Here is a 64080-nt window from a genome sequence, read left to right as displayed (position 1 = left end):
TATGCATGTAGCGTTGTGTGGACATTGTTTAACCTTAACTAGTTCGATATTAAAAGTGATTTATGATAGCCTACATGCAAGCAGATGTATTTAAATACAGACCAGAATTACATATTTTGACTATCACTCATTATAAAATGTTGGCCTATAGGCCAAGAAAGTATAGGCAAAATTGTGTTCAAATCAACAATAACATTTAATGTAACAACATTTGGGCAACCTTGCTGATCATGCTCAACTTATATCCATTTTATATTACACTATAAAACAATAGGTTATATAAAGATTATTTTTCATAGCCTAAAAAGCTAATTTTGTGCAAAAATATTTATCGAGTAAGTGAGATCACATTCGATCCAAATTTAAATAGCATAGACCCATATTTTCGCTTGCTGAATTTTCTGGCTAATTGTTAGAATTTAAAATGTTTTTAAAAAATTGTGGGAAAAATCTTTCAATTTGTTAAATGGAAATTATAACCGACTCAATGCATTTCCATTGAGGTTTAAACTTACACAAAACACATTGGCCTCATGTGACCCACAATCATTAGTGAAGTTAACCAATAATGAATTAGGTTCATGTTTTGTCATATTTCACAATGTTTGGACCATCCTTTTGGCCGAGAGACAATGCCTATAATATGATGGCGCTGTAGCCTAATTACATGGATATCAGTAAACTGAGAAGGACTCCTGTTTCAGAAATACATGTGAAAGGGTCAGTAAGTCTAGAAATTAAAAGTGTCTTATGACATTTCAAAATAGACAATTAACTCAACGAATGATGCACATGATGGTTGAACTTCTGAAGTGACAACTTTACACTCAATTTTACATACAGAAACCAATTTTTGCCCATGTAAAATCAGGACAACGCAGAGGAAATGACTAAAACAACTAAAAGCATCCAGTCGAATTTATACTAGCCTTGATGGGTGTATTGAAAAGAGTGGATGGCCGTCGCACCGATACAGATACGCACCCCCATAGCGAGTCGTTTGCTTCAGATTGTGGCAGGAAGACGCGCCGCGGGAGGAGTGGGGGTGTCATTGTGCGACTTGGCCCGGGGGCACCCCGCGGCTTTTAGTCCTTGAGTAGCGATGGCCGACCATTAGCTCCTTTTCAGACACGAACAATAAGTCGAAACCCTTTGATTCCGGCCCACACACACCTACCCCCTACCCTGAATGAAACACTCATGTCCAGAGAGTGACTTATTTGAGTAGGTGGTTGATGATGTTATTAAAGTTATAGCATTTGTACATTGCTATGTGCAGTGTGAATATGAGAATGTCGGGGCATCTCTAGCCCCCCTCAGACCAGGTGGCTGGAGTGTTTCAAGACATATTCAATCTTTCCCTATCCCAGTCTGCTGTTCCCTCTTGCTTCAAGTTGTCCACCATTGTTCTTGTACCCAAGAAAGCAGAGGTAACTGAACTAAATGACTATCACCCCCTTCTGCCACTATGAAGTGCTTTGAGAGGTTAGTTAAGGATCACATCACTTCCAACTTACCTGACACCCTAGACCAGGGGTGGGTAACTCCAGTCCTTGATGGCCTGATTGGTGTCACACTTTTTCTCCATCCCTAGCAAACACAGTTGATTAATCTAATTGCATTCTAAACTGAAGATCATGATTAGGTGATTATTGGATTAACCCTGCTACCACCTAGAAGGAGGAGACAGTACAGGTGCATCAAAGCTGGGAACAAGAGAATGAAAAACAGCTTCAATCTCAAGGCCATCAGACTGTTAAACAGTCACCACTAGCCGGCCTCTGCCCAATAACATCAAATTGATCAGAAATACAATGTAGACATTCTTAATGTTTTAAATTACTATTGTAGCTGGAAACGGCTGATTGTTTATTAATGGAATAGGTACATACAGTGGGGCAAAAAAGTATTTAGTCAGCCACCAATTGTGCAAGTTCTCCCACTTAAAAAAAGATGAGGCCTGTAATTTTCATCATAGGTACACTTCAACTATGACAGACAAAATGAGATGTTTTTCTCCAGAAAATCACATTTAAGGATTTTTTAATGAATTTATTTGCAAATGATGGTGGGAAATAAGTAATTGGTCAATAACAAAAGTTTATTTCAATACTTTGTTATATACCCTTTGTTGGCAATGGCAGAGGTCAAACGTTTTCTGTAAGTCTTCAAAGTTTTCACACACTGTTGCTGGTATTTTGGCCCATTCCTCCATGCAGATCTCCTCTAGAGCAGTGATGTTTTGGGGCTGGTGCTGGGCAACACAGACTTTCAACTCCCTCCAAAGATTTTCTATGGGGTTGAGATCTGGAGACTGGCTAGGCCACTCCAGGACCTTGAAATGCTTCTTACGAAGCCACTCCTTCGTTGCCCGGGCGATGTGTTTGGGATCATTGTCATGCTGAAAGACCCAGCCACGTTTCATCTTCAATGCCCTTGATGTAAGGAGGTTTTCTCTCAAAATCTCACAATACATGGCCCCATTCAATCTTTCCTTTACACTGATCAGTCGTCCTGGTCCCTTTGCAGAAGAACAGCCCCAAAGCATGATGTTTCCACCCCCATGCTTCACAGTAGTTATGGTGTTCTTTGGATGCAACTCAGCATTCTTTGTCCTCCAAACACGACGAGATGAGTTTTTACCAAAAAGTTATATTTTGGTTTCATCTGACCATATGACATTCTCCCAATCTTCTTCTGGATCATCCAAATGCTCTCTAGCAAACTTCAGACGGGCCTGGACTTAAGCAGGTGACACATCTGGCACTGCAGGATTTGAGTCCCTGGCGGCGTAGTGTGTTACTGATGGTAGGCTTTGTTACTTTGGTCCCAGCTCTCTGTAGGTCATTCACTAGGTCCCCCCGTGTGGTTCTGGGATTTTTGCTCACCATTCTTGTGATCATTTTGACCCCACGGGGTGAGATTTTGCGTGGAGCCCCAGATCGAGGGAGATTATCAGTGGTCTTGTATGTCTTCCATTTCCTAATAATTGATCCCACAGTTGATTTCTTCAAACCAAGCTGCTTACCTATTGCAGATTCAGTCTTCCCAGCCTGGTGCAGGTCTACAATTTTATTTCTGGTGTCCTTTGACAGCTCTTTGGTCTTGGCCATAGTGGAGTTTGGAGTGTGACAGTTTGAGGTTGTGGACAGGTGTCTTTTATACTGATAACAAGTTCAAACAGGTGCCATTAACAGGTAACGAGTGGAGGACAGAGGACAACTCCAACTCAATATCCAAATTTGCAGAAGACACAACAGTGGTACGCCTGATTACCAACAATAATGAGAGCCTACAGTGAGCAGATTAAAGCTTACAGTGAAATGCTTACTTACAAGCCCATAACCAACAATGCAGTTAAGAAAAATGCCTACAAAATAACAAATAAAAGTATAAAATATTAAAGAGCAGCAGTAAATAAGAGGTAATATGCACATGTAGGTAGAGTTCTTAAAGTGACTATGCATAGCTAATAAACAGAGACTAGCAGCAGCATAAAATAGGGGGGAGTGGGAATGCAAATAGTCTGGGTAGCCATTTGATTAGATGTTCAGGAGTCTTATGGCTTGGGGTAGAAGCTGTTTAGAAGCCTCTTGGACCTAGACTTGGTGCTCCGGTACCGCTTGCCGAAGGAGCTGATCGTGTACTTCAGCAGAGAGCAGAGGGAGCACACCCCATCCACATCTACGGGGTCGCAGAGGAGAAGGTGAAAAGCTTCAAGTTCCTTGCAGTACACATCAGTGGCAATCTTAAATGGTCCAACTACACAAACAGTGTAGTGAAGAAAGTGCAACAGCGCCTCTTCAACCTCAGGAGGCTGAAAACATTTGTCTTGGCCTCTAAGACCCAAACTTTTGCAGATGCCCCATTGAGAGCATCCTGTCAGGCTGTATCACCACCTGGTACAGCAACTTCCCCCTCCGCAAACGCAGGGTACAATGTCTGCCCTCCAGGACATCTACAGCACCTGGTGTCACAAGAAGACCAAGAAAATCATCAAGGACCTCAGCCACCCGAGCCACGGCCTGTTCACCCTGCTACCATCTAGAAGGAGGAGACAGTACAGGTGCATGAAAGCTGGGAACAAGAGAATGAAAAACAGCTTCAATCTCAAGGCCATCAGACTGTTAAACGGTCACCACTAGCCGGCCTCTGCCCAGTACCTTGCCCTGAACGTTAGTCACTGGTCACTTTAATGTTTAAACTGTTTTACCCATTTCATATGTACACTACTATTCAAACGTTTGAATGTTTGGGGTCAATTAGAAATGTTCTTGTTTTTTAAAGAAAAGCACATTTGTCCATTTAAAATAACATCAAATTGATCAGAAATACAATGTAGACATTCTTAATGTTTTAAATTACTATTGTAGCTGGAAACGGCTGATTGTTTATTAATGGAATAGGTACATACAGTGGGGCAAAAAAGTATTTAGTCAGCCACCAATTGTGCAAGTTCTCCCACTTAAAAAAGATGAGAGGCCTGTAATTTTCATCATAGGTACACTTCAACTATGACAGACAAAATTAGATTTTTTTCTCTCCAGAAAATCACATTTAAGGATTTTTAATAAATTTATTTGCAAATTATGGTGGGAAATAAGTAATTGGTCAATAACAAAAGTTTATTTCAATACTTTGTTATATACCCTTTGTTGGCAATGGCAGAGGTCAAACGTTTTCTGTAAGTCTTCACAAAGTTTTCACACACTGTTGCTGGTATTTTGGCCCATTCCTCCATGCAGATCTCCTCTAGAGCAGTGATGTTTTGGGGCTGTTGCTGGGCAACACAGACTTTCAACTCCCTCCAAAGATTTTCTATGGGGTTGAGATTTGGAGACTGGCTAGGCCACTCCAGGACCTTGAAATGCTTCTTACAAAGCCACTCCTTCGTTGCCCGGGCGGTGTGTTTGGGATCATTGTCATGCTGAAAGACCCAGCCACGTTTCATCTTCAATGCCCTTGATGTAAGGAGGTTTTCTCTCAAAATCACACGATACATGGCCCCATTCAATCTTTCCTTTACACTGATCAGTCGTCCTGGTCCCTTTGCAGAAAAACAGCCCAAAGCATGATGTTTCCACCCCCATGCTTCACAGTAGTTATGGTGTTCTTTGGATGCAACTCAGCATTCTTTGTCCTCCAAACACAACGAGTTGAGTTTTTACCAAAAAGTTATATTTTGGTTTCATCTGACCATATGACATTCTCCCAATCTTCTTCTGGATCATCCAAATGCTCTCTAGCAAACTTCAGACGGGCCTGGACTTAAGCAGGTGATATGTCTGGCACTGCAGGATTTGAGTCCCTGGCGGCGTAATGTGTGTTACTGATGGTAGGCTTTGTTACTTTGGTCCCAGCTCTCTGCAGGTCATTCACTAGGTCCCCCCGTATGGTTCTGGGATTTTTGCTCACCGTTCTTGTGATCATTTTGACCCCACGGGGTGAGATTTTGCGTGGAGCCCCAGATCGAGGGAGATTATCAGTGGTCTTGTATGTCTTCCATTTCCTAATAATTGATCCCACAGTTGATTTCTTCAAACCAAGCTGCTTACCTATTGCAGATTCAGTCTTCCCAGCCTGGTGCAGGTCTACAATTTTGTTTCTGGTGTCCTTTGACAGCTCTTTGGTCTTGGCCATAGTGGAGTTTGGAGTGTGACAGTTTGAGGTTGTGGACAGGTGTCTTTTATACTGATAACAAGTTCAAACATGTGCCATTAATACAGGTAACGAGTGGAGGACAGAGGAGCCTCTTAAAGAAGAAGTTACAGGTCTGTGAGAGCCAGAAATCTTGCTTGTTTGTAGGTGACCAAATACTTATTTTCCACCATATTTGCAAATAAATTCATTAAAAATCCTACAATGTGATTTTCTGGATTTTTCTTCCTCATTTTGTCTGTCATAGTTGAAGTGTACCTATGACGAAAATTACAGGCCTCTCTCATCTTTTTAAGTGGGAGAACTTGCACAATTGGTGGCTGACTAAATACCTTTTTGCCCCACTGTACATACATGAATTCTGTACCAAATATTAAGTTCTGCTTTTCTGATGTATCAAATACTTATGTCATGCAATAAAATGCAAATTAATAACTTAAAATTCAAAATTGATTTTCTGGATTTTTGTTTTAGATTCCGTCTCTCACAGTTGAAGTGTACCTATGATAAAAATTACAGACCTCTACATGCTTTGTAAGTGGGAAACCTGCAGAATCGGCAGTGTATCAAATACTTGTTCTCTCCACTATATATATATATATATATATATATATACACACACATATATACACACACATATATACACACACATATACATACATGTATATATACACACACACACACACATATATACACACACATATACATACATGTATATATACACACACACACACACACACATATATATATATATATATACTGCTCCAAAAAATAAAGGGAACACTAAAATAACACATCCTAGATCTGAATGAATGAAATATTCTTATTAAATACTTTTTTCTTTACATAGTTGAATGTGCTGACAACAAAATCACACAAAAATGATCAATGGAAATCAAATGTATCAACCCATGGAGGTCTGGATTTAAAGTGGAAAACCACACTACAGGCTGATCCAACTTTGATGTAATGTCCTTAAAACAAGTCAAAATGAGGCTCTGTAGTGTGTGTGGCCTCCACGTGCCTGTATGACCCTACAACGCCTGGGCATGCTCCTGATGAGGTGGCGGATGGTCTCCTGAGGGATCTCCTCCCAGACCTGGACTAAAGCATCTGACAACTCCTGGACAGTCTGTGGTGCAACGTGGCGTTGGTGGATGGAGCGAGACATGATGTCCCAGTCATGCTGGAGCAGAACGTTCTCCACGGCGTCTCCAGACTCTGTCATGTCTGTAACATGTGCTCAGTGTGAACCTGCTTTCATCTGTGAAGAGCACAGGGCGCCAGTGGCGAATTTGCCAATCTTGGTGTTCTCTGGCAAATGCCAAACGTCCTGCACGGTGTTGGGCTGTAAGCCCAACCCCCACCTGTGGATGTCGGGCCCTCATACTACCCTCATGGAGTCTGTTTCTGACCGTTTGAGCAGACACATGCACATTTGTGGCCTGCTGGAGGTCATTTTGCAGGGCTCTGGCAGTGCTCCTCCTTGCACAAATGGCGGAGGTAGCGGTCCTGCTGCTGGGTTGTTGCCCTCCTACGGCCTCCTCCACGTCTCCTGATGTACTGACCTGTCTCCTGGTAGCGCCTCCATGCTCTGGACACTACGCTGACAGACACAGCAAACCTTCTTGCCACATCTCACATTGATGTGCCATCCTGGATGAGCTGCACTACCTGAGCCACTTGTGTGGGTTGTAGACTCCGTCTCATGCTACCACTAGAGTGAAAGCACCGCCAGCGTTCAAAAGTGACCAAAACATCAGCCAGGAAGCATAGGAACTGAGAAGTGGTCTGTGGTCACCACCTGCAGAACCACTCCTTTATTGGGGGTGTCTTGCTAATTGCCTATAATTTCCACCTGTTGTCTATTCCATTTGCACAACAGCATGTGAAATTTGTCAATCAGTGTTGCTTCCTAAGTGGACAGTTTGATTTCACAGAAGTGTGATTGACTTGGAGTTACATTGTGTTGTTTAAGTGTTCCCTTTATTTTTTTGAGCAGTGTATATATGTGCATATACACAATAATATACAATAATATTTGTATGTGATCAAAATTAGATTTGTACTCATTTTTCCTGCCATTTCTAAACCCCCACCCCACTCAACACTCCCTTTACAGATGACTGTTTCCCCTCCCCATTCAGCCTGCCCATTTTCAAACGCAATGACCCAGCAGATTTAACCAGGAGAGCTGTGCTCTCGCTCTCCCCATTACAAAGCCAGGGAGAGGGGACCTTGGAGGCCACAGAATCCAGTCAAAGGCTTAAAAGACATCAAACTCAAGCTACATGCATTGTCCTGTGCCATGGACTTGGGAGGGAATTGTCATGCTAAACACACAGGGAGAAAGTAGAACCAGGCAGGGATTCCAAGAGGACAGGGGTCCGGGGGCAGGGGGGATCCAGTGGGGACCTGTATGGGCTGGACAGTGAGGGGGTAGTAGGTACAGTCAGGGTGGGAGGGAGGGTGCTTGGGGATTAGCCTGAAAATCCTCTAGATGTCTTTTTTTAGATCTTGTCTTACCTCTTAAGTGGCCTCTTCATCGTTCATAGTCCCCTCCCTCAAGGGAGCTCTGTAATTTCTCTATAGGAGAAGAATCTATCTGATCCCACTGCGGACTGGGTGAGGGGCTTTTCCCTCCTTTCGCTGAGCTTTAAATAAGAGTGGAGATAGTGGAGACGGTAATGGTATCACAGCACAATGTAATACTGTATTTTGTAATAAAGTCAAAGCTGAGACAACTCGCACATATCAAGTCTGTCTAGCACCATGTCCAAATAAGCTCCCTGTACAGTGTGAAAGTAGTGTGGTATCAGCCATGAGGAAGTGTGAGGGGTGGTGAGGGAAAGTCACACATAGCTGTGTGGGTAAACAATGTAGTTCAGACACACGGTCACCACTCACCCACCCGGGTGACTGAGATAGGCATAGGAGGAGTGCCTAGTAGTTTCAATCATTTAAGCCTTTTTTTTTTCATTGCCAAAATAACATTTATCTTGCCGTTATCCCCTTCTGACTCTGTTAGTGGAGAGATTTCATACAGATTGACTTGCTCAAAAACATGTTCATTTGTCTTCATTGGCTGTTTTGATTGGCCATGATGTAGTTTATATATATATACCCATAACTTCTTATTTTAATTTAACTAGGCAAGTCAGTTAAGAACACCTTGTTCAGGGGCAGAACGACAGATTTTTTTTGCCTTGTCAGCTCGGGGATTTGAACTTGCAACCTTTCAGTTATTAGTCCAACGCTCTAACCACGAGGCTACCTGCCGCCCCGATTATTCAGGCCAACTCTAAAAACTCTAAGCCTTAGTTATATACACAACCTCTAGGGCTCAGAGTTTTTTCTGACCCTTCTCCCCCTAGCATCCATAGTAGGCTCACAGTCTGCACCTCTTTTCTCCCTGACTACCTTCCCCCACAAATGAGTCTGATGGCTTTTTGATTTTCTCCCTAACAGCCCTGCCTTTGACAGTCAACGCCATCCCTCTACCCATCGCAAACCTTCAGCAGCAGACCAATACCGTCCTCCCTACCACCATTCACAGGGACAATGGGCCTTAACAGCCCTAGGCAGGCAGCTCAATAGCGTGAGATACAAGAGCCCCCACCCCCACATACGTTTGTTTTACTACCCTTGTGGGGACCAAGCAATTGATTCCCATTCAAAATCCTATTTTCCCTAACCCTGAACCTTAACCCAAACCATCAACTTAACCCCTAACCCTAATTGTAACCCTAACCCTGATTGTAACCCTAAAACTAACCCCTAAGCCTAAAATAGCCTTTTTCATTGTGGAGACCGGTAAAATGTTCCCTTATTTTACTATCCTTGTGATGACTTCTGGTTCCCCACAAGGATAGTAAAACCAAACACACACACACGGATGTAGGCCTGATAACCAACAATGATGAGTCAGCCTGTAGGGAGGAGGTAAGTGAACTAGCATTGTGGTGCCAGGACAACAACTTTTCCCTCAACGTCAGCAAAACAGAGGAGTAGATTGTTGACTTCAGGAAGCAGAGGGAACATGCCCTGATCCACATAAACAGGACTGCAGTCGAGAGAGCAGAAGTTTTAAGATCTTCAGCGTCCACATCCCCGTGGACTTGACCAGACACTGTTGCTAATAAAGGCACAACAGCGTCTATACTTCCTAAGGCCGTTGAAGAAATTTGGCGTGCCACCCTGGGTCATCTCCAAATACTACTGCTGCATCATCGAGAGCGCCCTGACCAGTTGCATCACGGCCTGGTATGGGAATTGCTCCGTCCACGACCGCAAGGCCCTCCAGCGGATGGAAGATGAAGAGGGCCCAGTACATCACCCATCTAGGACATCTACTTTAAACGGTGCCTGAGGAAGGCCCGCAGCATCATTAAGGACCCCACACACCCCAGCCACAAGCTGTTCACTCCCTTACGGTCTGGCAGACGGTATTGGAGCAGGAGGTCTGATAGAAACTGTCTCGGAGCCTGTTGGTATCTACAAGCCCTTAGACTGCTGAACACTTGAACTGGACTGACCACTTGCTAATTCTCCACACCTTAGCACCCAGACGCACACAACTCAACACACACACATTAATGCTGCACACCCATCACAAATGGTTGCTACCAGACTCTTATTGTGATTGCTAAATACTGCACAATTTAAATACTTGCCCCCCCAATCCCCCCTTCCCCTGAACACATGTAAATATTGGACATTAAATTGTGCCTTCCTGTATTATACTTGTGCTAAACAGTTTATTCTATTCTACTGAGCCATTTACTTTATGTCGTGTTGATATATTTGATTATTTCTTAATGTTGTTGCTTTGTCCAGAATCATTTAGTTGGGCGGTGTATACCATGTGTATTCCGTACATACGACTAATAAAACTTGTAACACACAAACAGAAAGGTTAAGGAGGGAGGAGAGCAAAAATGACTCCAGTCCAGTCCACCAAAGACACTTGAGAAATGTCATAGAAAGTGTGATTCAAAAGGCGATGAAAGTTGAAAACGAATGAAACGGTCTTTTATTTGGTGTTGGTGTGTGATGCGGAACCGACAACACAGCACGTCATAGAGAGCTGGATAACAGAGTCAGGAATGGATATTTCCAGTACCTACTCCAAGCCCCCTCCCCCACACACCTCCCCATTAAGGATCGACTAATAAAACTGATCCCCAGCACCCGCTCCAGCCACTCCTATAGCTTAATTTACCCATTCTGTGCAGTCCATTTCAGGGTCAAAAGTCATGTAAAGAGTAACATCCTTTCGAGAGAGAGGGAGATAAGAGAGTGAAATCCTTTAGAGAGAGAAAGAGAGAGAGACAGAGCGACAAAAATGTGCATGGTCATTTTGCACATCTCACTTGAGTTAACAACATTTAGTTCAGATGGCCTGCATGTGCAAATATATAACAGAGAACACTCACTCTTTGTATGGTCATTTTGCAACACCAGAGTTGGAACTGAGAGGGATATATCTTCTTTTTACATTTTATTTCACTATGCAAGTCAGTTAAGAACACATTTTTTTTTTACAATGACGGCCTAGGAACAGTGGGTGCCTTGCTCAGGGACAGAACGACAGTTTTTTCCTTGGCAGCTCGGGGATTCGATCTAGCAACCTTTCAGTTACTGTCCCAACGTTCTAACCACTAGGCTTCCTGCCGCCCCAAACAGAGGATAAAACAGAGACAATACTAAATAGTGATATTTACCATACATCCACCACAAATCCTATAGATATTCAAGTGCATATATATCACTTTAAATGTCTCCTTCAGTTACAGGATCCTTACACATATGAGACTGAATCAAAGTCAAACATGTTGGAATCACACCATTTTCGTGGGCATAAAATAGTACTTTAAAGATTATATCACAGTATATCATGACAGTGTCCCCTTGCGTTCCTCTCGCTCCTTAACCCAATACCAAGCACATTTCATGAAAACCCCTTTATATGTACCTATAATGAACTGGGTTTAGCTACTAGCTATGCATGACAAATACAGTAAGGGACTGTTTTTTATTATATATTATAAAAACTGCACATCTCTGTGTTCTGTATGCAATCTATACATGTTTGCTCATTGTACCATTCAAACAGAGGCTTTGGGAGATCACTACACAAAATAATGAGCTTTACAAAGGCAAGCAAAGGAAACATTGATTCTAAGAGGGGGGGTAATAATATCTAGTTGACACAAAAGGGGCTATATAGTGCACTACTTTTGACCAGGACCCATAGGGCTTTAGTCAAAAGTAGTGCACTATATAGGGTGCCATTTGGGACATACATTGAGTTTTACACATGGCTGTAGTTCCCATAGAAGTCCACAATGGCTGTGAGTGATCCAGAGTTTGTCAATCAACATCCCTCTTCATTTTCTTAATTTTTTAATTTTTTATTCTTCTACAGATGTTGGATCTTAACTTGATTACTCTTGTTGCGGAACATTTTCCCGATTCAGTAATTCAAATGAGCCTTGTGATTGGCTAAAAATGAGCAGTAATTTCTCTCTCCATTCGTGAACAGTCGAGTTATTGGGATCAGAGCTCACTATCTTCAACAAAATTTCTCTCCAGCTCGCTTAAATGCTATAGGCCTTGGTCCTGTCACTGCAACATTCAAATATACAAAAATGTATCTGAAATTCAACCATATACATCAACAACTTTTGTTTTATATAGCTTAACACAAGATAGTTATTGATCTCCACTAGGGTACGACATACAAGTGTCTAGTGTATCCTAAGGTTACAAATAAACAAGGGGTGCAACTTTGGTTTTAGAAGTGGGGGGGACATAATTATTCTTATGATATATATTTTTTATCCAGTCGGATAAACACTCCGAACAGGATACCCGACGACGGCTCGGAGGTGTCCGCATGGTCCTAAAGCCCACCGTTGCCTCGTTTTTGGTGGGAGGGGGCATGTTCCCCAGTGAAAGTTGCACCCCTGGAATAAACTATCCAAATTGAGTTCAATTGTGGTCTAGTGGTTAGTGCCACTGCCTTCAGCTTGCACATATAGGCCTACCGTGTTGGAGTGCGTTCGATTCTAGCCCAATCTCCAGATTGCCTTGATGCATTTCGCTACACTCGCATTAACATCTGCTAACCATGTGTATGTGACAAATAAAATTTGATTTGATGTAGTTAGACATTACAAATATGGACAGTCCAGGGTAATTTCTTGATTAGAAATTACCATACCAGACACTTTCGGATAACAAAAATAGTAAAGATATAAAATAACCATAATACACCAACATTAGTTTCCATTCATACAAAGTGTTGGGGGAATTACCACAGTAGATTTGCCATAATAAACGAGGGAATACTTTATTTCTATTGTACAGAATTGGTTGTAAAATAGATAAATCACCCGTAGTCTGTTCAAAAAGGACTAAATTGTTCCGATGACAATACCAACCAGAGGGCGAACATATCTCGAAAGACTTTCGTTGAAAGCAGGACTAAGGTAGAGAGGAAGAGGTGACGTGAGAGGGCTCACTCTCGCAAAAATAAGCCCAAAGCGTTTCTATGGGCTTTAATATGCAGACCTAAGCTTGTCGTCTGCCTTTGGGACGACTCCCATTGTTAGGGCGGAGACATGAGCATCTCGTCATTGTATACAGATCTCTGACTAAGGTAACACCGCCATCATCTTTTTGCGGGCCTTCGAGGTAATGGTTGGAATTGAGATCAGCTGTGTGGGTAAATTTGGCGCATATTGATAGTTTAACGAGACCTGTAGCCGTGTTCACATTGGCAGTTTGACATTACTCAAATCCTATTTATTTGCATTTTCAATTCGATCTGTTATTTCCCCTGCTGTCTGCACAGCCAAAAAAACCACATGGAATCTGATATTTCAAACCGCCATGTGACTTGTGTCTGAACGGTCAAATCTGATTTATTTGCCCTCAAGTGGTTTTTAGACTGTTATTTGGCATATCTTATTGCTTGCTAGCTACTCTGTTGACAGTTTGACAATAACATGTGGTAGCTACCTAGCTTGTTCATTGTTTACAAACAAACTAGTGAATATGCTAGAAAGCTAAACAGCTACCTAGCTAGCTAGTTGACTGCTGTGGCTAGCCAAAAAGGACTCGTTTTGAAAGTTGGATCATCTTGTCCTTTGAGGCTTTAAAAGTGTTCTTACCCTAATGATTTTAAACATTCAAAGCAACTGGGACACGTCCATGGAAGGCATTGTTGTCACCTTAGCTTGCTACATAACGTCTGAGTGATAGGAAGCACAAGCACCACCACCAATCAGCCTACACCACTGTGCACACACACACACCTGTCATTACTATGACAACTAGCATAGCCTTGTCAGCAAATGACTGCTGTCTGAACACACACAATCCGGTCACCTTTAGCTTGCTGTCTGGACAGTCAGTAGCCCAAAACAGATGTGATAACCCAAACTGATTTGCGCATTAAGGCCTGCAGTGTGAACAAGGCTTTAGTTGGCGATAATCTAGTGCCATCAATGGTTGCAATAGGCCCTTTGTTATTTGATTATATTTCTATAGGCTACATTTTGTAGGCTAGCCGTTAGCCAATCAATAGTACCTAAATAAAAGGTGTAAAAACCGATAATCTACTGTTTGTGTTTCCCTGGCTAAATTGTTGAGCTGATTTGGAGCATCAATTGATTGACAGATGTAGGCCTACTGTAGAACGATAAACTTTCCTCCAGTGTGTATGCTCACCCATGTATTTTTAGTTAGGCTATGTATAATTTGCAGCGGTGGGTAGAGTACTGAAAATCTGTATTTAAGCACAAGTACTGTTACTTAGATGAATGAATTACAAAGTAAAATTTGCCTTCTTGAGAAACTACTCATGAATGAGTAAAAAAGTATCCGGTCAGAAAACATTCATTTCTAATTAAAGCCTGCCAGCACCATCTTGCAGACGTCCCCCAGCACAGGTACTCTCCAATGAAGACTAACATCAAACAAAGTCGGTAGGCTGTATAGTTTCAATTAGGGTCATGCAATGTTGACTTAATATCTAGCAATGTGCACAATTTCATAAAAAGGTATGTGGTACTCGAGGCATTGGAATAATTGTACAATTTCAATAGCATTAATGACAATCACAATATCATTTCAAGTACATGTGAATATGCATACAAAAATATTTACACCAAGTGTGATGTTCAATTTCTCACTCAGAATGGACAGGTGTTACAACAGTAAAACAATCAATTCCCGAAATGTCATTATCAAATCGTGTTACTAGTATGCAAATCAGACACATTTTACTATTGAATTAAATTGATGTCAAAAGTCTTTTTTTTTGTTGCATTTTAGCTAATCCTAACATTTTTTACTAATCATAACTTATTCCTCCTAACCTGTTATGAAATGTTTTATATTTTTGACAAAAGCTTTATCCCTTCTAGACAAAACAGTATTTATACTCCATCCCTTCCGAACCTGTCCTTTCCACTTTCAAGAGTATTTTCTTTTCTTGGCTGGCTCATTCTCCTATCGCCTCGGTACTGCCGCTACAAGCTATAAATAAAAAGACAATCTATATGATTTCTATAGGGCACAAAAAGCTTACGGAGATGATACACTGACTGTATGAAAGAGGTGCTTATAGGCATTTTCATAAAAACAGAATGACACACACACACAAACAGGGAGAATAATGTGTGGGAGGATGCTGCGGTGGACTGACCTGTTGATCTTGCTAATGTTAGCTAGCTACATCGTTGACGCTGCATCTAGTTTAGACAGCTTGTCTTGTAATGGCAACCTAATGTGATAGCTATACTGAGCGAAAATATGAACACAACATGTATACTGTTGGTCTCATGTTTCATGAGCTGAAATAAATGATCCCAGACATTTTCCAGACAGACAAAAAAAGTCTTAATCTACATTTTTTTCCCACAAATGTATTTACATCCCTGTTAGTGATAATAATCCATCCACCTGACAGGTGTGTCTTTACCAACAAGCTGATTAAACAGCATGATCATTACACAGGTGCACCTTGTGCTGGGGACAATAAAAGGCCACTAAAATGTGCAGTTGTGTCACACAACACAATGCCACAGATGTCTCAAGTTTTGAGGGGGTGTGCTGACTGCAGGAATGTCTTCCAGAGGTCATATGGGGAGCTAAAAACATGAGATTAAACTTTTTCTGTCACAGTCTGGGTCAGCCAAAGCTAGCTAGTTCATTTCTATATTTCTAATATATTAGCTAATTAGAAATGACTTATCTTACTTCAGAAATATATAATATTACAAAGGCAGAAGGTAATTAAAGTGCAACTTACCTCTGATCGAGTCTGGCTAAGAACCCAAGAACAAAAATATGAAGACGTGCGCTTCCCTTCGAGAGCCGTGGTGGAGATAAAACTGGGTTTGATGGACAACTTTGAGAGACAATGGACTTAAGAGTTTTGATGACAACCTATTTTGAATACATTTCATTGGTCAAGTGGTTGTGAAACGTTCATACAGACGTATAGTATCGAGTCATGTAAAAAATGTCATCCGACAGCGACAATATTATATTAAAAATCTATGTAACTAAAGTAATTTGGTCAAATGTAATGGAGTAAAAAATAAGTTACTTCCTCCAGAAATTACTTGAGTAAGAGTAAATGTACAGCCCACAGAGATTAACTAGAAATGTACTAGTTTCTCAAAGGACATTACTGGACCAGATTCAAACCCATGCCTACTCTAGCATATGTTTACCGTTGTCAGCGGCTGTACCCACTGGACCACACAGGCTCTGTGATAACCACCAATTTATTTTGCTTATTGTTTGCCTTGAACATATAATACAACAATTAGTCAGTGGACCTACAGTCTAAATTATTGTATAGCCTACAAAACACTGCTTCCAGCTGCCCCCTGGTATTGATTCTCAATATTAAATAGACATTCAATTCCTCCTGCTGCAGATAATTTTCCTTCTGCAACAAAATGCATCAAATTAAGATCCAACATCTGTATAAGCCTGTCCAGTTTTGAGAGAACAACCTGATTGGAGAGTTAAGCTGGTCTTTTCCAGAGTAAAGAAATTGCGTGTGTGTGTGTGTGTGTAGGTTTGTATTGTGTTTTAATTGGGTGTATGTTTCTGTGTGTGTGGTGTCTGCGTGTTCCAGCATGCATTAAAGCCTATGGAATTCCCTTGGGATTCCCTTGGTAGTGTAGGGTAGAGTCGTCAAACAAAGGATTTTTCACTTCCATCTCTCCAGTCTGCAATGACATAAAAGCCAAACAAACACAGTCATCAGCAATATGAATATTGTGTGTAAACAAGGACAGAATTTGTGTGAATATATTATGTGTTTGTGCCTGAGTGTGTGTGTGTGTGCATGTCTGAGTGCGAGTGCATGTGTGTGTGTGTGTCCTAGCACACCCACCGGTGCAAGGCCAGGGCACTCGTACACAGTGAAGTCTCCGCCCACTTCTTCCTCATCTGATGTGACTTCTGAGTCAGTGACTTTCGTCTCCGATTTATGTCTGAAAAACAACAGAATGCACCAAGATGAATATGTGTGTGTGTATTCATATTTGAATGAAACTGAATTGTCGGACAGGTAGGGAGAGAGAAAGGACGCAAGACCGAAAAGGGCAAGAGGAGGAGTAGAACTCACTTTTCCATGGAGAGCATCTGCTGTTTCTGATGCTGGTAGTGGTACATCTGAGCACTCTGTGCCAACTTCTTATCCCCCGACTGAGGAGAAAAGGGAGAAGGAGAGGAGAGACCCATGAAAACCACCCTCAGCGGGGAGGAAAAGCAAAGAAGAGGCAAAGCCTGAAAATCAGATGCTTACGTCACAGACATCCTGTGGTCAAATCACATTGACAGAAGGAAATTAATCATACAAAAAAATAGTCTAGTCCCTTATTTACACATGTGTAGGTACGGTATCCCGGACATAGATTAGGCTAATCCTGGTCTAAAATGCATGTTCAAAATAGGGATCTTATATTCAAAGTGCTTCTTCATCCAGGACTAAGATTAAAGACAAACTTCAGCCATTTTTGAACGTTTCCTGTTGAAAAACAATATCCCCTGTATAAATACAGTAATGTACACACACTTATGGGTACACAAATATGTTTTGAGAAAAACTTTGTTTTGGGACACAATTGCAAACTTCAAGAGTTGGCCATTCAAGGAGCTGGTCTGATGGGTTTACTCTGATGTCATCAGCCTCCCCACTTGATTGTGGAAACAACAGAGGACCAAAGAGAACAGGGTCTAATCTGGGTAATATGGAAAAGACTCCTAACGTATTTAGCTGAGGGGGATGTATTGTGCCCCATGCGGAACAATGCACTTACTGAAGTCCTGTTGGCTGTTCCATTTCCATTGCTTCCAAATACAGGGTAATCTACCTTCTGGGCCAGACGTGATTCCTTCTGCAACCTGTAGGGGGCAACATTATTCTGAGCCATTAGAGACTAGGGAGACTGGAGCAGGAACAGTAGGTAAAATAAAATTAAAATAAAATCTGCATTTTGGACACTTCCCAATAGCGCGATATTCCCTATATAGTGCACTACTTTGACCAAAGCTTTATGGACCCTGGTCCAAAGTGCACCATAGGCAGTAGCGTGCCATTTGGGATGCATCATAACAGTGCAGTGCTTAAATTGATCCTTTATAAAATGTGTTGGAAAATGATTTAACATGCTCTAACAAAAACACTTGACAGTAAAACAATAGAAGGGAGTCTAGCACATCTAAGTTGTCAAATTAAATAATAACATATTGATATTGTTACTGTCTGATGTCTTACCTTACCCAGCAAACTGTAGCCAAGATCAGGGCCACAGTGCCAAAGATGATACACACAGAGATCATAACTGCAGAGGTCGAAACAAACAGAGAAGAGGATAGAGTGAAGACAAGATACCCATAAAAGGAGGAGAAATTATGAAATTGTGTGTGACTGCAGATGGAATCTAACCACTTTCAAATCTATTCCCTTCGGAAAGTATTCAGACCCCTTCACTTTTTCCACATTTTGTAATGTTACAGCCTTATTAAAAAATACCTACTTATTTTTTCCCCCTTATCTACACACAATAGCCCATAATTGCAATTGCCTGTGGTAAATTCAATTGATTGGACATGATTTGGAAAGGCACACACCTGTCTATATAAGGTCCCACAGTTGACAGTGCATGTCAGAGCAAAAACCAAGCCATGAGGTGGAAGGAATTGTCCGTTGAGCTCAGACAGGATTGTGTCGAGGCACAGATCTGGGGAAGGGTACCAAAACATTTCTGCAGCATTGAAGGTCCCCAAGAACACAGTGGCCTCCATCATTCTTAAATGGAAGAAGTTTCGAACCACCAAGACTCTTCCTAGAGCTAGCCGTCCGGCCAAACTGAGCAATTGGGGGAGAAGGACTACGGTTATGGAGGTGACCAAGAACCCAATGGTCACTCTGACAAAGCTCCAGAGTTCCTCTGTGGAGATGGGAGAACCTTCCAGAAGGACAACCATCTCTGCAGCACTCCACCAATCAGGCCTTTAGTGGCCAGACGGAAGCCACGGCACATGTCAGCCCCATGACATCTCCTTTTGGAGTTTGCCAAAAGGCACCTAAAGGACTCAGACCATGAGAAACAAGATTCTCTGGTCTAATGAAACCAAGATTGAACTCTTTGGACTGAATACCAAGCGTCACGTCTGGAGAAAACCCGGCACCACTTATCACCCTATGGTGCAGCATGGTGGTGGCAGCATCATGCTGTGGGGATGTTTTTCAGCGGCAGGGAATGGGAGACTAGTCAGGATCGAGGGAAAGATGAAAGGGGCAAAGTACAGAGAGATTTTTGATGAAAACCTGCTCCAGAGCGCTCAAGACCTCAGACTGGGGCAAAGGTTCACCTTCCAACAGGACAACAACCCTAAGCACACTTAGTAGAGCTGGCCTGGTCTTACGCCATAAACGTGTCACTACTTTCAACTAATAAAGACACTTACTGACAAGGAGACTGTCCTTGGAGGGGAATGGGATGGCTATGGGGCCTCCAGGTCCCCCCGGTCCCACCCTCTCCAGAGCCCCAGTGGCAGGCTGCGGGGTCCGGGTAGAGGGGTGGGCGGTAGTGGGCTGCTCCACAGAAGGTTGGGCCTTGCCTCTCTGTCTGGGAAACTTTGTCTGAGTCATAGGAACTGCCTTGGAGGGGGTGTCTGGGAGAGAGAGAGAGAGAATAAGAGAGCGGAAGAGAGAGACAGACATTGTTATTATTGTGGTGTAGATAACGTTTTATATATAGCGACACACATCTATGGAAAAGTAACTGAAACGTAATAAAATTCATAGAAATGCATACAGAATGTAAGGCTCACCTGATTGTTTTGATTGTTTGACCTCTGACACTTCCTGTTTGGCAATGACTGAGTGAAGGAAGTCAATCTCTTCATCTAGATCAGAGAAGGCTGTCACTTGACCTGAGGAGAAAGACATTGGCAGATTTAAGAATGAGTCCATATGCACATCATGCCTTTGTTCAGGATATCTTATTATATGTATATTGTGCTTCTACATTTTGTGAGTTTTGTATTTGTGTTTATTAAGGATCCCCATTAGTTCTTGCAAAGGCAGCAGCTACTCATCCTGGGGTCCAACAACATTAAGGCAGTTAAACACAATTAAAAACATTACATGACATTCATAACGATTTTAACAACACATTAAGTGTGTGCCCTCAGGCCACTACTCTACTACCACACAATACAAGATCCATGTGCACATGTGTATAGAGGGAGTGTGTTATCATGTGTCTGTGTATGCGTGTGTCTGTGCCTGAGTGTGTGTCTATTCACAGTCCCCGCTGTTCCATAAGGTATATTTTTATATATTTTTAAAATCTGATTCTACTGCTTGGTCTGCTTAGTCTACTCTGGAATTTGGGATTGTGAAGAGACCTCTGGTGGCATGTCTTGTGGGGTATGCATGGGTGTCCGAGCTGTGTTTTAGTAGTTTAAACAGACAGCTCGGTGCATTCAGCATGTCAATACTTCTTACAAAAATAAGTAGTGATGAAGTCAATCTCTCCTCTACTTTGAGAACAGGAGAGATTGACATGCATCTTATTAATGTTAGCTCTCCATGTACATTTAAGGGCCAGCTGTGCTGCCTTGTTCTGAGACAATTGTAAAGTCCCTCTTTGTGGCACCTGAACAGACAACTGGACAGTAGTCCGGGTGCAACAAAACTAGGGCTTGTAGGACCTTGATAGTGTTGTTAAGAAGGCAGAGCAGTGCTTTATTATTGACAGACTTATCCCCATATTAGCTAGTGTTGCATCAATATGTTTTGACCATGACAGTTTACAACCCAGGGTTACTGCAAGTAGTTTAGTCACCTCAAATGGCTCCACTTCCACATTATTCATTACAAGATTTAGCTGAGATTTAGAATTTAGTGAATGATTTGTCCCAAATACAATACTACGTTTTTGAAATAATTAGGACTAACTTATTTCTTGCCACCCACTCTGAAACTAACTGCCGCTCTTTGTCACTCGCTTTAGTAGCTGAAGTGTATAGTGTTGAGTCATCCGCATACATAGACACACTGGCTTTCGAGTGGTATGTCATTGGTAAAGATTGAAAAAAAAGTAAAGGGCCTAGACAGCTGCCCTGGGGAATTAATTATTCTACCTGGATTATGTTGGAGAGGCTTCAATTAAAGAACACCCCCTGTGTTCTGTTAGACAGGTACCTCTATCTACAATATAGCGGGGGATGTAAGGCCACAACACGCAAGTTTTTTCAGCAGCAGACTATGATCGATAATGTCAAAAGCCACACTGAAGTCTAACAAAACAGCTCACACAATCTTTTATCGTCAATTTCTCTCAGCCAATCATCAGTCATTTGTGTGTGCCATGCATGTTGAATGCCTTTCCCTAGAAGCGTGCTGAAAGTCTGTTGTCAATTTGTTTACTGTAAAATAACATTGAATCTGGTTCAACAGAATTCTTTCCAAAAGTTTACTAAGGGTTGGTAACAGGATGATCGGTCTGCTATTTGAGCCAGTAAAGGGGGCTTTACTATTCTTGGTTAGCGGAATGACTTTTGCTTCACTCCAGGCCTGAGGGCACACACTTTCTTGTAGGCTTAGAATGAAGATATGGCAAATAGGAGTGGCAATATCGTCTGCTATTATCCTCAGAAATGTTCCATCCAAGTTGTCACCCAGGTGGCTTGTCATTGTTGATAAACAAAAATATATTTTCACCTCTTCCACACTCACTTTTCGGAATTCAAAGTTACAATGCTTGTCTTTCATAATTTAGTCAGTTAGTGTTTACCTATTTAGTAGTGTTTGTTGCTGGCATTTCATGCCTAAATTTGCTAATCTTGCAGATGAAAAAAATCATTAAAGTAGTTGGCAATATCAGTGGGTTTTGTGATGAATGAGTCACCTGATTCAATTTTAATTTTAATTTTTACCTTTATTTAACCAGGTAGGCAAATTGAGAACAAGTTCTCATTTACAATTGCGACCTGGCCAAGATAAAGCAAAGCAGTTTATCAGATACAACGACACAGAGTTACACATGGAGTAAAACAAACATACAGTCAATAATACAGTATAAACAAGTCTATATACAATGGATGAATGATGGAGGGGAGTTTGCCTTTTTGCCCAAAAATTTAATTTAAGGTGGTAACCATATAACAGAACAGAGTGTGGGCGTGAAAGAGTAAGCATTAGAAGAAACAGGACATCCTGTTGTGTGACTGCAAGTGGATGAAGCAACCCATGAGAGAGCCAGAGAGCCAGTGAGTGTGTGCGCGTGTGTATAAATGTGTTTGTGTGTGTGTGATAGAGAGTGTGCCGGTGTGTTGTTTGTTTGGGCAACAGTGAAAGAGAGACAAAGCCAGGGTGTTGTTTAACAGCTCTTTTGGCCAGACAGTAGGCCACATTCCAGGACTAGGCCACAGTTCTCCCTGGTTACCGGTATACATAGTGTGTGTGTGGCCAGGGGTTGAAGCACCGCAGGGGGCTTGTGCAATCACCCCGCCCCTCTGTCTCGGCCCTGCTCCCTCTCACACACACACAAGTCTCTAAATCTCACTCAGCTGAGTGCTAATGGTGATCATCTCTCCCTCCCCAAGGTTACTCTAAAAGACCAGGTAATTCTACACTGTTTACGTGATAAGCTAAATATGATTCAGATTCAATATTTAATTACTATAGTGAGACATCATGAGCCATATCACCAACTAAGCCACTTCTTTGAAAATGCTTAGTAATGTCTCATTGTGTTTGTATTAGCGTGAGCGCCGTGTTATTAATGATTAAGGTGTTGTCCTCTACAGAAGGGTGGCCATCTGGCGGTGGTAATGTGCGTGATATGATGTGACGGCACTTTCAGTCTGTGCTTTGTTACTTTCTCACCCCATTCTATCCCATTTAGTGTGATCCACAGCAGGTGTCAGTGGGGGTGGGTCATGCCATCTGTACTTTGCAGGTGGTGGAGTGCTCCAAGTGTGCCAGTGTACCTGGCACTTTATACCCTACTTTGTTAGCTAACTTAAACAACATTTGAGGAAAGTTTCAACATTCGAAAGAAAAAGAGAACATTCCTGAAATGTTGTGTTGGCATGAGTACTTGAGTGAGAGGGTACATAGAGGAATCAGTGAGCATGAACCACAAAAAAGGGAGCATAAGGGTATGTATTTATATAAGTTTGTTTGAGTGGGAGTGTGTAGTAGATAGAGAAAATAAGAACGGGGAAATTGGTGTGTGTGTGTGTGTCAGTAAACCCTCACACACTGACTAAGCATACACCTTTCCATGCATCAGAGAGGAGGTTTTGGCACCAAGTTGATAATTAACCATAACCCAAGAGGTTCCAAGAGGGATGTAAGGTGCACTAGCCTTGAGCGTGACAACGTGCTAGGTTGGAAATGACAGCGATTAGTGTGGACAAAATGGAGAAAAAGGTGGTGGGGGGGGGGGTTAGTAGTACAGAACTAGGCAGACCATGATTGATTGCACAGTAGGTGGCGGCATGCACCTTAAACATTTGTTTGTGGACTGCCATGATATCATAGAAGTAGAAGAAGAGGGATGTAAAGTTTATGAAAACAAACACTAAACAGTCAGACTCTCTTATTCCTATCCACCCTTACCCCACCCTGGCTGGGCCTTAGTTATACATCAGGACAACGCATTCAGTTACCTATCATTTCCCATCACAACATAACGACTGAATTTGTCATTTGTATTTCCAGTCAAAGGGGCTGCCCTGCTCTTGTTTGTGAACTGAAGGAAAGGGTCTTGAAGGTGAATAAAAGTATCTAATGGATATGTAAATTAAACTTATTGATACTTTTTTCTAATTGTTTACCAGATTGAATTAGTATAATACCTGACCGAATAGTTGAATTCAGACCCACACATAACCAAACAGTATGCATTATTTCATCAATACATAGCTTGCAATAGTACAAAATATATTAGTCTCACTAGCTAGGTTTCCATCCAATTGGAGACAGATTTTCATGCAAATATTTTAGGGTCCGCATAAAAAAATAGCAATATTTTACCATTAAATGTCAAATGTGCCTACTCTGGTCCTGGCACCTGCGCTCTAGCCAACAGCTCACAAATACAGTGTGGGTAGGCTGTGCTAGTCTACACGATGAGATTATTATGGATAAGAGCAAGAACATTTTTGTTGTTGTCAAATGGCAGTCAAGCATCGATCACCATGTCAGCGGAATAAGACCCTGGAGATTTATTGGAAAGCAGCATCAAGCTAATCATAGTGCTCTTTCACCACGCTGTGAAGTGCATCATCATTTATTTCATTTGTAGCCTAATAAACTGCATGGATTCCCGAGTCGTAGTGGGAGGATCACACCCCATATCATCGCGTGACTCCAAATTTACTTCGATATGATGGTTATTATATCAGTATTTGCGCATAAAGGCATCTCCACCGCCATTTCCTGCATAATTAATTTTACCGAAACAAACAAATTCTGTCTAAACTGATAAAATGACACCGAAACTGCCTGTTTCCGTCACAGCTGTCATTACTTTTTTTTAATACGATATGACTTCTCACAAAAACTGGATGGAAATGTGGTTTCCTGACTAATATTTCTCAGGGGGTGGGGAATTTCTCAGGGGTTCATTCTTAGGGTCTACTGCTGCCCTCTTGTGGCTATGAGAACAATGTGCCGGTGAGTATTTTCAATTGGACCTCTTCCATTTTTATTTAAGGCAAGTCAGTTGAGAACAAATTCTTATTTACAATGACGACCTAGAAACAGTGGGTTAACTGCCTTGTTCAGGGGCAGAGTGACAGATTTCTACCTTGTCAGCTGGGGATTCAATCTAGCAACCTTTCGGTTACTGGCTTAATGCTCTAACCACTAGGCTACCGCCATACAGTGCACTAGGTTAGATGGGCAATCATTTTCACCGGAATGTTAGCAGCTATAGCTTCTTCTTGACCACACATGGTAAGGCTTGTTGACCCAAGCCTATATTTGGGTCAGAGGTACTTGGTCAACATCCATAACATGTCTTGGTTAACTATTCCATCCTCAACATTGCAACAACCCATTTCTCTCTCCATGGTGACACTCATCGTAGCTATATAAAACACATTTTCAAGTGAATAATTCCTGAACACCAAACTCCCAAGAGTATTGTCCCTTGTACAGGTGTCTATCAAATTCCATCAACCCTAGTAGTCACCATGTTAAACAGAATATTGAAATAAAGGACTTCACTATTTTTAAATGAACATCACTACCACTCAACGACTCCACAACGCATTTCCCATCAAGACTAACATAGTCAGAGCTCCACACTGAATCAACTAATAGCATGATGGCATTGTATAACATCCCTGATTCCTAATGGATTGTCAACAGCTGTCATTAGGCTCCATTAGAGAGCTTCATTAGCTTTGCTTAGCCCCCTATGCATCATCCCTCCCCGCACCCCATCTCTAGAGGGTCTCCCTGTTCCCCATGTCCAGCTCCTGATCTATTATTAGCCTCTATGTCTGACTATGGAGGGGTCAGTTTGACCACAGCTTTACCTGCTGTTGATGACCACACGTCCCTGTTTCTGAGTAGAGCTCTGCCCTCAGTACATACTGTGTGTATACATATCCAGTTCTCCTGACTGGTTGCCAGCCTTATTACCAGACAGGGCCCATAGCTCCAGTGTTTACCTATGGAAGTGTATGCCTTGATGTCAAACACAGGCTTGTCTTACACACACAAAGAGTACTGTTCACTAACTGTACTCACTTAGCTACTGTAATTGACCTACCCTCTCACCTCTGCTCCTCATGCGGCCACTGTATAACCAGTGAATAACAGTACTACTCTTCCCATTCTGAGAAGATACATATTGTACCTACCACCGGTGGCTGGTGGCACCTTAATTGGGGAGGGTGGCTCATAGTAATGGCCGGAACAGAGTTAATTGAATGGTATGAAACACAGTTTCAAATGCTTAATACCATTCCATTCACTCCATTCCAGCCATTATTATAAGCCGTCCTCCCCTCACCAGACTCCTGTGGAACCTACCCATGACAACTTTACCTACAAAGCATGGCACCTACACTCAAATATCTGTGTACTAGTGTGTGTGTGCGCGTGCACATGTGAAAGAGAAAACAAGAGAGTGTGTTTGCTATTCCCCTCCAGAAATTATCACAAGCCCGTCCTCCCCAATTAAGGTGCCACCAACCTCCTGTAGTGTATACTGATGTGCATCCTGCTGCTCTCTCATACATAATCTAAAACATCAGAGTTGCTAGATTTAATAATGTATCCGTTTCGGCTCCACTGGGTCACATAAGCCTCTCCCTGGTCCTGCTGTGTCTGGATGGGTTCATCTCTCCATGGACAACAGCCTCTGTCTACATGTGTACTGGAAAAAACATCCATAAGCTTCCTCAATAGACACAGCCTATGGAGATAAGATCATGCTAAAAAATAAGCACAAATATGTTTAGCACATAAAAGGAACATAAAAGGTAAGGCTTTGCATGGTGACATGTCCGGATTGCTCTGATTAGGAGCACATCTCCATTGATGTACACCTCATCCTGTACATAGGGGCTGCATCCCAAATGGCACCATATGGGCCCTGGTCAAAAACAGTGTGCTATATACAGGTTGTCCTGGATGCAGAACTGAGCGATTTCCCCTTAGATAGGCCAGCTATAAAGTCAAAATTGGCTATATTTTAAAGATTCATGAAAAAGTGGTCTTAATGTAAGGTTAGGGTTAGGCATTAGGCTTACCAGTGTGGTTAAGTTTAGGGTTCAGGTTTTGGTAAGGTAAAAAAATTCTGAATTTATAATTTTGTGGTTGTGCCAGCTGGTGACCACTCTGCAGAGCTGCTTCCAGAACAAGATTCATGACAGAAAACGCTAACCTGAGCACGATATAGGAAATAGGGTAGTATTTCAGACATAGCCAGCAGTCTCTGACCACAAGGTAGGTCCCCACAGGGCCAGTTTGTTCTAGCCAGCCCTCACAGGTTTATGTAACCTAGCCCAGTGGTCTGTAGCACTCATACCACACCACCCAACACACTCAAACCACACCACCACAACGACCTAGCCTTCACAATACACACTACACACACACCGCTTCTGCTTTGTGTCAGAAGTCCTGCTAATTAGATGCTCCTAGGTTGATAAACTCCCTCCACAAAGTTCTCGCTCTCCTTTTCATCCGCTCTTATTTTTATTTCTCTCATATCTCTGTGTGATGCCGTGACCCCTAATCTAATGTCCTCTTATCTCTCTGTGTGATGCCGTGACCCCTAATCTAATGTCCTCATATCTCTCTGTGTGATGCCGTGACCCCTAATCTAATGTCCTCATATCTCTCTGTGTGATGCCGTGACCCCTAATCTAATGTCCTCATATCTCTCTGTGTGATGCCGTGACCCCTAATCTAATGTCCTCTGCTGCAGACCCAACTAAATTATTAATCCTGGAGAGAAACACACACAGAGAGAGAAACACACACACACACACACACACAGAGAGAGACAAGGTAGAGGTGGCAGGGTAAGAGAGAATATCTCCCTCTTCCTCTCTATTTCTCCTCTCCCTCAATATCTTTCACAAACCATGGCATGCCTTGTAAAATCACCGGACAATAAAAAAATGTTATTTATTTCCACGGAGCAACGCTTTTACAGAATGAAATTAGATTGTATGAAGGAGCCAGAGAGAGTGAAATAGGGAGAGATGGAAGGGGAGAGTAACAGAGAGAAAGGGAGAGGGAGGGAGATGGAAGGGAGTGAGAGAGATGGAGAGAGTGTGAGAGATGCAGGAGAGAGAGATGCATGCAGTACTCTGGGTGATTAAATGCGGTGGTCATCTGTCTGTGGGCAGCAGGAGCGGGGATTAGAGAAACACAGGATCAAACTACAGCGCACAGAGAGAGGGAGAAATAAGGACAGATTGATGCAGAGAGCTGAAGAGATCGAGGGAGAGAGAGGAATGGAGAGATCAATAGGGAGAAGGAGGGAGAGGAATTGATAAGGAAGGCGATAGAGTAAAACAAAAAGGGGGTATCAAATAAATATAGAAGAGGGAGATTGAGAGTGAATGCAGTAAGCAAGGAGGGGGACTGGGAGAGTGAGGGAGGAGGAGAAAGAGGAGCAGTGAGGGTTTCCTGTCTGTGTCACTGTGGCTCACTATGCTCACTCTTAAAGCACAGAGTTAGTTACTCATGGCTACGTCACGAACAAAGGCACACGTACACACACACATCCAATTAAACGGCAACCTCTCTGCATCAGCTCATGAACCACTTTGTGTGACCAAACTGCGTTTGACCTAACCCCATGTCTGGATGCTCAGAGATCTGTAGCTTGACACAGGATGTGTCCCAAATGGCACTCTATTCCCTACATAGTAAACTACAAAGGGGTCAACGTAGTGCACTATGTAGGGAATAGTGTGCCATTTGGGATGCAGCCACAACCAGGGAAAGGATGATGATCGATGTTCATTGAACATACGTAGAAAATGACCCTGTGCTGTTGAAGCAGCTTCATCAAATAAATTCAATAACATCTTTCGTAAATTACCCAAATCCCCTTGCTTTCCTACATTATAATGGAGATTGTGGGGCTTTTTGAGTGTGCATAATGTGTGTGTAATATCCAGACCAACATACCATGGTGATGGCGCCTCTTCCTTGCTACACACTGTCCTTCCTCGTTCTCTTCCAATGGGGTGAGGCAGGGGCCGCAGTAGGAGGTGCCAGGTTTGCAGAAGTGCCGCCCCTCACGGGCACAGTCTATGTGGTACGGGCACTTACCCCCAGCTAAATAGAAAAAGAGAGCCAGGCGTTAGATAACACTTTTGCTCACCTCCTCTGAACAGAACATACTGAATTATGGTCATCATGATTCTTATGGAGTGTGTGTGAGAGGACAGGAACATGAGTGTGTCACATCATCCCCCAGGTGTCATGACAAAAGAGGCTGCTTGGAGATGACAAGATGCCATGTAGTCATGACAACTGATTGAATTAAAGATGAATTGACGCACCAGTGGCAAACAACATTTTATTATGTACAATGTAGAGGGATTTCGAATAGCAAAACCTTCTGACTGTGCTATTGTCTTCATTGCATGAACATCATGTATTGGTTAGAACTCTGTTTTCAGACACAGACCCAAGCTATCGTATTCACATTGTGCTGAATTTAAAAACAGTTACCAGGGAACTGAGGAGACCTGCTGAGGGGAGGACGGCTCATAATAATGGCTGGAACGGAGCGAATGGTATTTCAAACCATTCCACTTATTGCAGTCCAGCCATTACCATGAGCCGATCCTCCCCAACTAAGGTGCCACCAACCTCCTGTGACACTCAAACATCTTCACCTGTTCCCTGGCTCGATTGACCTTAGAAAAGGTTGTCCTTCCAACCAGCAGTGTCATCTATCAAAACGATTGAAAGAATATACAATTATACCTTCAAGGCCTAGATCATGATGTTCTGCTGATCAGGATTATAAACCAGGTTGACAGCATGAATGCTTGAATAATTCTCCAATCTGTGATTATCAACATCCCTATCTAGCCATACAATAGATATCTAAAGTGTAAGCATTGGCTTACACGCTTACACACACACACACACAGAGAGAGAAAGTGGGTCACAATGTGCATTTTGTTGTAGAGGGTAGGCAAGGACATAGCAATAGACTTAGCAGCCTATCAGGGCTTAAAGAGGCAGAGTTTAACAATAAAAAAATAAAATAACTTTATTTAACTAGGCAAGTCAGTTAAGAACAAATTCTTATTTACAATGACGGCCTACCGGGGAAGAGTGGGTTAACTGCCATTCATGGGCAGAATGACAGATTTTTAACCTTGTCAGCTCAGGGATTCGATCCAGAAACCTTTTGGTTACTGCCTCAATGCTCTAACCACTAGGCTCCCTGCCGCCCCAGAGTGGTACAGTAACCATGGGCTTTTACAAGTGCACAGTACAGGAGGGTATTCATAGAAACGCATGCCCCCTAGGCTGCTGCAGAACTACATCTGTTGCCATAATGACCTCCATGGTAACAGGATCTCTGACATCAGGAGGTGTGAGTCACAGTAGTGTTTATGTTAGTGTGTATTGTATGTCAGTGGAGGCTGCTACGGGGAGGACAGCTCATTAGAATGGCTATATAATGAGTTCCACTTATACCGCTCCAGCCATTAACACGAGCCCGTCCTCCCCAATTAAGGTGCCACCAACCTCCTGTGCTGTATGTGGGTATGTCAAAGGCTGTGTCCAAAATCTGGATTACCCACTACTTACTGCATACTGTGTACTAATCTTACAACATACTATTTAGAACATACTGTTTAGTAAAAATGAATGCAGTAAGAAACAAATATCAGCATACTAGGCTCATCCTACTGACAATGCGTCATCTAATCCGCATTCGCGTTGATTCCCGCCATTCGTTCATTTTGGTATAGCGGGTCCCCTCAGCTGATTGTCAGCCGTTGTCTCGAAAGAAGATTCTATTCCTTAATAGTGTGTAGTGAATTCTGCTAGATGTGTACGACATCCTGGCATTTATATCACTTAGATCGCTCATGTTCATGCATAGGCTATTTAGAATGCAAGTACGGCTTTTCGGACACAGCCTGAGTATTAAGTGTGTGTATAAAATAATTGGTGTTTTCACTTAAGGAGTACACCACTAAGCCTCCCACCTCCAGCTTGCCTGTCTTCCCTACTCACTGGCCTGTCCTTCTGAAGGTGGCAGTGCTTATGTTACCCAGGCCACACTGGGATCATGCACCGTTGACTGATCCCACATGTGATGTGGCTTTGGAGGCCACATATCCTGCCCTTTGAAGGATTTTAATCCCAACTTCCCTTCATGTATATATATCTCTGTCTGTCCCCTTCTCTCCATCCATGGTTCTTTTCATCAAATTGTGCCAGATCATTGTTTTCTTCTTCTCTGACTCTGATTGCTCTTCCTTGATCTGAGGATTTCTTCAGAGTGCCAAGGTCACCTGGATCATTCACACAATGGGACCCAGATCATGACAAAAAAATGCAGTGTGTCTTCACATCTTTCTGTCTGGCTTGACTGATGTCATTATGGTAGCATGTAGTGATTCTACTGAGAATAGAGAGATACACTGAGTATACAAAACATTAAGAACACCTGCTCCTCCCATGACATAGGCTGATCAAGTGGATCCAGGTGAAAGCTATGATCCCTTATTGATGTCACCTGTTAAATCCACTTCAGTGTAGATGAAGGGGAGGAGACAGGTTAAAGAAGGATTTTTAAGCCTTGAGACATGGATTGTGTATGTGTGCCATTCAGAGGATGAATGGGCAAGACAAAAGGTGTTCCTAATGTTTGGTATACTTAGTGCAGTACCAAATAAATATATCTGCAAGCATTGTTCAGATCATTATATCTGTGTTGCCTCTGTATGTTCTGTGGTGTAAGTATCATTAGCCTGCAGTTCTGCTGTAGTTTTCTTTTTAAGCGGGAAGTTAATGGTTGCACAGAAAATTGCAGCCCTGAAGACTGATCTTTAAGCTTTACTAACACACACACACACACACACACACACACACACAAATCAAATGCATCTTTCCCAGCTGAAGCACCACCTCTTCGCTGTGGGTCATAATGGTAGTGAATTAAGAGATAAGTGCATCATCAACCCAAGATACCACAGCATGAAGCAATTAAAGGAGAATAGTCTGAGTCACACCTTAAGGCACTTCATTAAACCTGCGACTGAGGTGGGTGGAAAGAAAGAATGGTGAGAGAAAGAGAGGAGGGAGAGGCTTAATACAGAAGAGCTCATTGCTAGAGCATCAATACTGAGGCATGTGTGGAGACACTGACAGGATGGCTAAAGGCTCTAGTCAAAAGAAGTGCACTATGGAAGGGAAAAATATGCACTGTCTATAGGGTCTTCATGACACCATCACCATTTGTGTCCTCATCTTGTCGATCGCCACAAACACAATGTGATTACAGAAGGAGAGAATATCAATAAACCATAGGCCAGGTTGTCACCTCACCATGCCTCCTACACCACTCACTAATTAGGAAACATGAAGATCCCCGAGAGAAAGAGAGGCAGAGAGAGAGAGAGAGAGAGAGAGAGAGAGAGAGAGGAGAGAGAACCATTCGGTCAGGTGGGACCAGAAGTGTAAATACAGTTATGTAACGCCAGAATAAGTCGATATGAGACATGAAAAATGACTATTCTAGCCATCTGCTGCCTGCCAGGCTGTGCAATCAGAAACAGTTCCAAGAAGGGCAGACCAGCAAACAGTGCCATGACATGTGTACCACAGATGGTGAAAAACACTGATGTGGCAATGTTGACCCTTTATTGGCTTAAGGTGGTATCATCAGAAGTCATGAGAAACGCTGGCAAATTACACCAATCAGTGCATAGGAGGAGTGGAGTGGGCCTCCTATACAATTACATTTTTTGTCATTTAGCAGAAGCTCTTATCCAGATGAAGTGAGACAACCACATACTGTATCAGTCATAGTAAGTTTTTGGAGGAAAATGTGCTATCTATCAGCAAACTCAGTGCTAGTGTAACGGATGTGAAACGGCTAGCTTAGTTAGCGTTGGTGCGCACTAAATAGTGTTTCAATCGGTGACGTCACTTGCTCTGAGACCTTGAAGTAGTGGTTCCCCTTGCTCTGCAAGGGCCCCGGCTTTTGTGGAGCGATAGGTAACGATGCTTCGTGGGTGACTGTTGTTGATGTGTGCAGAGGGTCCCTCGCGCCCGGGTATGGGCGAGGGGACGGTCTAAAGTTATACTGTTACACTGGTACGAGAGAGGAGAGTCTATTGACACGCCTGGTGCCCAAAATTGATGACGTATGTATGATGCGCAGTGAGAGTTGAGTAGGGACGAATGGATTCGGTTCAGTCAGTCATTCTAATGAGCCCTCCCCAGCTAACTATTCTGAACAAAAATATGAAAGCAACATGTAACGTGTTGGACCCATGCTTCACGAGAATTGTCAGACATTTTTCATACGCACAAATAGTATATTTCTCTCAAATTTGTTTGCATCCCTGTTAGAGGGCAATTCTCCTTTGCCAAGATAATCCATCCACCTGACAGGTGTGGCATATCAAGAAGCTGAAAAAGTCAATGTCCGCACCACCATGGAAATCGAATTAACATAATCAAATCTGTCAGTTTAAGCTAGTGCATCTGACCGTAAGGCGCTACAGAGGGTAGTGCGTACGACAAGTACATCACTGGGCCCAAGCTTTCTGCCATCCAGGACCTATATACTAGGCGGTGTCATAGGAAAGCCCCCCCAAAAATGTCAGAGACTCCAGTCACCCAAGTCATAGACTGTTGTCTCTGCTACCGCACGGCAAGCGGTACCGGAGCGCAAAGTCAGAACCAAAAGGCTCCTTAATTAACAGCTTCTACCCCCAAGCCACAAGACTGCTGAACAAGTAATGGCCACCGGACTATTTACAGTGGCTTGCGAAAGTATTCACCTCCCTTGGCATTTTTCCTATTTTGTTGCCTTACAACCTGGAATTAAAATTGATTTTTTGGGGGGGGTGTATCATTTGATTTACACAACATGCCTACCACTTTGAAGATGCAACATATTTTTTCTTGTGAAACAAACAAGAAATAAAACAAAAAACATAAAACTTGAGCGTGCATAATTCATTTGATTTTGATTTGTTTTTTTTGTTGCATAAAATGCGCCTCAATCCATCTCATCTGCCTGTCACACTTTCGCATCTGCCTATGTCACACTTTCGCATCTGCGGTGAAAGATCTACAGCGGTGTTTATCAGTCCATGAGACATCTCAAAAATCGGTCTTCTCACGGTTTGGCCTAGAAAACTATTATGACCCTTCTGTGGAAAGACGAGACTCGTGAACAAGACGGTGTTCTCCGTTTTGCTCTACGACCCCCACAAGCGTCTTGGACTCGTCTGGAGTCAGAACAGCCGATCTGCCAACTTCTGTCTGTAGCGTCCGAACAGTTTGGACTACACACTAATATGACCCTTCTGCGTAAAGGTGAGACTCTCACAAACATGTACATGTCGGTTAGCTTGCACTAGAACGCCCACGCATTCTTTATGGAAGTATATTATATATAGAGATGGTTTAGTGACAAAAATAAGGTGTTTAATACATGTAAAAAAATATATTAAAAATCCTGATCTTTCTTGTATCTCAGATATAGGACAGACACTTCTGAACAAACTTTCCTTTAATTTTTTGGGGGACCATGTGTTGTTCCATGTAGTGAATATGTTATTCAATGCATTTGTATGTGCTAACATCTGTAAGGCCAAAAATGTTTGATACTTCAAGGGGTTTTACAATTCCAAATCAAATAGTAAAATGATCCTTGGTATGATCTTCTTAAAACAATTACATATAGCTTAGTAGTACACCTCTGACATAGACAGGGCTTAGACTCTTGCATGATCACTACACAGGTGCACCATGTGCTGGGTACAATAAAAGGACACTGAAATTAGCAGTTTGTCACACAACACAATGCCACAGATGTCTCGTGTTTTGAGGGAGTGTGCAATTGGCATGCTGACTGCAGGAATGTCCACCAGAGTTGTTGCCAGAGAATTTAATGTTCATTTCTCTACCATAGAGAATTTGGCAGTATGTCCGACCGGCATCACAACTGCAGGCCACGTGTAACCACGCCAGCCCAGGACCTCCACAGCCGGCATCTTCACCTGCTGGATCGTCTGAGACCAGCCACCAACTGTGGGTTTGCACAACTGAAGAATTTCTGTACAAACTGTCAGAAATTGTCTCAGGGAAGCTCATCTACGTGCTCGTCATCCTCACCAGGGTTTTGACCTGACTGTAGTTCGACGTCGTAACCAACTTCGGTGGGCAAATGCTCACATTCGATGGCCAATGGCATGCTAGAGAAGTGTGCTCTTCACGGATGAATCCCGGTTTCAACTGTACCGGGCAAATGGCAGACAGCGCGTTTGGATGTTTGCTGACGTCAACGTTGTGAACAGAGTGCCCCTATGGTGGGGTTATGGTATGGGCAGGTATAAGCTACGGGCATTGTTGTGCCATTCATCCACCGCATAACCTCATGTTTCAGCATGATAATTCACGACATCATGTCACATGGATTTGTACACAATTCATGGAAGCTGAAAATGTTCCAGTTCTTCCATGGCCTGCATATTCACCAGACATGTCAGCCATTGAGAATGTCTGGGATGCTCTGGATCGACGTGTACAACAGCGTGTTCCAGTTCCCGTCAATATCCAGCAATTTCGCGTAGCCATTGAAGAGGAGTGGGACAACATTCCACAGACTACAATCAACAGCCTGATCAACTCTATGCGAAGGAGATCAATCTGCATGAAGCAAATGGTGGTCACACCAGATACTGACTGGATTTCTGATCCACGCCACTACCTTTTTTTTCTTCCAAAGGTACTCGTGACAAATAGATACAGTGCCTTGCGAAAGTATTCGGCCCCCTTGAACTTTGCGACCTTTTGCCACATTTCAGGCTTCAAACATAAAGATATAAAACTGTATTTTTTTGTGAAGAATCAACAACAAGTGGGACAAAATCATGAAGTGGAACGACATTTATTGGATATTTCAAACTTTTTTAACAAATCAAAAACTGAAAAATTGGGCGTGCAAAATTATTCAGCCCCTTTACTTTCAGTGCAGCAAACTCTCTCCAGAAGTTCAGTGAGGATCTCTGAATGATCCAATGTTGACCTAAATGACTAATGATGATAAATACAATCCACCTGTGTGTAATCAAGTCTCCGTATAAATGCACCTGCACTGTGATAGTCTCAGAGGTCCGTTAAAAGCGCAGAGAGCATCATGAAGAACAAGGAACACACCAGGCAGGTCCGAGATACTGTTGTGAAGAAGTTTAAAGCCGGATTTGGATACAAAAAGATTTCCCAAGCTTTAAACATCCCAAGGAGCACTGTGCAAGCGATAATATTGAAATGGAAGGAGTATCAGACCACTGCAAATCTACCAAGACCTGGCCGTCCCTCTAAACTTTCAGCTCATACAAGGAGAAGACTGATCAGAGATGCAGCCAAGAGGCCCATGATCACTCTGGATGAACTGCAGAGATCTACAGCTGAGGTGGGAGACTCTGACCATAGGACAACAATCAGTCGTATATTGCACAAATCTGGCCTTTATGGAAGAGTGGCAAGAAGAAAGCCATTTCTTAAAGATATCCATAAAAAGTGTTGTTTAAAGTTTGCCACAAGCCACCTGGGAGACTCACCAAACATGTGGAAGAAGGTGCTCTGGTCAGATGAAACCAAAATTGAACTTTTTGGCAACAATGCAAGACGTTATGTTTGGCGTAAAAGCAACACAGCTCATTACCCTGAACACACCATCCCCACTGTCAAACATGGTGGTGGCAGCATCATGGTTTGGACCTGCTTTTCTTCAGCAGGGACAGGGAAGATGGTTCAAATTGATGGGAAGATGGATGGAGCCAAATACAGGACCATTCTGGAAGAAAACCTGATGGAGTCTGCAAAAGACCTGAGACTGGGACGGAGATTTGTCTTCCAACAAGACAATGATCCAAAACATAAAGCAAAATCTACAATGGAATGGTTCAAAAATAAACATATCCAGGTGTTAGAATGGCCAAGTCAAAGTCCAGACCTGAATCCAATCGAGAATCTGTGGAAAGAACTGAAAACTGCTGTTCACAAATGCTCTCCATCCAACCTCACTGAGCTCGAGCTGTTTTGCAAGGAGAAATGGGAAGAAATTTCAGTCTCTCGATGTGCAAAACTGATAGAGACATACCCCAAGCGACTTACAGCTGTAATCGCAGCAAAAGGTGGCGCTACAAAGTATTAACTTAAGGGGGCTGAATAATTTTGCACGCCCAATTTTTCCGTTTTGGATTTGTTAAAAAAGTTTGAAATATCCAATAAATGTCGTCCCACTTGTTGATTCTTCACAAAAAAAATACAGTTTTATATCTTTATGTTTGAAGCCTGAAATGTGGCAAAAGGTCGCAAAGTTCAAGGGGGCCGAATACTTTCGCAAGGCACTGTACATGCATTACCAGTCATGGGAAATCCATAGATTAGGGCCAAGTAAATGTATTTAAAATGGACTGATTTCCTTATATGAACTGTAACTCAAATCTTCGAAATTGTTGCATGTTGTGAATATATTTTTGTTCAGTGTAGTTTTGCTTGTTTCTATAAACGTCAGCTAGAATTGGACTTGGGAGTGTTCAGAATCTTTTTTTTTTTCAGACTACAAAAGCAATACTTTTGCTTTAGCTGTCACCCTGGCCTGATATTATCTACAATATCTAGCCACTTCCCTCTACAGTAAGTTACTGCAGGAGAGCAGTGCCCGGCAAGCGGGACTGATAGGCACATTATTCCATGTTGTGTTGCTGGCTTGCAGCGCAAACTCTTCCCATTGAGCAGTAGACTGTATCACGGTGACATCCAGGTGGTTACTACCAATATTACAAGTTATTTCTTGTGTTATTTCTGCAATCTTACTCGAAATAAAATCAAGTGGGATGGAACAACATTTCCACATTAGCTACCTACAGCGACACAGCTGCCCGGTGAAGCAACTGCTACCGAGTGGAAAGCAGCAGTGGGAAGCACCTCGATACAACACCGTTACACTTGTCATTACATTAGCTAATTGGCATGTAACTACAAGTTATTTCTCCCTTGTCCATTGAAAAAAACTACTTTCTTTTACCCGTTTTAACTAATGCCATGCTAATGTTGTTGCCAGTTAGCCAGCATAAACTAGCTATGCTGCTGGAAGGGCTCTTCAGGACGACTAACAGAACCGAATCCATTCGTTTCCACTCGACTCTCAGTTGCGCGACATACGTCATCAATTTGTGCACCGGGGGTGCCCGTATAGCCCTTCCCAGTAAGAAATGTCCAGAACTCTATGTGCCTTGGTCAAAAGTACAGGGACCCATTTTGGACAGACGCCTACTGTAACTGTACTCCCCCCCCCGCACTTCTTATTATGTATTCTACCAGTGTGGGGGGGTTGAGTGTAGACTGGTGCAGTGGCGTGAGGGGGTGCAGGAAGCTGAAAGGGCAGCAGGGTTATGCTGTCCCATTGTGTGGAATTCCTGTCTCTAGTTAAACAGGAACTGAGCCATGCACGTCAAGTGGCTACAGCCAGCAGCCTCACGATGGACTGAAGATACCTTTTGAAATTGATATGATTATCTGTTTCAGACAGTCTCTTGGATACACACGGTATGATTACATCTGTATATGAAGTGTCACTTTTATATTTTACACAGCAAGGACGATCAAGTCATTGATTGCAGCCCAATTTAAATTGATTAATAAAATATAGATAGCCCATGTAACAAACAGCCAGTACTCAGAGTATTATTTATTTGGTTAAATTCTATAACAATGGTCATGTCAAAGACATGTTTCAACCACAGACATAAAGAAAATGCTGTGAAATAGAACATAAGAACTACCCACATAAAAATACTAGTTTACTATAGAATACTATAGTACTTATACATTTGCATAAACACTGCCCATTCCCCTCCCCATATTCCAATTTGTGTCACCTATGAGTGAGAAACCTACATGCCAAGCATAGACCAAATAGTGTGTTCCCTAACTTTTGACTTCTGACTTCTATGTTAAAGATAATAAAATAAAAACACTATAGTAAACACTACAGTAATGTCAGCGAAAAAAACACTACAGTAAATACTACCATATATTATGGATACTGTACAATGAATACTGTAGTATATAAATATAGTAATACTACAGTATTTATACCCTTGCATACTATAGTATTTTTTCATGAAGGTAGGCCTAACTGTATTTGTTAAAGCTGACTGTCATTACGCATTATAGTCCTAGAAGGCCGGACAATTTCGCTTGGTTTACTGGGGGGTTTCAAAACTCAGTGCAAAAAAGTCCCTATCAGACCAAGCTGTTCCTATTTCCATGATTTAGGTTCAGTCTGGTGATTCAACCATGACCCTGAAAAGGCCTGATAAGAGTCTGTAGCAATGGCACTTTCTTGTTAAGTCCTTCAAATGTGTCAAAGAAGCAAAGATAGCCCTTGAGGCTCACACAGCACCTGTTTAAATACATTTACAGTGCAAGCACATACTCACAGTCACACATAATCTCACAACATGACTAAAAACGACAAGAAAGTGAAAGAATTTGTTCCTGAATATAGTGGCCTTTTCACAATTTTATTCCAACCTCATAGTGTGGAAATAAACAGTACCAGTCAGAAGGTTGGACACACCTACTCATTCAATAGTTATTTTTTAAATTAATTTTTTTACAATTTTCTACATTGTAGAATAACAGTAAAGACATCAGAACTAAAACTCAGCAAAAAAAAAAAAAGCCACCCTTTTTCCGGACCCTGTCTTTCAAAGATAATTCATACAAATCTAAATAACTTCACAGATCTTCATTGTAAAGGGTTTAGTAAAAATTAAGAAAAAACCTGGAGTGAATAGGTGTGTCCAAACTTTTGACTGGTTCTGTATATACTGTAAAACACAGGGAAATCAAGATTGATTGCACTGGGCCTTTAAACCTCAAATACGCCACTAGTTTTACATTTCCTGCGTAACTCACTCAAATGAGCAGAAACCATACAGCACAATATAAACAGTATTGAATTAAGAAACACCGGGAAACCAAGATTTTTACTGCACTGGGCCTTTAAACCTCAGATAGACCGCAAGTTTTACATTTCCTGCATAACTCACTCACTCAAATTAGTAGAAATCATACAGCACAATATAGACAGCATTGAATTAAGATGCAGTGGGTTGAGTCTGGTTAAATGTCTCTGGATCAATATTAGGCATTCCATTGCCAGCTACACTACGGTTTTCCCTTGGGCTGGCTGGGAGAAACTGGCTTGCTTCATCTGAGGCTTCAGAGTTGTCATGGCAACAAGTCCCTGCCTGACCAATTGTGTTGTGAAAAAACCCACCTTTCTTCCTCCTTGCCCATTAGTCCTATCAAACAACATTTGTTCAGGAGGATTGGAATCAGGAAAAGGAATCAAGGAAAACAGATCAATATTAACTCCTTTCTGAGTGCTACTTAAGAGATTTTGAAAGCCTTTTTTTCAAAGGAATCTTTCTGAGAGCAACACCCTCCACTGTATACTATAGACCATTTTAATTTATCTCTGCATCTATAGACTTGTACTACCATTAGTATACCTAATCTCGAAAAGGTATGACATTTATAGCTCACATTTGGCCAGGTTAATAATTATCTATGAGTTCTGGCTTATAGTTGAAACATCACATTGAAGCACTTACAATTTCAGAATACAGATGTAGGATCTTAATTTTATCACCCTGTAGCAGGAAAACTTTTCTGCAATACAGGATAATTAAAATTTGTAGTGTATTGTTTAAAGGCCCAGTGCAGTTAAAAATGAGATTTTATTGTGTTATATATATATATCTCCTCATTGAGGTTGGAATAATACTGTGAAATTGTGAAAATTATGATAATGTAGTGTAAGAGCTGTTTGAAAAGACCACCTAAAATGTCAACCTGTTTTGGTGATATTGAGTTTTGGCCTGCCTGGTGACATCACCTGGTGGTAAATTAGTTAACAGACCAATAAGAAAGAGTGCCAAAACTCTCAGTTGGATTGCTGAGTGAAGGAAAACAGCCAACAAGTGCTCAGCGTATGTGGAAATTCATTCAAGAGTGTTGGAAAAGCATTCCAGGTGAAGCTGGTTGAGAGAATGCCAAGAGGGTGCAAAGCTGCCAATAACAGTAATTAACTCAGACCACTCCCAGACAGACCTAGAACATTATTGTTTTTTGTTCTTTATGACCACCAAGCAATCACAGTAAGGTACTTACTTGTTACCCAGAAATGATTTGATGTTGAGATTAAATAAACAAAAACAGCTGCCTTGCTGTAGCAAACTGGCTAAAGTTAAGCGTAAGGTTTGCTGCCAGCTGCCATGTGGGTTCAAGACCAGGATTTGAGTAATTTCACTGCCAAGTTCCTCATTCCATCTTTTTACTGTAATCACATATTCTTCTGACCCCTCCTGAACCTGTAACTGATCTCAGAGCATAGAACAGCATGTGGCCACTTATAGTCCCTGTATGGAGTATACATAACTGAATCTTATAAAAAAGGTCAAAGCCCCAAGACGCACTTAAAAAAAACAGACATGGATAAGAGACCTGAAGAAGAGGAGTACATTATTGTCCATTTTCCTTTCCGAAATGTGTCTTATTTGGTTTCAAGCCAACCTCCTGAGAAACACGCACATACACTCAAGGGGTTGGAAGCCAGGGTCAGCCACAGTGCAGGGCCCCTGGAGAAGATTGCATTGTCCGTACTCTTCTAAAATACTCATAAGTATCTATCTAGGTTTCCATCGAACTGGGAACAGATTTTCATGCGTATAAAATATATATGCGCATTTTCCCACCAGATGTGTTTCAATCAAACTGACTTTTTGTGGGTAAAATGCTGTGCGTGATGACGTAGTGCACATCAAATACATGTTTAACCTTTGTAACGATTGTCCTTATGTTCAGTGGTGGAAAAAGTAAATAATTGTCATACTTGAGTAAAAGTAAAGATACATTAATAGAAAATGACTCAAGTAAAAGTCACCCAGTAAAATACTACTAGAGTAAAAGTAAAATTATTTGGTTTAAAATATACTTAAGTATCAAAAGTAACTGTAATTGATCAAATGTACTTAAGTAACAAAAGTAAAATGACAAGTAATTTCTAATTGCTTATATTAAGCAAACCAGACGTCAACATTTTCTTGTTTTTTAAATTTACGGATAGCCAGGGGCACACTCCAACCAAACCTCAGACATAATTTCAGAACGAAGCATTTGTTTAGTGAGTCCTCCAGATCAGAGGCAGTAGGGATGACCAGGGATGTTCTCTGTTTAGTGAGTCCTCCAGATCAGAGGCAGTAGGGATGACCAGGGATGTTCTCTGTTTAGTGAGTCCTCCAGGTCAGAGGCAGTAGGGATGACCAGGGATGTTATCTTCATAAGTGCGTGAAAGAAAACTAAAATAGTGCCGGAGCAGACGTTTTACGTGCCCACAACCGGTTGTGTTATTTTGTTAGTTTATCTGCGTTGTTTGTAACTTAGTTTTTTACTATTTTTGTACATAATGTTGCCGCTACCGTCTCTTATGACCGAAAATAACTTCTAGACATCAGGACTGTGATTACACACCACGGACTAGCAGAATCCTTTTTCTTCTTTCACAACTCTGACGAGCCTGAGGATATAGGGCTCCATCGGGAACAGGCCGCGACCCCAGTGATCTGCGTGAAGAGGAGGTGGAGAAAGAGAGGCAGGAGGGCAGGCTGCCTTCTGAGGAGTAGGAGGTGAGCGAATAAACCCCCACTCCCCTCAATTCCGCTCGCAAACATGCAATCTTTGGACAATAAAATGGATGCGTTATTGGTAAGATTAAACTACCAACGGGACATTAAAAACTAACATCTTATTCTTCACAGAGTCGTGGCTGAACAACGACAATCTCAACATACAACTGGCTGGTTATACGCTGTACCGGCAGGATAGAACAGCGGCTTCTGGTAAGACAAGGGGCGGCGTTCTATGCATTTTTGTAAACAACAGCTGGTGCACGATATCTAAGGAAGTCTTGAGCCATTGCTTGCCTGAGGTAGAGTTTCTCATGATAAGCTGCAGACCACATTACCTACCGAGAGATTGTGTCTATATTATTTGTAGCTGTTTACATACCACCACAGTCAGAGGCTGGCACCAAGATAGCATTGAATGAGCTGTATTCCGCCATAAGCAAACAAGAAAACACTCACCCAGAGGCAGCATGTCTAGTAGCTGGGGACTTTAATGCAGGGAAACTTCAATCAGTTTTACCTAATTTCTATCAATATGTTAAATGTGCAACCAGAGGGAAAATAACTCTGGACCACCTATTCTCCACACACAGAGATGCATACAAAGCTCTTCATTTGGCAAACGTGAGCATAATTCTATCCTCCCGATTCATGCTTACAAGCAAAAATTAAAGCAGGAAGCACCAGTGACTAGATCGATAAAAAAGTGGTCAGATGAAGCAGATGCTAAGCTACCGGACTGTTTTGCTAGCACAGACTGGAATATGTTCCGGAATTCCGCCAATGGCATTGAGGAGTACACCACATCTGTTGTTGGCTTCATCAATAAGTGCATCGATGACGTCGTCCCCACAGTGACAATACATACCCCAACCAGAAACCATGGATTACAGGCAGCATCCGCACTGAGCTAAAGCTGCCACTTTCAAGGAGCGTGACTAACTGAGAAGCATAAGAAATCCCGCTATGCCCTCCGACGAACCATCAAACAGGCAAAGCTTCAATACAGGACTAAGATCGAGTCGTACTACACCGGCTCTGATGCTCATTGGATGTGGCAGGACCTGCAAACTATTACAGACTACAAACGGAAGCACAGCCAAGAGCTGCCCAGTGACACGAGCCAACCAGATGAGGTAAACTACTTCTATGCTTGTGTGATCACGCTCTTCACAGCCGATGTGAGTAAGACCTTTAGACAGGTCAACATTCACAAGGCCGCAGGGCCAAACGAATTACCAGGACGTGTACTGCGAGCATGCACTGACCAACTAGCAAGTGTCTTCACTGACATTTTCAACCTCTCCCTGTCCGAGTCTGTAATATCAACATGTTTTAAGCAGACCACAGTAGTGCCTGTGCCCAAGAAAACTAAGGTTACCTGCCTAAATAAATACTGACCCGTAGCACTCACGTATGTAGCCATGAAGTGCTTTGAAAGGCTGGTCATGGCTCACATCAACACCATCATCCCAGAAAGACCCATCCTAGACCCACTCCAATTTGCATACCGCTCCAACAGATCCACAGATGATGCAGTCTATTGCACTCCACACTGCCCTTTCCCACCTGGACAGAAGGAACACCCATGTGAGAATGCTATTCATTGACTACAGCTCAGTGTTCAACACCATAGTGCCCTCAAAGCTCATCAATAAGCTAAGGAACCTGGGACTAAACACCTCCCTCTGCAACTGGATCCTGGAATTCCTGACGGGCCTCCACCAGGTAGTAAGGGTAGGTACTACACATCCGCCACACTGATCCTCAACACAGGGGCCCCTCAGGGGTGCGTGCTCAGCCCCCTCCTGTACTCCCTGTTCACTCATGACTGCATGGCCAGGCACGACTCCAACACCATCATTACATTTGCCGATGACACAACAGTGGTAGGCCTGATCACCGACAACGATGAAACAGTCTATAGGGAGGAGGTCAGAGACCTGGCCGTGTGGTGCCAGGACAACAACCTCTCCCTCAACGTGATCAAGACAAAGGAGATGATTGTGGACTACAGGAAAAAGGAGGACCGAGCACATCTCCAGTCTCATTGACGGGGCTGCAGTGGAGCAGGTTGAGAGCTTCAAGTTCCTTGGTGTCCACATCAACAACAAACTGTCATGATCCAAGCACACCATGACAGGCGTGAAGCGGGCACGGCAAAACCTATTCCTCCTCAGGAGACTGAAAAGATTTGGCATGGGTCCTCAGATCCTCAAAAGGTTCTACAGCTGCAACATCGAGAGCATCCTGACTGGTTGCATCACTGCCTGGTATGGCAACTGCCTGGCCTCCGACCGCAAAGCACTACAGAGGGTAGTGCGAACGGCCCAGTACATCACCGGGGCCAAGCTTCCTGCCATCCAGGACCTCTATACCAGGCGGTGTCAGAGGAAGGCCCTGAAATTGTCAAAGGCTCTAGCCACCCTAGTCATAGACTGCACTCTCTGCTACCACATGGCAAGCGGTACCATAGCACCAAGTCTAGGTCCAAGAGGCTTCTAAACAGCTTCTACCCCTAAACCATAAGACTCCTGAAGATCTAGTCAAATGGCTACCCAAACTATTCACATTGCGCCCCCCCCCACTCTGTTGTCATCTATGCATAGTCACTTTAATGAACTCTACCTGCATGCACATACTACCTCAACTAACCGGTGCCCCCGCACATTGACTCTGTACCGGCACCTCCCTGTATATATTGTTATTTTTTACTGCTCCTCTTTAATTACTTGTTACTTTTATCTCTTATTCTTATCCGTATTTTTTAAAACTGCACTATCGGTTAGGGGCTCGTAAGTAAACATTTCACTGTAAGGTTGTATCTGGCGCATGTGACTAATAAAATTGGATTTGAATTGGACCATTTTCCTGTCCTGCTAAGCATTCAAAATGTATTGAGTACTTGTAGGTGTCAGGGAAAATGTATGGAGTAAAAAGTACATTATTTTCTTTAGGAATGTAGTGGAGCAAAAGTAGTCAAAAATAAAAATAGTAAAGTACAGATACCAAACAAAACTACTTAAGTAGTACTTGAAAGTATTTTTTTCTTAAGTACTTTACACCACTGATTATGTCCTTGTCACCTAAGCTAAAGTTAGGCCCGATTATCAATAACCAGACAATGTTTATGAAACTGTTTATGAGAGGCACATGTATTTATTGAATATAATGTGGGATTAGGGATGTATTTCGATGTCTTGATTGTTGATCACCTGCAAATGAGAGGAGACTTGTGTGAGAGTTGGTGGTCGCATGCCGTCAATGGGTTTGTGCGCGCAAAACCTAGTTGTGCATCGCCCACTATATAACTTAATGCTCATGTATTTATGACTAGGAAGTACAACTGTGATGTAATCATGTTTGAAGATGAAATCATGAGCGTTCAGCTTAAATGTAGATTCTTAACTTGTTATCCTCGTTTATTGAAGAGAGTTCCGGTTATTTCCTGGTCTGAGAATTGACAGCCAAAAGGTGCTCGGGCGAGCACAGTTAATGAATGGTACTGCGGTAGTAGCTTATCCCGGGGGATGTACATGTTTATATCCCAGGTTGTATTTATGCTTAAATCAAGTGGAGCAGCTTTATTGACATGTGTGCTTTGTTGAAAACATATAGTGTATGTTTATGAACGTATTAACATGTTGTATTGAATTTCCTGCATTGTTAATGTTAATTGATCATGATGTGATACAGTTCATCCTATTGGCTGATACCCACAATGTATGTGTATCTAAACCCTGTCATTTTCATTGTTTGGGATTGGACAGGGAACTGGTTGGCAAGCTGCTGGGTTACAGTACATTTGGGGCCTGGGTTTTGTTTGAAGCGCTCTATTAGGTTCAGTTTGTATTCCTGTTGCAACATCCAGTTGGTTATTTTCGTATGTAAATATTTGTAGAGTTCCCTGGCTATCTTCACTTTTGCTAATAAAAGCCTCACTTGGGGCAAGAAAAGTAAAGAACGGCTGTTTCCGCCTCACTGTTAAAAATTGATCAGAATGGTCAATCTCACAGCCTTAAAGGAGAATTTAGGTTTTCTTCAACCAAATCTCAATTTATGGAAATGGGGTGTTAGACATTTTTTTTTGTTGCAATTTCACTTGTTTTTGAGAAACTTACCCCAAATACGTCCTTTTAGAAATGGACAACATACAATATACAAAATTACAAAACATATTAAGAAAAATAAATGTATCAACATAGAGGTATCCAATCATTACTCTGAACTGATCAAGGGGGACCAGAACATCTCATATCAGAGAGCTCTGGAAGTTGTTCCACATAACGGGCACAAAAAACTAAAAGCAACTTTGCCCAACTGTGTGGAGTCCGAAGGGGCCTCCAGTGTTATCCAAGCCTGGTTGTGGTACGTTTCTCAAAAACAAGTCAAATCGTAAAGAAAACGTGTCTGGACACTTCTATAACATTCCATTTACATATTATTATTTTTTTAGATTTAGTTGTAAAAAAAAAAGCTAAATTCTCATTAAAGTTTCCATGTACCGAATTAAAAGCAAACTTTCCCTATCTGGTTTCGGCACATGTTCTCTAGACAACAGTTTGCTGACAAAGTGGACAGGGTAGGTTATATGATGAATTATAAATAAGAGCAATATCATTTTTATTTGATAATTGCCAGCCAAGCGTCGATCATCATGTCACCAGCATTCATATAAAACCCTCAATAGTTATAGAACATTTGCATTAGGCTCATCACCGTCCATCCCTTAACCACCATGAAGTTCATCATAACTTATTTCATCTACCTATAAATGCATAACGCTTTTCCACGTCATGGTAGTACAATGTATAGCAGATCACTGCGTGACTCCAAGTTTACTTCAACATGACGGTTTATGATATAAATATTTGAACATGAGAGTTCCCACCGCCATTGTTGCATAACTGATTATACCGACACAAAAAGATCCCACCATGTCGAATGAGCAACTTGTCTGTTGACATTTCTGAAATTGTACCAACACTTCATGTTTCCACCAAACCTGTCATGGTCTTTTTTTCATACAGCATGACTTTACTGGGATAAAACCTTCAATGGAAACATGGTTAGAGAGAGAAAGAAAGAGAGAGAGAGAGAGAGACACCCCTTCAGTAGTGCAAGCCAGTGGTCTACGTGGGCCTGTCACAGTGTCAGTTCAGACCCTTAACTATTTCCATCTGCTCTCTCTGCCTGGCCCCAAAGGTGCTGCAAAATCTGGACAGTATCTGGGTCACAAAAGTGTGTGTGCGTGTTATTTGTGACTAGCAATAACAGTTAAACGAATTACTTCCTCTAACACAAGCAAGCCTCCAGGCGACTGATCACTGAATAGTGACAAGATTGCCAGAGAACCACACAAAGGCACTGCCTTTGCAATGACAAACCTGACATTTGAAAGTAAAACACTGATGACAACAGGGAGAATCAGCTAAAAGTAGGGCCTGAGAGAGAATATGCTTGTTGTGTGGTGTTGTTCATCAACAGAAGCCAGTTGAATAAGACAGCCGGCATTTTTACAGTGGAGAAGCTCTCAGAACACAAAAGTGGTGCCAATGCAAATACAGGTTGATTTATATGATGCATTTCCATCCCTGGCTGTCATTCTCTTTGACAGTACTCGGCTTACATAACATGAACATGTCAGCAATTCAACAGCCTGCTTATAGTCAATCAGGATGATGATACAGCCATAACAACACCTAATGGTAAACATTGTCCGAATGCCTGAAGCCTTACTTGGAAACTTCAACAAGCAGTACAGACCAACATACAGGAGGTCTGTGTGCACATGTATTGTAGATATACATTGCACACATCCCACCATTTTGGGATTATACTGTATATGCCGGAGTTACACTACACTAAAGAGTGTATGAGTGTGTTTGAGTTATTGTGTGGAACTACATGAGTGTATAAGATTTAAAGAGTGGATGCATGCCACTGCTAATGGAGGGATGTGTGTGATTAGTCCAGCAAGATAAAGAGATTGTGTGTGTTAGTGTCCAGCTTTTGTGTTGCTCATAGGGCCTCCGTGTGAATAGCTCTCTCGTCACCAGTCAGTCAGTTCCTCTCATCATCAGGTAATATTCATTCTCCAATTCATCCTTTTCAACCTCATCTGTCTCTTATAAAAAGGTGATTTACTTTATGTCAGTAAAATAAGGCCTACATGTTCAATATTTTCATGGAAATTACAGTTAAATTCCATTTGATTAATTTGATTATATTTACTAAATTAAGTGTCTCCCCCCAATTACAATCTGCAATATAGGCTAAGACTACACAATTTTATTTTACCTTTATTTTACTAGGCAAGTCAGTTAAGAACAAATTCTTATTTTCAATGACGGCCTAGGAACAGTGGGTTAACTGCCTGTTCAGGGGTAGAACGACCTTTCGATTACTAGTCCAACTCTCTAACCACTAGGCTACCCTGCCGCCCCAATGATTTACTTAAAATGTATACATAGTTATATGAATTACATCAAATAATATAGACCACATCCATTTTTTATTTATTTAACCCTTATTTAACTAGGCAAGTCAGTTAAGAACAAACTCTTATTTACAAAGATGGTCGGCCAAACCTGGACGAAGCTGGGCCAATAGTGCGCCATACTATGGAACTCCCAAACACGGCCGTTTGTGACACAGCCTGGAATCGAACAAGGGTCTGTAGTGACGCCTCTAGCACTGAGATGCAGTGCCTTAGACCGCTGCGTCACTCGGGAATCCCATTTGCTAGGGAATAGAACTGCGGAAACGCTTTGAGAAATTTAAATGACGAGTTAGGGAATTTGTGGGGAATTCTTGAGAATGTATTTTTCTCGATCCCTTTTGCTAGTTTGCGCAGAGACATATCTAGATTTAGTAAACCAGACTAAAAGCAGACTGTTGTCTTGGTAGAGAGCAGCAGCATCCTGTTGCATATCAGATGTCACAACTCTTAGTGAAGCAAAATGTTACCGTCACGCACTAAGTAGTAAAGTACAGTGAGCGTTAAACACAATTAATTGATTCAACTCACAATTAGAAATAAACATTTACATTTCAGTGCCCTTTGGACAATTTTCTCCATAAAATGACCAAGTAATGTCATGTTTTTAATGTTATGTTTGTTGTTTTTTAAATTGGATGCGGGCTGTTTTTAAAATGTGAAGACATTAATAGGGCATAGGCTAATCATAATTTTATACGGGACAAAACAAAATATAAATCCGTTTAATTTGTCCTAGAAGTAAACTATATGCTTACCTGGCATGCTGGCACTGACAGTGGTGAGAATGAAACATAGGAGAACCACGGACAGGAGCGAGGGCCGGGGTTGTCGTTCGATCCGCTTCGAAAGCAGCATCCTTGAAAATGCTTCTTTAGGAAAAGAAAGCCAGAAACGGGTACATGGGGTTTGTCATCATTCCCCCCACTCGATTTCCGAATCCGTGCCAAGTGGTTTCCGTAACAAGTAACTCGCCGAATGCACCGATACCGAGCGAGGTCCTACAATGCTTGTGGACAGTCCGGTTCACGGTCTCTGCGCCACTTTACATTAATCCGTGGCAGTGCTAAAAATAGCGGTGCGCTCGTTGAAAAGTGGGGAGGCTGGGAATTCAGCATACACAGAGAGGCGAGATTAGATGGAGGGGCACGGGTGAACCGTGGAGGTAGGCTACGTCAAATCTTGGTGTCGGCGTCATGACGCGTTTACAAAACAGGCTTGGGCACTTTGACAGACAGCGCAGGCAGGTAAGCGATCGCCAGGTGTGTGTCTTGTGTAGCCTGTGGTCTGACCAAAGATGGGGTATTCCTTTGTCTCTGGTTTGACCACTACCAGTCACACAAAAACGTAGGCTAACTATTTTTTTTCCTTTTCGTTTCACTTCACCAATGTAAATCACTGTACACTGTAAATTATATACTCTGGGAACCATATATACAGCAAAGTATGAGGATACATACAGCCTTATCAGAATTAGGAGGGAAAATATTTACAAAGCTTCCTGATGCATATTTGTTGGTAAGATATGCAATGTAAAGTCCATGTTTATGCCAGAGACAAAGTGTAGGCCTAAGCAGCTCCTTTGAGTTTCCACTATTACCCTGTTATTACCCCTTTATTTAACAAGTCAATTAACGTGCTATCGCAATATCAATATAACCCAACCTCTCTATTTTCTGAGAAAATAACATTGTTAATAACAATAGCCTATTTTTGTGCTATAAAAGTGTTGACTGATGTCCGGGTTGGAGCAAGCCGGTCGCATCCGCGCTTCGGTCTGCAGGTTGTATAACTTTTTCATTACATTTCATTACATTTCATTATAGTACAACGGTCTGATTTGTCTAATCTTAGCAATTTCTTCTTAGCTAGCTACATAGTCGTCGTTGTATCAAAGATAATTGCGTAATTATCGTATTTCGTCGTCTCCTATCTGCCCAACACGTTCACCGTCTACCGTAGCACTGTAGTAACTATCACACTCAACTGAACGACTTGATTAGTGTAGTGTTAGCTAGCTACATAGTTGTCTTTGCTGTCTTCGTATCCAAGATAATTGTGTAGTTTAGAGTGTGTAGTCTTAGAGTGATTATCTTAATTCACCGAGGTTAGCTAGCCAGCTATTTTGTCGTCCTTAACGTAGGAGACACTCCTAGCTAGCCAATAGCCAGCCAACGTCTACTGAATAGAACTTTCGCATTCCGGTCGCATTCCGCTTCGCTCCACAGGTAGTATCACATTTTCATTTCATTTCATTACAGTCCCAACGGTGTGATTTGTTTGATCGTAGCTAGCTACATAGCTAGCTACATAGCCGTCTTTGTTTCAAAGATAATTGTGTAGTCTAGAGCGATTTTCTAGGTTAGCTAGCCAGATATTGTCGTTCTCCTAACGCAACGTAACGTAACCAACACTGCTAGCTAGCCAGCTAGCTCCCGAAAAGCAGCATTGTAGAAACTTCACACTCAACGGTACGACTTGATTAGGGTAGTGTCAACAACGCAGCTAGCCTACCCCAGCAGTACTGTATCATTTTAATCATTTTAGTCAATTAGATTCTTGCTACGTAAGCTTAACTTTCTGAACATTCGAGACGTGTAGTCCACTTGTCATTCCAATCTCCTCTGCATTAGCGTAGCCTCTTCTCTAGCCTGTCAACTATGTGTCTGTCTATCCCTGTTCTCTCCTCTCTGCACAGACCATACAAACGCTCCACACCGCATGGCCGCGCCACCCTAATCTGGTGGTCCCAGCGCACGACCCACGTGGAGTTCCAGGTCTCCGGTAGCCTCTGGAACTGCCGATCTGCGGCCAACAAGGCAGAGTTCATCTCAGCCTATGCCTCCTCCAGTCCCTCGACTTCTTGGCTCTGACGGAAACATGGATCACCACAGACAACACCGCTACTCCTACTGCTCTCTCTTCGTCCGCCCACGTGCTCTCGCACACCCCGAGAGCTTCTGGTCAGCGGGGTGGTGGCACCGGGATCCTCATCTCTCCCAAGTGGTCATTCTCTCTTTCTCCCCTTACCCATCTGTCTATCGCCTCCTTTGAATTCCATGCTGTCACAGTTACTAGCCCTTTCAAGCTTAACATCCTTATCATTTATCGCCCTCCAGGTTCCTCGGAGAGTTCATCAATGAGCTTGATGCCTTGATAAGCTCCTTTCCTGAGGACGGCTCACCTCTCACAGTTCTGGGCGACTTTAACCTCCCCACGTCTACCTTTGACTCATTCCTCTCTGCCTCCTTCTTTCCACTCCTCTCCTCTTTTGACCTCACCCTCTCACCTTCCCCCTACTCACAAGGCAGGCAATATGCTCGACCTCATCTTTACTAGATGCTGTTCCTCCACTAACCTCATTGCAACTCCCCTCCAAGTCTCCGACCACTACCTTGTATCCTTTTCCCTCTCGCTCTCATCCAACACTTCCCACACTGCCCCTACTCGGATGGTAACGCGCCGTCCCAACCTTCGCTCTCTCTCCCCGCTACTCTCTCCTCTTCCATCCTATCATCTCTTCCCTCTGCTCAAACCTTCTCCAACCTATCTCCTGATTCTGCCTCCTCAACCCTCCTCTCCTCCCTTTCTGCATCCTTTGACTCTCTATGTCCCCTATCCTCCAGGCCGGCTCGGTCCTCCCCTCCCGCCTCCATGGCTCGACGACTCATTGCGAGCTCACAGAACAGGGCTCCGGGCAGCCGAGCGGAAATGGAGGAAAACTCGCCTCCCCTGCGGACCTGGCATCCTTTCACTCCCTCCTCTCTACATTTTCCTCCTCTGTCTCTGCTGCTAAAGCCACTTTCTACCACTCTAAATTCCAAGCATCTGCCTCTAACCCTAGGAAGCTCTTTGCCACCTTCTCCTCCCTCTTGAATCCTCCTCCCCCTCCCCCCTCCTCCCTCTCTGCAGATGACTTCGTCAACCATTTTGAAAAGAAGGTCGACGACATCCGATCCTCGTTTGCTAAGTCAAACGACACCGCTGGTTCTGCTCACACTGCCCTACCCTGTGCTCTGACCTCTTTCTCCCCTCTCTCCAGATGACATCTCGCGTCTTGTGACGGCCGGCCGCCCAACAACCTGCCCGCTTGACCCTATCCCCTCCTCTCTTCTCCAGACCATCTCCGGTGACCTTCTCCTTACCTCACCTCGCTCATCAACTCATCCCTGACCGCTGGCTACGTCCCTCCTGTCTTCAAGAGAGCGAGAGTTGCACCCCTTCTGAAAAACCTACACTCGATCCCTCCGATGTCAACAACTACAGACCAGTATCCCTTCTTTCTTTTCTCTCCAAAACTCTTGAACGTGCCGTCCTTGGCCAGCTCTCCCGCTATCTCTCTCAGAATGACCTTCTTGATCCAAATCAGTCAGGTTTCAAGACTAGTCATTCAACTGAGACTGCTCTTCTCTGTATCACGGAGGCGCTCCGCACTGCTAAAGCTAACTCTCTCTCCTCTGCTCTCATCCTTCTAGACCTATCGGCTGCCTTCGATACTGTGAACCATCAGATCCTCCTCTCCACCCTCTCCGAGTTGGGCATCTCCGGCGCGGCCCACGCTGGATTGCGTCCTACCTGACAGGTCGCTCCTACCAGGTGGCGTGGCGAGAACCGTCTCCTCACCACGTGCTCTCACCACTGGTGTCCCCCAGGGCTCTGTTCTAGGCCCTCTCCTATTCTCGCTATACACCAAGTCACTTGGCTCTGTCATAACCTCACATGGTCTCTCCTATCATTGCTATGCAGACGACACACAATTAATCTTCTCCTTTCCCCCTTCTGACGACCAGGTGGCGAATCGCATCTCTCTGCATGTCTGGCAGACATATCAGTGTGGATGACGGATCATCACCTCAAGCTGAACCTCGGCAAGACGGAGCTGCTCTTCCTCCCGGGAAGGACTGCCCGCTCCATGATCTCGCCATCACGGTTGACAACTCCATTGTGTCCTCGTCCCAGAGCGCTAAGAACCTTGGCGTGATCCTGGACAACACCCTGTCGTTCTCAAATAACATCAAGGCGGTGGCCCTTCCTGTAGGTTCATGCTCTACAACATCCGCAGAGTACGACCCTGCCTCACACAGGAAGCGGCGCAGGTCCTAATCCAGGCACTTGTCATCTCCCGTCTGGATTACTGCAACTCGCTGTTGGCTGGGCTCCCTGCCTGTGCCATTAAACCCCTACAACTCATCCAGAACGCCGCAGCCCGTCTGGTGTTCAACCTTCCCAAGTTCTCTCACGTCACCCCGCTCCTCCGCTCTCTCCACTGGCTTCCAGTTGAAGCTCGCATCCGCTACAAGACCATGGTGCTTGCCTACGGAGCTGTGAGGGGAACGGCACCTCAGTACCTCCAGGCTCTGATCAGGCCCTACACCCAAACAAGGGCACTGCGTTCATCCACCTCTGGCCTGCTCGCCTCCCTACCACTGAGGAAGTACAGTTCCCGCTCAGCCCAGTCAAAACTGTTCGCTGCTCTGGCCCCCCAATGGTGGAACAAACTCCCTCACGACGCCAGGACAGCGGAGTCAATCACCACCTTCCGGAGACACCTGAAACCCCACCTCTTTAAGGAATACCTAGGATAGGATAAAGTAATCCTTCTCTCCCCCCTTAAAAGACCTAGATGCACTATTGTAAAGTGGCTGTTCCACTGGATGTCATAAGGTGAAAGCACCAATTTGTAAGTCGCTCTGGATAAGAGCGTCTGCTAAATGACTTAAATGTAAATGTGTTGCCCAAAATACCAGAAAGTGAGTACAGAATCGGGTGAATGTTAGTGTCAACGCCGGTGAGGAAGGTGACATCTGTCTCATAAGGGTCCCAGTTGGAGCACTGCACATCTAGAGTTCCACTGTCAGGGCTGATACAGCTGAAAGGCTTCAGGCCTTCTACCTGATGGCAGCCAATGGGAATAGTTTTACTTCAGCCAGCCATACATACAGAGTTTCTGTAGCTGTATGGATCATAGGGTGTGAAAACCATTACCAAAACACTACAATAACCCCTATCACATGGCTACATATGACCTCCAAAGCGTTACCCCTCTTATCTCAGAACACTTTTCTGATACAGGGGCAGATTCCCGGACACAGATTATGCCTCGTCCTCGACTAAAATCATTTTCAATGGAGAATCTCCACTGAACTTACTTTTTAGTCCATTACTACGTTTTACCTGTCTCTGGGAAACTGCCCCATACACTCTTATAAAAAAAAGGAGAACCCTTGGAATAACTCCTTTTGGTTCCAGGTAGAACCCTTTCCACAGAGGGTTCTACATGGTACCCAAAATAGTTCTATCTGGAACCAAAAAAGGTTATCTTATAGGGACAGCCGTAGAACTATTTTCGAACCCTTTTTTCTATAACATAGAGTGAGTAGTGGCCTACCTCATGGCTTGGAGGACTCTTCTGCTGTTTCTGTGCGTTCTTCTTAGTAGGGTTCCTCTAGGAGTGACGGGAACGCTCAGACTGGCTCGACGTGCAATCATGGGAAAACAAACTGGACGATCTACGATTAAGATTGTCCTATCAACAGGACATTAAAAACGGTAATATCTTGTTTCACCGAGACTTTGCTGAACAACGACATGGATAATATAGTGCTGGCTGGCTTCTCCGTGCTTCTCCGTGCTTCGGCAGGACAGAGTAACTATGTCTGGTAAGGGGTGTCTATTTGATAAGAACTGCTGGTGCGCAATGTCTAATATAAAATAAGTCTCGAGGTGTTGCTCACCTGAGGTAGAATTCCTTATAAGCTGTAGACTACATTACCTACCAAGAGAGTTCTCATCTATATTACTCGCAGCTGTCTATTTACCACCACAAACCGATGCTGGCACTAAGACCGCACTCAACAAGCAGTATAAGGCCATTTAATTTTTTTTACCTTTACATAACTAGGCAAGTCAGTTAAGAACAAATTCTTATTTACAATGACAGCCTAACCCGGCGACGCTGGGCCAATTGTGTGCCGCCTTATGGGACTCCCAATCACGACCGGATGTGATTCAGCCTGGATTCGAGCCAGGGACTGTAGTGACGCCTCTTGCACTGAGATGCAGTGTGTTAGACTGCTGCGCTACTCGGGAGCCATAAGCAAACATGAAAAAGCTCAGCCAGAAGTGGGGCTCCTAGTGGCCGGGGACTTTAATGCAGCCAAACAAATCCATTTTTACCTAATGTGCAACCCGGGGAGGGGGACTCTAGACCACCTTTACTCCACACACAGAGACTCCTACACAGCTCTCCTTCGCCCTCCATTTGGCAAATCTGACCATAATTATATCCTACTGATTCCTGCTTACAAGCAAAAACTAAAGCAGGAAGTACCAGTGACTCGCTCAATATGGAAGTGGTAAGATGACGCGAATGCTACAGGACTGTTTTTCTAGCACAGACTGGAATATGTTCCGGGATTCATCCAGTGGCATTAAGGAGTATACCACCTCAGTCACAGGCTTCATCAATACGTGCATCGATGACATCGTCCCCACAGTGACCATACTTATATTTCCCAACCAGAAGCCATGGATTACAGGCAACATCCGCACCGAGCTAAAGGCTAGAGCTGCCGCTTTCAAGGAGCGGGACACATCCGGATGCTTATATGAAATCCCGCTATGCCCTCAGACGAACCATCAAATAGGCAAAGCATCAATACAGGACTAAGATTAAATCCTACTACACCGGCTCTGACGCTCGTTGGATGTGGCAAGGCTTGAAAACTGGTACGGACTACAAAGGGAAACCCAGCCATGAGCTGCTCAGTGACACGGGCCTACTAGACGAGCTAATTGCCTTATATGCTCACTTTGAGGAAAGCAACCTTGACACATTGCATGAGAGCCCCAGCTGTTCTGGATGACTGTGTGATCACGTCCGTAGCCATGAAGTGCTTTGAAAGGCTGGTCATGGCTCACATCAACACATAATTCCAGAAACTCTAGGCCCACTCCAATTAGCATACCGCCCCAACAGATCCACAGATGATGCAATCTCAATCACACTGCCCTTTCCCACCTAGACAAAAGGAACACCAATGTGAGAATCCTGTTCAATGAACGCTGAGCTGTAGTCAACACCATAGTGCCCACAAAGCTATTCACTAAGCTAAGGACCCTGGGACTAAACACCTCCCTTTGCAACTGGATCCTGGACGTCCTGACGGGCCGCCCCCAGGTGGTAAGGGTAGGTAAACATCACATTTGCCACTGATCCTCAACACTGGGGCCCCTTAGGGCTGCGTGCTTAATCCCCTCCTGTACTTCCTGTTCACCCATGACCGCGTGGCCGACTCCAACACCATTAAGTTTGCTGACTACACAACAGTGGTAGGCCTGATCACCAACAACGAGACAGTGCATAGGAAGGAGGTCAGAGACCTGGCAGTGTGCCTTGGCAGCAGCTAATGGGGATCCATAATAAATACAAGGAGAGGACAGAGGAGATGAAATTCATACGTTTGGAGATTGAAAAGCTCACATTTTATGGAGTGCTTTTTCTTTGAGATAAGGGGTTTGGAGTAGAGGTCGACCGATACCGATTATTGGAGGACCAAAAAGACGATACCGATTAATCGGCCGATATAAAAAAAATATACAAAATGGATTTATATATATATATACACACACACACACACTTTTGTAATAATGATAATTGCAACAATACTGAATGAACAATGAACACTTATTTTAACTTAATATAATACATATGGGCTTTTGGATGGGTGTTCTTAAGGTCATTCCACAGGTTGGTGGTATTTTTTGATTTAGCCGTTGCTGACCCCATGCTTACATCTTTATCACAAATAAGACACCTTGCTTTCCCTGGTGCTAATTCTATGTAATAGTCCCACACTGGTGCTCTGCTTTTCTCTGCCATCTGTAAAACACACACAGCTCTGAAGTGACAATGATACTGAAGAGTCTGTTTAGGAGACAAATACTCTCAACTGTTTGAGTTTAAGTTACCTGTGATGAATGTTGAAAACAAAAACTGTAATTTCTATATGCAGGAAATCCTATTTTAATAATGGGCATGGTAAGAATTGACTACTAAAGTGCCAGTCATAATTCCCATGACACCTAGCAAAATCTGAAAAGCGGCTCCTTCATTTATTCCATAGGATATTTTTTAGATTCACTTAAAATATGGTCTGCGTTTCGTGTAGGCTTACACCACCTTGCCAATTTTATAACTGTAGATATCCATAGGACAAGGTAATTCTGATCAATATTGGCTAAATATAAGCGAAGATAAAAAAAAAATTGTAGAGTGGATTTATGAAAATATGTTGACAAACGTTACTGTTACGGAGTCTAGTTGATAGGTAATCGACTAGCCGGACTGTTCCCCGGACTCCAGTTGTAGCCATTCGTACAATGCACAAACAAGGCTATTGAACCTAACATTGGTTGGTGTCTGTCGTTATTCATTTATCTAACATATCATACTGAAACAGTTACGTTACCTTATCCTAGTGAGATTTACACGGGTATCAAAACGCCGAGGCGGTTTAAGCCTGCACGAAACACAGACCTTATTTGAAGTAGATCAAGACATTCTCTATGGAAGGCATGAACGGTAAAATAACGAAGGAACCCCCTTTCAAGTTCAGCTGCAAGTTATTACAGGAATTATAAAGCGTCAACTATTTATCTCTAAACCATATACCTTTGACTAATCCGGAAACTATCACCTCGAAAACAAAACGTTTATTCCGTTCTGTATTTTATCTAACGGATGGCATCCACGAGTCTAAATATTCTTGTTACATTGCACAACCTTCAATGTTATGTCATAATTACGTAAAATTCTGGCAAATTTGTTCGCAAAGAGCAAGGCGGCCCAAACTGTTGCATATACCCGGACTCTGCGTGCGATGAAGGAGAAACTACACAATTTCACCTGGCTAATATTGCTAAATATGCAGGTTTAAAAATATATACTTGTGTATTGATTTTAAGAAAGGCATTGATGTTTATGGTTAAGTACACATTGGAGCAATGACAGTCATTGATTGATTGGTTTTTACAAGATACGTTTAATGCTAGCTTTCGAGTAACAGGCAGTCTCCTCGTGGAGTGCAATGTAATCAGGTGGTTGGAGCATTGGACTAGTTAACTGTAAAGTTGCAAGATTGAATCCCCCGAGCGGGCAAGGTTAAAAATCTGTCGTTCTGCCTCGTTCCTAGGCCGTCATTGAAAATAAGAATGTGTTCTTAACTAACTTGCCTAGTTAAATACAGATTAAATAGAGGTGTAAAAATAATCAGCAGATCGGCGCCCAAAAATACAGATTTCCGATTGTTATGAAAACTTGAAATCGGCCTGATTAATCGGCCATTCCGATTAATCCGTCGACCTCTAGTATGGAGTGGCCCAGACTGGGCAAGGAGAACACGTGGGTCTGGGAGGACATCTGTGATTGTGAGAGGGCGCAGCCTGCTGACCATTGTAGGAAGCATAAACTGCAATACAGATGTATTACTAAAACTATCACCAGAGTAATAATAGGAGTAGCAGTTTACATAACCTGGACCCATGCGTAGACATAACATAGTAAAACTAAATCCAGGACTATCCATTTAGTATATGTTATATGTATAGTATTGTAGCGACCCGCACAGACAGCTGTGTGTTATGTGCTAGGCTAGGAGGTGGTTGTGTTGTACTGACCAGTACCCGGTGTTCGCGGGGTCCGACATGTCAATCAACCTGCTATCTGCCAATCACGGGAATGCCTGGAATGTTCTGATGCCGGGCATCCTGGTGGTTGGCGGAGTGGCGTGGAGGGGGGTTGGGCATTGGAAGTTAAGACCAGGTTCAGCCTTTGTTCTCTCTCTTACGTCTGGGCTTCACAAGAGAAGGTCACGATTGGCTTGTGGGTTATCTGTCATCTATTTGGCGTGTGCTACGGCCCAAACAGTAGCCTGTGTAAAGTTGGTTCAATAAACCGTCAATTCGCAAACTCAAGCCTCTGTCTGGACAATTGTTCATTTATGATCTAGTCAGGTCATTACAGTATATTAATTTGTGGATATCCATCATCCATTTTGTATGATACTTTACAAATAGCATTTTTTTGTGGCTAACGTTAGCTAGGCTAGGAGTTAGAGGATAAGGTAGGGTTAATGTTAGCTAACATGCTAAGATGTTGCAAAGCAGCAAAAAAGTTATGTATTTGCGATGTTTCTAACTTTCTAAAACGCTGAAGTTGTCCATGAGATTTGAACACTCAGCCTTTGGGTTGATAGACCCACCCATCCACTCTCCCCTGAAAGAAAAGAAAACCTCACAATAAAGCAGTAAAACAAGTAGGCTACTGAACTTAAATGAAATACTGAGATCATGATTCTTAATTTATTGACAAGATCAAGTTGCTTCAGCTCTCAAAGAATCTTCACAAAATACAAAGTACATTAGAATCTGATACCGTGTTACCAGCATTAATCACTTTGGCACTTTTAGGAGCTTCAGCTATTCCTATCAACATTTCCAAAAGGCAAATAATATTTGCAGAATAAATATCAAAAAAGTCAACCTATGTTTAATGTCTCATGGCGCTTTCCTCTCTGAGTGGAGAGTAATGGTCATAGATGTATACAGGTAGACTTTGCCTTGAATACATATGTATATAGATGGCAATGTTGGAATAAGATTTAAAATGTGAGCAGCAACAATGACCGGTCTACTACACTGTTAACTGTTTGGAATACACATGACAAAACACTGTTTTTCTTTACAAACCATTCCCATGTTCACACAGGGATCCTTGGAATATAACCCACTTTTACACCTTAAAATTATATATTACACATAAAACCCATGCAAAAATTATTCAACATCTGGCAGATAAAATTGAGACTCAGGAATGAATGATAAAATACGCAGATGTGAGTGACTGCATTTGACCATACAAATATAAACGTTATGGCTGTATGGTACACACAGACACATTCATGCCTAGGTAATCTCACACTGCAAAAAGAAAGATGAATGGAAAAAAGAAAACAATGGAACAGTCTGATGTTTTTAAACGGTCCACACAGACAATCATACAAAGGCTGTTTGCAATGAGACACCAAACAGACAGACACTGTTTAGTGTGCTGTGAGCTGTTTGAGGAGCAGTCCCTGGGTGTGGCCCCACCATGACAATAGCTCTAGTAGGAAGATGCCCATGTACCAAAGTGCATGGCATTATAAGACTCTGGTGGCAGTGGTGAAGACAGGAAGAGTACAAACCTAGAGCTAAAACCATCCGATAAAGACCTAGAAGAGGCATTGGCGTGAACTTAAAGGTAGACTCGGTGCTTTAAAGTTGCAACGAGCAGCTTTGCAGATATTGAGTTAACTGCAATGCAAGACCTTCTTCTCACACAGTATCTGCATATAATGCACTGGTGTTCTTCACACTGCTACAACATGGTAGCTACGGATCCAAAACAGCAGAGAAGTTTAGTTTGGCACTTAAACGGTCTTAGTTGTTACGGATATCAGCCAGATATGATGTTTACTTCGTGTATCGCCGAGTCTACCTTTAATAATAACCAACTGACATTTGAAAAATGGAATATGCAAGACTAAGGTCGATACAAGGTCTTGATTCGGTAGTGTAGTAACGATCACACACATTCAAGTATTTTTCACTCTTAAAATTCCCTGATTTACCAGTACAATATAAATAAGACTGAAGTCATCAGTTCACCGAAATTGGCCCCTTATCGAAAATCATTATAGTTTGTTATTCTTGTGAGAGATAACGCATCTCTTCAAACAGCACTACTTGCCACAATGTGGAAATTAACACACATCACTGTATTGACAGGACACCATCTTGGTACAGGGGACAATAAAGAAATCCCCTCATCATTGCAGTAGCTCAACACAATCTAGCCTACAGTACAGAGACTCAAACACAAGGCTTCAGACAAAGGTGCCCTATATCAGCCTAATATCCCCTCCTCCGCTTACCTCAGCTATTTCTCTGAAATGTGCACATCATCAATTCTCTTACAAGCATCTGACTAAATATATGTCATCACCACAATACAACTGGGGATGAGGCTACAGTAGCAAGGTAAGACTAACAAGCTATGTTTGTGTAGCACTACCCCTGCCCAATGCCCATCCCTTCCTATACATGAATACATACTGCAGTCCCAATAACGATTAACTATAAGAGAAGGGAGAGTGAGTGAGTCAATGGGATTGACTGTCATACTAAGCTCCCCTCTTGGTTAAAACGATCAATTCAGTCCAGTCCCGAGCGTGCGGCAAGGCAGTGAGGGCTCTCTCTTGGCACAGCAACATGCCTATAGACACTGACCAGGGATCAGTGCTGGGGAGCCCAGGGCTTGTGGTCAGTGGGAGGGGATTGAGGAACCCGACTGTCCTGAGATCCGGGGTCTGTATTGGGGTCGTTGGGGCTGTGGGAGGGGGGCGAGGCAGCAGTCTGTCCATAAGAACACAGCACATGAGCGCCTCCAGGTGTTAAGCAGCTGTCTCCTTGCTCTCTGTACTCCTCTTCCTCCAACACCACCTCTCCCTTCTCCAGGACAAACTTCAGGGTGGGGCCTCTGGCCTCCCCCTCCTCTAGCTCCCCCTCTTCTGCCAGGCGGAACTTGATGTTCATCTTCCCCAGGGGCTTATCTGCTTTGTCTGGAGTAGTGATCAGAGAGAGAACAAGAAAGAGAAAGACAGGGACAGAGGGAGCGAAGAAGACAGTGTAAGTGGAAAACATGTCATCTGTTACATCTCAAACATGTAGCATTTAAGTTACAGAAGTGTTTTTGTCATTGAACCCCCAAAAAACGATACTAAAGTTCAGAATGAAACATGGAGTGAGGTTTTTGGGCTGTTTGACCTTTGCTAAATTTAGAACCCTTCATCCTCATAATGAACCCCCATATCCAGGCTGCCACTTTTTAAATTTGATTTATTACATTTGACACTTTATTTAGACTGTTGGCGACAGATGAGGAGACAAGCAAATTGGAGAACAGCAGGAAGCATAGATGCGGTAATTGAACCCTGGTCTTCGGTGGAGAGCATTATATGTGACTGACCGCTAGACCACAGGCTTTGCACAGGCCCCCTCTCTTACCTAGCTGTCTCTCCTTGGGCAGCATCAGTACATCGACGTTGCTGTGATCCTCCAGAGCAGAGGTGAGCAGCGCCCCCTCCTGGCTGAACAGGAAAACCAGAGGGATGGTGATGTCAGCCGTGGACCCTCCGTCTCCTACCATCTGGAACAGGGGCGTCTCTGCACTGTTACTCCCTTCCCGGTGGTCTAGGAGGGACGGTGAAACATGGGAAATCCAATGTTAATTGTTGCCTAGACTTTACTACACTCAAATCTTGAGAAAACCCCCCACTAATATTGCAATTAGCCATGACAGCATTTATAATAGAATGCTTGTGACCACACACACATTCTATTGTTTAATAGAATTAAACAAACAGGCATTCTATTTTTGCTCTATTATAGTGGCCACAAGGCTACATGTGTGCAAAAATAACGTTCAATGAGTTAAAAAAATGACAATCACCCTCAATCACACATACGTGTTACTGTCAAGTTCAACACAACAAAAACAATATCTTTGGGCTACACAGCACATTATTACATTGTACACTTTCTGCCTGTGGACATCTGTTCTACAATGTGCCAGCAGAGCATGATACCCGTTGGCATAATGGATCTCTTTCAGGCAGAGAGTACACCTGGCATACCCCTTTTATCCACTGTGTTGAGAAAGAGAAAGTGTGTGGTGTTCCTTTTTATTTATTTAACTAGGCAAGTCAGTTAAGAACACATTCTTATTTACAATGACGGTCTACCAATAGGCAAAAGGCATCCTGCTGGGACTGGGATAAAAAAATATCTATAAATAAATACTATATAAATAT

At 42.9% G+C, this 64080-nt stretch overlaps 2 protein-coding genes across 2 annotated transcripts in view; both read right to left on the bottom strand.

Moving 5' to 3' along the window:
• Window positions 1-16442: 16442 nt before the first annotated feature.
• Window positions 16443-50285, bottom strand: LOC115121794 (neural proliferation differentiation and control protein 1-like). Its single transcript, XM_029650933.2, has 9 exons — window positions 49927-50285; window positions 28877-29026; window positions 20029-20130; window positions 19663-19869; window positions 18467-18533; window positions 18009-18093; window positions 17315-17394; window positions 17081-17180; window positions 16443-16913 (listed from the first exon to the last, which is right to left on the bottom strand). Exons 1-9 carry the CDS (start codon window positions 50024-50026, stop codon window positions 16833-16835), a joined length of 972 nt encoding a protein of 323 aa, XP_029506793.1. The 5' UTR covers window positions 50027-50285; the 3' UTR covers window positions 16443-16832.
• Window positions 50286-60515: 10230 nt separating this feature from the next.
• LOC115121758 (ER degradation-enhancing alpha-mannosidase-like protein 3) overlaps window positions 60516-64080 on the bottom strand; it is a 24816-nt gene continuing 21251 nt past the window's right edge. Inside the window, exons 19-20 of the mRNA XM_029650896.2 lie at window positions 63275-63460; window positions 60516-62829 (exon numbers count right to left, since the gene is read on the bottom strand). Of these exons, the coding sequence (XP_029506756.1) occupies window positions 62504-62829; window positions 63275-63460 (512 nt within the window). The 3' untranslated portion in view covers window positions 60516-62503. The remainder of the gene's footprint in view (window positions 62830-63274; window positions 63461-64080) is intronic.

The sequence above is a fragment of the Oncorhynchus nerka genome, linkage group LG4 (assembly GCF_034236695.1).
Source record: "Oncorhynchus nerka isolate Pitt River linkage group LG4, Oner_Uvic_2.0, whole genome shotgun sequence".
NCBI lineage: Eukaryota > Metazoa > Chordata > Actinopteri > Salmoniformes > Salmonidae > Oncorhynchus > Oncorhynchus nerka.
The sequence above is the reverse complement of the archived record's forward strand: the minus strand, read 5'-3'. Positions and strand labels throughout refer to the sequence as shown.

Coding starts and splice junctions, on each gene's coding strand:
- LOC115121794 (XM_029650933.2), bottom strand. CDS start 50,026: ATGCTGCTTTCGAAGCGGATCGAACGACAACCCCGGCCCTCGCTCCTG. Junction 19,870..20,028: donor CAAACAATCAAAACAATCAG/GTGAGCCTTACA, acceptor TCTCTCTCCCAG/ACACCCCCTCCAAGGCAGTT. Junction 18,094..18,466: donor GCTACAGTTTGCTGGGTAAG/GTAAGACATCAG, acceptor TGCCCCCTACAG/GTTGCAGAAGGAATCACGTC.